General features: G+C 53.4%; 3 protein-coding genes across 4 annotated transcripts; 1 reads left to right on the top strand and 2 right to left on the bottom strand.

The window, feature by feature from the left end:
- Positions 1-255: 255 nt before the first annotated feature.
- SOX18 (SRY-box transcription factor 18) lies at positions 256-3,862 on the bottom strand. The gene is made up of 2 exons (XM_065754640.1): positions 3,212-3,862; positions 256-1,271 (listed from the first exon to the last, which is right to left on the bottom strand). The coding sequence occupies exons 1-2, from the start codon at positions 3,612-3,614 to the stop codon at positions 418-420; spliced, it is 1,257 nt and encodes a 418-aa protein (XP_065610712.1). The 5' UTR covers positions 3,615-3,862; the 3' UTR covers positions 256-417.
- Positions 3,863-16,772: 12,910 nt separating this feature from the next.
- On the top strand, positions 16,773-32,540 carry TCEA2 (transcription elongation factor A2). Of its 2 annotated transcripts, XM_065754316.1 has the most exons (10): positions 16,773-16,956; positions 19,331-19,393; positions 20,032-20,137; positions 21,173-21,263; positions 26,761-26,894; positions 28,346-28,402; positions 28,771-28,925; positions 29,262-29,408; positions 31,572-31,643; positions 32,228-32,540. In XM_065754316.1, the coding sequence occupies exons 1-10, from the start codon at positions 16,888-16,890 to the stop codon at positions 32,234-32,236; spliced, it is 903 nt and encodes a 300-aa protein (XP_065610388.1). In that variant the 5' UTR covers positions 16,773-16,887; the 3' UTR covers positions 32,237-32,540. The 2 variants fall into 2 exon arrangements, with proteins under 2 accessions (XP_065610388.1, XP_065610387.1); XM_065754315.1 differs by lacking the exon at positions 32,228-32,540 and having other exon boundaries at positions 31,572-31,952.
- Positions 32,541-35,907: 3,367 nt separating this feature from the next.
- Positions 35,908-47,293, bottom strand: RGS19 (regulator of G protein signaling 19). Its single transcript, XM_065754317.1, has 6 exons — positions 47,134-47,293; positions 39,260-39,393; positions 38,832-38,968; positions 37,471-37,545; positions 36,634-36,868; positions 35,908-36,105 (listed from the first exon to the last, which is right to left on the bottom strand). Exons 3-6 carry the CDS (start codon positions 38,930-38,932, stop codon positions 35,917-35,919), a joined length of 600 nt encoding a protein of 199 aa, XP_065610389.1. The 5' UTR covers positions 38,933-38,968; positions 39,260-39,393; positions 47,134-47,293; the 3' UTR covers positions 35,908-35,916.
- Between the last annotated feature and the right edge of the window lie 13,655 nt (positions 47,294-60,948).

The raw sequence follows: 60,948 nt of genomic DNA, 5'->3' as shown, positions 1-60,948 counted from the left end.
GTGCGAGTTCCTAGGGCTGGGTGCTGGGCAGTGGGTGATGGCGTTGGTGCTGGGTTGGCTCAGGCAGGATTCACTGCAGTTGCCTAAAAAATGCCCCCGAGCGGATGGAGCGATGGGAGCAGCAGCGGGCAGGCGGGCTAGCACGTGGTTAACCTTTGGCTTTGGGAAGGCATCTATGTTTTATGTAGTTATACGGTATATCAGTGAGTTCAGCATGGTTGGCTTGGGTTTTTTTGGTTGTTTTTCTTGTTTATTTTTTTTATATATGTTTTATATTTTTTGTTGTTTTTTTTTCTTTTTTTTTTTTTTTTAAGAAAGGAAGCGATGCATTTAATGAGAGACTCTACATATCACGGAGCTCGTGACTAAAGGAGGACGGCTGCTCGTTGGCTTGCTGCATCGGGTGCACGTACAAGCCTAGCCGGTGATGCATGGGCTGTAGTAGACAGCGCTGCTGGCGTCGGACAGGGCAGATATCAAGCTGCTCTCCTCGCAGGAGATGCTCCTAGGAGTCACTTTGGACAGGGAGACATGATAAGGCAGTCCCGAGGCTTCGGGACGAGTCCTGCTCATGTTCAAATATTGGTCAAACTCATTGCGGTCAACGTCTGTCCAAAGGTCGGTTTGGTTCAAGTGATCCACGCTCTCCATGTGGTGGGCTTCGGGTGGGGGAGAGAGCTGGCCCAGGTGGGCAGAAAGCCCGCTCTGAGACCCCGAGCACATCTGGTTGTAGTAGAGGCCGGAGGGGTGGGGAGTCCTCATGGCATCGGCCAAGTGCGCTGGGGGCTGCGCATAGGGCACGGCCACGTCCCGGCCCAGGCACTTCTCCTGGGGAAACTCCATCTGGGGGTGGTGGTGGTGGTACCCACGGAAGGGCATCATGCCGCAGTCCTCCTGCATGTGTGGGGGGAAAAACGCCGGCTCGGTCTGCTCCAAGACATCCAAGGGAGACATCTCGGGAGTTGGCAAGCCATAGTTTTCAATATCCGACCCCATGGAGTGGAGTTCTCTGAAGTGGTTGAGTGGGGGAGGCTGGGGGTGGCCCGGCTGGCTGCCACCGTGGTGACTCATGCTGAAGTTGTCACTGCAAGGCTGGGAAAGGTTATGGAGGAGGATATTTGGTTCCATCCTCTTGATTTTCTTGGCTTGCTTCTTCCTCCTCGGGCGGTACTTGTAGTTGGGGTGATCCTGGAGGTGCTGGATTCGCAGCCGCTCGGCCTCTTCCACGAAGGGACGCTTGTCGCTGGCACTCAGTGCCTTCCACGATTGGCCTGCAAGGGGACAGGGAGCTCAGTGACACCAGCACGGCCCTGGGACACCCACAGAGGGGTATACGGAGTGGGCCCAGGGGCCCTGGTGCTGGACAGCAAGCGAGGTCCCAAGTGGGGCCAACTCCGTGACCCAGCTGCAGGCACATGGTGCTAGGGGTGCAAAGCCCTGAGAAAAGGGGACACTGGTCCCAGGGTGCCTGCTCCCCTGCATCCTGCACCCACAGCCCGAACAGCCCCTCCCCCAGCCGCACCCACAGCCCTGTATCCTGAGCTGCCCGTCCCTGCATCCCGCAGCGCTGTGTCTCTGCATCCTGCTGCCCCGTCTGGCCATATCCTGCTTCCCGTGGTCCCGCATCCTGCAGCTCTGTCGACCCATATCCTGCTTCCCGTGTTCCCACATCCCGCATCCTACAGTTGTGCGTCCCGCATCCTGCAGCCCTGCATTCCTGTATCCTGCATCTCCACAGCTGTGTATTCCCGTAGCCCGCAGCCCTGTACCTCTGCAACCCACAGCCCTGTTTCCCTGCCTCTTGTGTGCACGCAGCTCTCTAACCCCACATCCCACAGTCCCAGATTCTATTGTGCTCTATCTCACGGCCCCATAGTCCTGCACCCCAGAGCCGTTAACCCCACAGCCCTACAGCCAGCATGCTTTGGTCCCGTGTCCCTGTAGCTTGCATCCCACAGACTTCTACCCTCACAGCCCTATCCCGCAGCACCTTGCCCCTGTAACCATCTCCCATGGCCCCATATCCTTGCAGTCTGCATCCCGCAGCCCTGCACCCTTCCAGCCTGTCCTTCATAGCCCCATAACCTTCTACCCCATGTCCTCCTGTCCTTGCAGCCTGTGTTCCACAACCTTGTACCCTTACAACCTACATTGCAACACCCTGTATCCCTGCAGCCTGCATCCTCAGCCCCGTATTCCTGCACACTGCTGCCCTATAATCCTGCTGTCCACACTGTCAGCTTTGTGTCCTTGTATCTACAGCCCCGTACTGTCACACTCCACGTCCCCAGCCCTAAACTCCTGTAACTCACTTCCCCATTCCTGTACCCCTGCATCCCCAGCCCCACACCTGCATACCCCATATCTGTGGGTATGCCCACATACCATTACAGACCACATCCTCTGCCCTGTAATCCCCCAACCCACATTCCCAGCCATATATTTGTGCATTCTGCTTCCCTGTGCCCCTATAGCACACACCCTTATCCTTGTAATTCTGCATCCCACCCCTACATAGACCCCATTCCCAGCCCTACATCCCCACATCCCACAGCCCTACACTTCCGCGTATATTCTTACACCTGAACTCCAGCAACATGCATCCCCAGCCCTATATCTGTGCATCCCACTGTTCTGTATCCTATAACCCGGTTCCCCGTATGTCTGCATCCCAAATCCTTAGCTTTGCACCCCAGTAACTTACATCGCCCAACCCCATATCTGAGCACACTTCTTTCCCATCTGTAGCTCACATCCCCAGCCCTATATCCCTACATCCCAATGCCCGTGCCCTTACATCCCCATCCCAGTACTCTTACACCCTCCCAGCTCTGTATCCTTACATGCCCAGCGCCGTAACACAACCCCTCCAGCCCCATACCCTTACACCCCCAGCCCAGAGTCCCTGCAACCCACAGCCCTGTACCTTTACAATCCTCCAGCTGTCTTCCTCAGCCCAATACTCTTACATCCCCCATCCTCATATCCCTACATCCCCATCCCCTTACATTCCCCAGCCCCGCACCTTCGCAACAGCAACCCTGTAACCTCACATCCCCCAGCCCCGTACCCACACACTCCCCTCCCGCAGCTCCAATCCCTTCCATTCCCAGCCCCATATCCCCATATCCCCACACCCCCAGCCCCTCAGCCTTCCATTCCCCATCCCTCCCTGCTCCCATCCCCCTGCTCCGCACCGCACCCCACTCACCCAGCATCTTGCTGAGCACGGCGTTGTGCAGGTCGGGGTTCTGCTGCGCCAGCCGCTTGCGCTCATCCTTCGCCCAAACCATGAAGGCGTTCATGGGGCGACGGATGCGGGAATCCTCCCCGGCCTTCCCCTCGGCGCGGCCGGCGGGGGGGCTGTATCCATAGCCCGGCTCGGGGCTGGGAGTGCGGCTGGGGGCCGCGCCGGGGGCCGCCCCGGGCGCTGCGGGGCCGAAGGCGAAGCCGGGCTCGGGGCTGGGCGTGCGGCTGGAGGGGGAGGCGGCTCCCGGGGGCCGAGGGAAGGCGAGCCCGGGCTCAGCGGCCGGCACTGCGCCGGTGACCCATGAACAGTCGCCCCGGGGTTGCGATATCTCCTCTCGGCAGTAGTTTGACTCAGATATATTCATTCCAGCTGGACAGCACTTTGTGTCCGACCCGAGCGGGTGCCGGAGAGAGAACCGAGTCCCGCGCGTCCCGCCGCCTCCTGCAGCCGCCGAGCACCTCCGCTCGCTTCTTCGCCCGCGTTTGGGGTGGTTTCGGGGGGATACGGGGTCGCCTTGGGTTGTTTTGGTTTCTTTCCTTTGCCTGTTTTTTTTTCTTTTCTTTTTTTTTTTTTTTCCCCCGTTTTTCCCCCCCCCAAAAAAAAACTTTTTGGGATGATGTTGGGCTGGAAGGGGCAAAATATAGCCGGGGTGGACCAATCAGCGGGCGGAGGGGAGGAGGAGAAGGAGGAGGAGGAGGAGGAGGAGGAGGAGGAGGAGGGACGGGCATCCCCAGGAAGAGCCGCCCGGGAGGGCCGGGTGGGAGCGCTGTGGATGTGCGGCCCCATTCCCTTCCTCCCGACGAGGAGGGTGATTCGTTTCTGTTCTCCCTTCTTTCCCTTTTTATTTTTTCTTGCTTCCTTTTATTTTTACCTCAAGCCCCGTTTCTGGCTGCTTGGGATCCGCTCGTGCAGAGGGGAAGCGTTTGGATTCGCTGTGTGTTCACAGGGCACAAGAGATGCTCGGCGCTCCTCAGTGATTTTCCTTACAAGCCATTCCATGTGTGGGTGTTTTGGCTGCGGTCACCAACCTGGGGTCAGGAGCAGCCGTGGGGTGAAGGCAGGGCAGAGCCCTCACCCCCAGCTCTATTCTGGTGGGTTTTATTTGCGCCAGTTGAGAAATCTCTCCTTGTTTTCCACTCCCATGAAAAGCCACTCATCCCCATCCTGCCTGCCCAGGCACTTTTGAGGAATGCTGGGTTCAGAGGCACGATGATGGCAACCCAATCCTGCCAGGACCCACGGCACGCCGTTTGGTGGCAGCATCCCATCCCCACGCCAGCTCATGGCTCTAAGCCTTCCTGCCACCCAACAGAGATCTGCCACAGCAGCGGGTGCACACCAGGCGACATGCCAAGCATTGGGAGAGGTGGCCAGACAGCTCTTCCTGGCCTTGGCACGGGGCAGCTGGCAGGCAGGGACATGTGCCCCCTGGCATCCTCAGGCCATGGGGTTCACACACGGCCCAGCCTGCTCCCAATCCCCTCTGGCTTCGGATGTGCCCAGGGCTGAAATCTGAAACCCGGGCGCAGGAAGAGTTGGGGCACAGCGTTGTGCAACATCCCAGCTCCCTCCCAGCCTCCCTGCAGCCGTGGGGCGTTGCATGCCACGGTCTGTGTGTGTCTGGAAGTGATTTGAAAAAGCCGATCTGCAGTTAACCCTAAACAAAGCAAAGGCCATTAAAAATAATATATAGATATATACATTATAAAATCTTATCTCATATATTCCTCCATCGCTAGCGGAGTGATAGAGGTTTCAGTACAGATTTCCTTCACATTCCTGCAGCCTCTTCTTAATATTTTGCAAGAGTTCATCAGCACCAGAGTGCAGGAGAGCCCGTATGGCTGCAGGGAGCCCCTCGGTGCTGTTCCCTGTCCTGTCGGGGCCATGCAGCATCACTGTGCCCCAGGAGCAGCCCGCTGCTGCCAAACCCCGAGGTTTACTCTTTGCTCTTTGCTCCTGCCCACCGCTGCTCATGGGGTGAATGGCAGGATGCATACAGGGGTGTCCCAAAGCTTTCTCTGCTGTCACTTCTGGGTACTTCTCCCCGGCTTTGGATGAGCACACAGTGCTGTCCCCAGTAGCCCCCACCCCGCGGCACAGCAGCACCCTGGGGCTGGACTCAGTGAGCATTGCCCATAAAGGGTTTGGAACGGGGCAGCACACAGCAGGGGTTCATGCAGTGCTGCATTTTGGGACCTCGGTGCAGGAAAATCATGCAGCGCCCATGGGGCAGAGCCGTGTGCTTCGTCCCAATGACAAACATCGGTGCTCCATCCCGGGATGGGACCCCAACGCGACTCACGTAGGGGACAAAGCACCCATCCTGGCTCAGCATCCCCATTGTGGGGACACACAGCCCCCAGACTCTTCCTCTCCTTTATCCAGGGGGCTCCTCACCCACCCTGGCGTCGGATGAGCCAGACCCCACCCTGGTGCAAAAGCTCAGAATTCCTTTTTTTTTTTTTCAAATTATTATCATTATTTTTTAAGTTTCCTTTCCCATTTTTCTCATTTTTTAGGACGGCAGCTCGCAGCCCCCACCCCGGCCCCCCCTTTTCCCTTCGCCGCGTCCCCGCGCCGCGCAGCCCCAGCACCACACCTCGCAGAGGAAGCGCGGCGGGGCCGACAGCCTCCGCTCCCCCTCACCCCCCCCAACCCCCCCCCTCGGCACAAAGGCATTTTCCCTCCCCGCCCCCCACCTCCCGCTGCTGCCTGTTCCTCCATACCGCGCTCTCAGCCACCTAAAAATAGACACGGCACCACCTGGGCCATCCGTGGGGGTCTCAGCGGTACTCCGGGGTACTCAGGGGATAGAGATGAGTGGTGCTGGATGAGCCCAGCATTATTTTTGCTGCTATGTGGGCTGTGGGAGCACTGAAATGCCCGTACTGTGCAAGCAAATGCAAAGGATTTGCCCCCCAAATTTGCACGGGGGCTGGGGAGGAGGCAGGTGGGTGCAGACAGCGCTGTGGGTGCAGCAGTAGCAAAGTTCTGAAATCAGGAGCAGTAAATTCTCCTTTTGTGGAGCACACGGGGGAAGAGTCCCAGGGCAGCAGCAGCAGGGATGTCCCAGGGTGTGGGTACCACGGACAGACTGCAACTCCTGCTGCTAATGAATTCATTACTATGCAATTACCAGCGTGGGGTTGGCAATGTGGGGTGCCCCTGTGAGTTTAGCTGCATGAATTGGGTCACCGCACAGTGAGGTATTTGTCACCAGTCGTGATTGGTGGTTACCATTGGGCCACCCCTTGGTGCCAGGGGAGCTGAGGCATGCAGCACGTGGAGCTGTAACCCTGCGGGGCTGCGGTGACACTGCTGGGCAGGGAACCATAAATCGTAGCATCATGGAATCATATGAATCATAGAATCAGAGATCAGAGAATGAGAGAATGGTAGGATGGGGTGGGTTGGGTTGGAAGGGATCCTGAGGACCATCCATCTCCAGCCCTCTGCCCTGGGCAGAAGGTGCCCATCGCTGAGGGTGGCTGAGAGGGGACACCACACAGGCAGGGCTGCTTTGAGTCACCCCCAGCACCCCATGAGCTGCCCCACACTGGCAGTCCCGTGTGCTCCCCCAGGGGCACAGCCGGGCTGGAACAAAGGCTTTCCAAAGAAAGGCGCTTCCTGCAGAGCAAAGGCCGGGCTGCGTGAGAGCCCTGGCGGGACGCTGAAGTCATCTGCTGGGAAACGTTTCAGGTTTCGGTGGAGACTCCCTTTCTCGAGGGCCTGGCTTCCTTGCAGACAAATGCTCACGAGGGTCACAAAGGACCCAGCTGAGCCCCCAGCCCTGCAGCACTGCTGTGTATCCTGACACCAACGTGGCCGCAGGGTGATGTGTCCCCGTGCCCACGTCTGGTGCCAAGAAAACTTACAGAAGTCCTCACAGTGAAGGACCAGGTTCCTTCCTACCCCAAACGATGGGAGACGGATGGGGAAGTGAAAGCACGGTTGTTCCCAGGGGGATCTCCCGTGGGGAGAGCCCAGCTGCCATTTTACCCTGCTGTTTTCTGCTCATTTGCTGTTTTGCTTTGCGTCTGGCTCAGCCTGAACAGGTGAAGAGCACAAATGGTGTAGTGGAGAGGCCTCACAAGCCATGGAAGTCCCCAGGACCTGGTGCAAGCTGCCACCCTGTGCTGACCCTGCCATCACCCATGCCCTCAGATGGACCATTTTCCACCAGTGATGGAATTAAGGTGTAAGAACAGAATAGACTCAGCCAGGCTGGGCCTTTCCTCCTTCTCCCTCGCTCTTCATCCTGGAGCAGCCCATCCCCATTGCCACCATCCTAATGCTTCTCCAGGCTTTGGGGATGCCAGACAGGACCCTGAGTGAGCTCACACGGCTCAGTGGCAGGTGGGACCCAGGGGACAGCAGCAGATCAGAAGACCAGGCGCCTGGGCCAGCCCCAGGGATGCGCCTGTGCACAAAGATCCCAGAGGGTTGATGATGAGGGAGGTAGTGCTGTGGGGCACAGACCCACTGGGGCACCTCTATAGGGGCAGAGCACTTGGGATGCTTCTGCTTCCCTGCAGCTGGATGTGGTGGATGCTGCAGTGCTCGGCTCTCATCACGGAGAGAGCCCCGGCTGTTAGGAAGGAAAGTCTTACACTTCCACCAGCTATTCCAAGCCCCCTATAAACACATTTTTGATTCGGCGTTAATGAATTACCTCAATGTGGAGCTGCTCACGCCAAATACATGAATAGAGTGTAGAAAAGCTGCCGAGAAGCATGTTTGGCTGCTGTTCAGCTGCTTCGATCAGCACCATTTATTTTCTCAATGATAGCGAGAAAACGCGCTCTGCCCATGGCACTGTGTCCTCCCAGAACAGGCAGCAGGTTGGCAGCCAGCTTGGCACCACCTGGGCACTCGTGGTGGCAGAAAATACCACGTGCTATATAGCTCTGGGGGAGCTGCATCCAACCACCTGGATCCTGACTGCCCAGGATTGCTGCTCCGGATGTGTGCTTGAGTGCTGGAGGAAAGGAAACAAGTGGAATGGTGTCATTAGGCATTGGGCTGGGTTTGGCCAGGAGAAGCACAGCCCCTCTTTATAGAAACCCTTTGGGACTCTGCTCTGTGGGCTCCAGGTCTGCTCCCTGGGTGTTTGCTCATCTCCCTTTGAGCAGCACTAAACTGAAAGTGTCATCTGAGAGCATCATGGATAAATGGGTCCGTGCTGCATCACCACTTTCAGCGTGGGAAAGGAGAGGCATTAAGCAAGGATACAGTGATCACACCTCCACCTCTTTGCACCCCAACCTTCAGAAGCTGCTCAGCAAGGGCTGGTTGCTGCCTCTCTGCTCCTACAGCCCGGCAGGCAGTGGGGTGCAGGCTGCAGGACACATCCCCCCAGCAGCACAGCCTCTGCAGCCCGCATCTGGGAAAGCTTTGCTGCTCTCCAGAGCTGCTGCAGCTCCCAGTGTGGCGGAGCTCAGCGCAGGCATTACCTCACTGTCCAGCACAGATGAAGCTGGCTGCAGCTCTGCTCCCCGTGTATGCAGCCCCTGAAACCAAGTGTATTTCACTTGGCTTCTCCATGTGGTGGCTCAGGTGGGGCAGACACGGCTGCAGCCCCGTGCCTCAATATCCTCAGGTGTTCTCTACACGATCCCCCTGGAAAATGCAGGATACACCGGATCAGTCCTGACACATTGCTTCTGTCTTGAGAGAGAATAATACTAACAATAATGACAACAGTATTAATAAAGAGAAGGGGTTGAGGGCTTTCTCCCCCTGCAGCCTCAGGGCAGAGGAACTTTTCCTTTTCAGTGCCTCACCGGAGACACTGGGGAAATTAGAGCATGAATATGCTGCACTGGCAGCTGGAAAAGGCAAGACTTATAAAGGTCACTTTATATCTGCATCTCCCCTCCAAGGCTCCTCTGCTGCCTATTCTCAGGCTGTCCACCCCAAGCACCTCCAGACCCATCATCTTGTCCCCATCTGATGTATAGGGGACGGCTCAGCACGTGGCTGCATTGGGGCCACCTCCGTGGTGTGCTTGAGCCAGAGGAATAAGGTTAAAGGCTCTTATCTGATGGAGCCTGAGCCTTGCCAAAGCCCTGTTGCTATCAGCTCAGGACACATGTGCTATTGGCAAAGCTTCGGGGACACAATAATACAAACAGTTTTCATTGTTGAGTCAACAATGATGGGAGAAGGAGCCCTGTGCTATTACCGGTATAAAAGGCACTGTATGAAAGCTCGGGACGGGAGGATGCAGTCAGGATCAACAGCAGGGCTGAGGAGATTATGCAGTTATATTTTTATTCAGGGAGGAGAAATCTTCCATCCCGAGTGGGCTGGAGCCAGAAGGATGGAGCCGGGGGGGGGGGGGGGTCAGGCTGTGAGGAAAAACCCTCTGAGCAGTGCTGGCAGCAGCTGCAGTGAAGTTCTGAGCACAGCAGCACCTTTGGACGAAGGCAGGAGGCAGCTCTGCGGGATGTACTGTGCTGGCTGGGAACAGGGACACACTGCCCAGGGAAAAGCATGGGAATGGGAGCACAGTGGGTGCAGAGGGGGGGGAGAGGGGGGGGCACAGTGCCAGACAGAGGCTGGGGGCAGCTCCATGTCCCCCCTTCTCCAGCCCAAGTTCTGTGCCAGCACAAGGCAAGGGATGCTGTTGCCTTTGCACCACAATCCAAAAGCTGTAATAGAAACAAAATATAAGCACTCAGGTTGGGGATTCTAGCTCCGTGTGAAGCTCCAGTCCCATTGCTGCTGCACAGGGGACTGTGCCATGGGGAAGCCTGGAGATGGTGCCAAGGATGGGTTTAGCCAGAAAACCCATACAAGGGAGACAGGAGCTATTCCCAAGCTCCTGCTTATGTTGGGGGAATCTTTGGGGACCAGTGGCAATAGGTCCATCTCCTCTGTCTTTAAGGTGTTGCAGCCCCTAAAGATGTTCTGTAAGCTGCTTTTGGTAGGGTCTGGCTGGGAGTGATTTGGTAATGCCCTCTGCAGCTGTCCCATCTATTTGGGGATGAAGTGAAGAGTGGATTTACCATGAAGAAACTCAGCATGAGAGCAGGCAGATCTTTTGTTGTCTCTCTCCGTCTGTTATACGTGATGCCAAATGGGTGATGGTCCCCACCAGGACTTGCCTTCAGTTGCAGACTGAGGGGTTGTCTTGGTCCCCGCTTCCCATCTGTCCCATGGCACAGTGCATGCTTGGAGGTGGATGGGGAGGCAATGGGAGCATCGTATCGGCACCTCAGCCACGATGGTTTGGGGACAGCAGTCTGAGGGGGCTGGAAGCAGGGCGGGAGGTCAGGAGCTTATCGCTGCCATCAGGACCCTAGTGGGGCCGGGGCCACCGTTCTCACCAGGAGTAATGATGTCAGGCGGCGGCCGCGCCGGGAGCAGGAAGCTGGATGCAGCCAGCGAGTCTGTCCTGCTGGCCTTCCCTGTGTGCTCCAGCAAACAATGCACCCGCGGCGGGGACCGTGCCAGCAGTGTGGTGCTGGTCCCCATCGGTGTGGGGCTGTGGGATGGGGCTGGTGTCCTGCCTTTTGCTGGAGGAGGTGAAAAGGAACACACAGTGTGTGTCAGGGCTGCGGATGGCATTGCTGTGCTTCTGGGGCCGCTGCAGAGAGGCAGTGGGCATGTCCGATCCCAGCTAGGTACATGCACAGGGAAGAAAGGCCAGTAAGCCCCACAAAGGTAGGTGAGACCCCTAGAAAAGCCCTGGGAGAAAGGATGGGCATGCAAGATGTTGGCCTGGCTTTCTTGTCCTCCCAGTTCAGCCAGGGCAGGGTGAACATTCATCAGTAGCACCCTGGTTGTTGAATCAAAGAACAATGACGACTTAAATGTGCAGAGGAAAGGAATGAGCTATGCTGTGAGATGCAGCTGGAGGCTGAAGACCCTGTATGAGATGGAGTCCTTAGGATGTAAGCCTCATCTCTGCCCTCATTCTCAGGCTGAGTTTTGCCTCCCCCAACCCTGCCAGCATCCTCCATGCACCCATGCTTAGAGCAGGGCAAGGGCAGTGAGCACGTACGTCTGGAAGGGTGGTGGGTCCGGGCACTGTGCCCACTGGGAGAGGGACTTCCTGAGCACAGCAGCTGAAGGATGGCCCCAAAGGCTGCAGATCACCTCCACCCCACACAGCACACCCATGTTATCTCTGCAGGCAGAGTGAGGTGCTCCCTTGGGCTGCGTTTGCCAGCGGCTGGCAGCGATGTTTGAGCTGGTGCCGACAGGCTGGCTGGCATGTTTTCCCCCAGGGAGGCTTTAGCAGGAGGCTGTGCATTTCTGGGAATTGTGTCGGGTAGGGAAGGAGCTTATTGTTTGAGCTGCAAGTGTGCGGTGTGCAGATGAGATCAGGGTTTGCTGCTTAGTAGTGGGATAGCTGTGCTGCCGGCCCCAGTGATGGGGAGATAAGCAGGGGATGGGATTTATCGGTGGTGCCATCACCACAAGGAGAGAGAGGGATATGGCGAGACTGTGATGACCCAGCCCTGCTCAGCAACTCGGTGCAGGTGGCATGAAACAGGAGTGAGTCGGGATGGTGTCAAGACAAGGAGGATGCTGCCTTCACTCCAGGGCTCTGCTGCACTCTGGCATGCCATGTTCTCATTCCTCCCAGTTCAGCTGACAGCCCCAGGAATGTAGTCCCATCCTCAACCTGATTGCTTTCAGATCACTGCAGGGGGACCTGCTGTGCACAACAAGCTGCAGACTTGCCGAAGCTTTTGCTCTAACCGTGGGTGGAGGAGGCCGAGACTGCTCTTCTGCCAGCAATGCACCTTTGCCAGGATTGCAGCCCTGCACAGACACTGCACTTCTGACCTCGTGTTGTGGGGGATGGAGGGACCACTGTGGTCCCCAGCCCATGGCTGAAGTGCTGAGGATGGCACTCTTTGGTGGGGCAGCTCAGGAGAGATTTTTGATATATTTCTGAGATATCACTCCTCTGCCTCAGACCTTGGTGCTGAGCCTCTCCTCTACCAAGCTGTCCCCCACCCGCTCTGCCAGCCCATCCTTGCCCCCAGGCCCTCGGTGGTCTCAGCCCCAGCCTTATGCTTAGTCCAGACATCATCACAGGTCCCATTCATTCCAAACTCTGTGGGACACAAAAGCAGAGCTCTGCCTGCAAAACCACTGCAAAGAAGGCGCTTTGGGGTCAAAACTTGTTGCAGTCCTTTACTACAAGTGAGCTGAGGGATGCCAACCCTAACCCATCAGCTGGGTACTGAAAAGTTCAACCATCCTCTCTGGGAGAATGCCTCCCTTTATGCACCATGGCTCTTGTCAAAGAGAAACTGAGAAGGACAGAGGGGCATCACCATCCAGAGAGCTCCTACCACCCTGTTCACTGCATTGGTAAGCAGGGACAGCATAGGAAATGCTACATGGGAAAGCCCAGTGTGAGAGCTCAGGAGCCCCTGCCTTCCCACAGCAGACTTATCGAGGCACCAGTTCAGAGTGGCGCTTTCCATGGGCCAGAAGGGAAATGCAGACACACCAGACTCCTCGGGGTCAAGGATGCTGGGCAAGCAGAGAGCAGAGAGGCTGCAGGGGGCAGGGGAGGCAACCGGGGCGTGGGGAGCGAGCCGCAAATAGCCAAATGAATGGCTTCAACTTCCTATGTTTCATGGAGGCGAATAGAAGGAGACAGAAGGGGGAGAGCAGGGAGACCTGAGCTCTCACGCACACGTGCCAGGTCCAGACCACAGCGCTCATTGGTGACCGATTGGCACAGTGCAGTGCCAGACACTTATCCCTCAAGAACACACAGATGCTTAGCACTTATTCCCCCCTCCCCTCCCCCCAATTATTATTTTGAACAGCAGCCAGATCATTAAAATCAGAAGATTTAGGGAACATCCAAAGTGTCTCGCAACTGTGTCTGTAAAGCTGGAGATCCAGGCTCAAGGGAACCACCACCTCTTTCACATCTTCCCTTCCATGCTCTGTTGTGCAGGGGGTGGGTGGCCAAATCCCACAGCTAAATCTTGGCTTCTGCACAGCTGGCACAGGAGGTGCTGGTGGCACTGCCACTAGGCATGGGTGGGCTGTGGGGACACAGAGCCACTGGGGAGGCTGCTGTGCTGGAGGGGCAGAATGGAGCTGGCAGCATCTTCTGGGAGCTGTGTTAGGAGGGACTGTGCCAGCAGATGAGGTGTGGAGGGGCCCGTTGGCTTCACAGATGTTCTGCAAGACAGCAATGCAAGTCACCCTGTGGGCCAAATTCTCTAGATTTCTTAAGTGCTTGTATGGAGAATTTTGGCCTCTAGGCTCATGTGTTCCTAGAGCCAAGCCTAGGAGCCTAAAGACACCAGGCATTTGCAATAAGGAGAGGGATCCTTCCTTGGGTTGCTACAAGCTCATGTCTCTTGGAGATCATCTCCCCCATCTCTTTCCTTTTCCTCTCTCAAAAAAGAGCTGCCCTGGGCTCAGGGAGGAATCACAGAGCAGCTCTGTGCTGGGAATGGCTTGGCCAGCAGTAAAGAGGGCAGTGGGGGCACTGGCACCAATGCATATAGCCAGGTGGAGCCAGCCCAGAGCCAAAAGCAAACAGCCAGCAAGGTCGGGAACGCTGAACTGCTGCCAAGGCAGGCTCACGAGGGTGGCAGATAGGAGATGCAGCAAAACCCCTTCCCAAAAGCAGAGCCTAGAGCAGCTGTTCCCATCTCCCAACTGGGTGAAGGCACGGAGTCTTGTATCTCCTTGTTGTGCACCCTGAGGAGGGTGTAATGCAAGAGGTTCAACGTCTCATCCAGGGGTCCCCAGTCTTCCCATGACACTAAGGATGGGACCCCTCAGACCTGGGCACACCTAAAGTAAGAGATGTAAGAGGTTCTATGGGGGCCTCACAGTGGGTAGGTGGACAAGTTTGTTGTATTCCCCTTCTCCAAAGCCAAAACAGACTGCGAGTTCTAACTAGATGGGGGGGCACAGTGGTTGGGAGCAAGGGAAAAAAAAAAAGATTTTGGCATGAATTATGGTGACTTGAATCTACTGGAAGCCAGGAATTCAGCTGGCCCATACACCAAGTCCCAAATCTTCAGGGAGTCATTTGGGAAACACTGGAGCCCAGCAGCAAAACCAGGTGAGATATTGTGGGTTTGCATTTTACAGCACTCTTCTCCCTGGAGCCCGTGAGTGAGGCAGCACACATGGAGGTGCCTCTCAGGCATGCCAGGGTCACAAAGCCCCTTCCCAGCCTTTCCTCTGGGTCCAGGTCCAGCCACAGTTTTGCCCGTGCTCTGTTTTTAGCACATTCAAGTAGCTGCTTTCACAAGAGGTAAAGGAAAGTTCACGGATCCGCTGACAGATCAGCCCAAGCGGGAATTTCGCTGGGAATTCCTGCAATAGCAGGTTGGCTCCCGCGGAGGTGGAGTTTCCTCTGGATCTACCTCCACCCAGGCTCAGGGAGCACTCCGACCACCGGCTCGCGCTCGGGGGGCCGGGCTGAGCGACGCCACGCTGCTTCCCAGCCAAGGTCAGCCAGAAACCCTCCCCAGTCTGTGAACGCCTGTCCTGTTAACCCTTGGGCAGAATGAGGAGGATGGAAGGGCCACGGCTCAGCCGCAGAGCTGTGGCCGTCGCACATGTGCTCTCTCCCATCCAGCTGGCATTTTGTGCAGCCCTGTCCCTCCAGGATGCCATCAGGCTGGGAGAGAACGGCCATCGCGGTGGGAGGCCGGCATTTGCAGGCAGCAGGGTGACAGGCTTCTCGCTCCGACAGGACGATGGTGCTCAGTGTGAGTGAGCACTCTGGAATCTGAGACACGTCTCCAGCCATACTTGTGGTCAGGAACCATGTTTGCATTGCAGTGATACAAACCACATTGACAGTGGCAGCGGTGCCTCTCAAGCACTCCGCTGACGCCGAGGACCGGCATGACCCGACCCCACACACGGGATGGGCGACCGCCCGCTGCCGGGGACCTCCAGAAGATCTCCTGGCTTCCTCCTCTCTAGCAGAGGTGGGCCAAAATGGCATCTGCTGCGCTATGGCCAGACACTACCAAGGAACAGAGGCTTTTCAGATGCTGCAAAGGCTTCAGACTGTGGGTTGGAGGGGATTTGCATTTACAACAATGGGGCCCAAGCCAAGAAACTTCAAGGTAGTGCCAAACGTCACACCAGGGAGAGGGGCTGGAGCTCAGGTTTGGGCTGGGGCCAACTCTGCCGGTTTTTGGGCAACACAAAATGTCACTCACACATCTGGGGATCTCAGATTTGTCCAACGCAGTGTGAGCTGCCATAAACCAACACCTTCGGGTACCAAAAGCGCAGTCGTGGCAGACAGCAATCCTCAGAGATTTAGCACCAATCTGTCCAACTCTCCCCACTTTTGTGTGCTGCTCTAAACCCTGGCCTCAGTGACACACTGTAGGAGAGCGTAGGGTCGTGGCTGAGCTCAGGGATCCCTGCTTCCCAACATGGAATTCTGCAGCTTACTGCCTCGTGTAACAAATCCCAGCGTTCAGCTGACTTGCAGCCTGCCAAGGCAGCTCTTCACCAGCACAATCAGGGCCCTACCAGCAGCAGCAAGGGAGACAGCATCCAGCGCTCGCTGGAGCTGCAGCCTGCAAGTGTTTCTTCTCCTTTTCCCTCTCTGAACCTCTGACACGTCGCATTCAGATGAAGCAGCTGCGCAGGACGCACCATGGCTCTCTCCTGCTGCCTGGAACCAGCCGGGCAGAGTAAATTGATGCTGTGCAACGAGTCCCAGGAACGGGCGTTGCACAGCACCCCGGGGATGAGCTGCAGCCCTGCACAGTGTACGAGTGCCACCTACAGGGTGGCTCCAGGGCCCGGATCCCAATCCATCCACTGGGCCCACGCTTCCCCTTGCACCCCCCAGTTATTCCTTCAGGCTGTGCTGAACAGCCCCAGATCTTGGCATAAGCAAGCCATAGGTTAGCGTGGTGCTGAGAGTGACGTGCAGCTGCGGGCTGCTGGAGCAGCTCGTTCGGTTTTGGTCTGTTTGGGGTCACCGTCCCTGGAGGTGTTCAGAAGCTGTGATGTGGCACTGCGGGATGTGGTCAGTGGGCACAATGGGGTGTGGTGGGATCCTACACTTCCCCAGCCACGAACGCAGTGCACTGCTGCCTCACGCCCCATGTCACAGCCGCAGCCATCCATCCTTGCCCAGCTGGCCAGACCCTGGGAGGGCAGAGCGAGCCCACCTGTGGCAGGGGGTGGGGATGTTATATAGGGCGGAACTCCACTCGGGCCCCTCTAAGGGCACAATTTCAGGGGTGGGGGGGCTGGGCAGCAGTGGGCTACGGCTGTGGAGTGCCAAGGCAGGCTGAAGGGCTCGGCCCAGCCTACGGTGCTCCATAAGGGCTCAGCCCATGAGTTCAGGCAGCCTTAAAATGGCGGTGGGGGAGATCGAGGCCTGAGGCTCCTCGGAGGGGACGGACTCCAAATCCCAGAGCACCCCCCCATAGTGGGCGCAAAGCATACTGGGAGATGTAGTCCCGCCGCGCGCGGGGGGGGGAGGCGGGCGGGAGCCGGGAGGACTACAAATCCCGTCGTGCCCCGCGCGCCGCCCCGTTCGGACTGCGGTACCGGGGGTTGAGGTGGGCAACGGGAACCGCCGCCGGCCCTCCCTCCCTCCCACCGTTACACGCCCCCCCCCGGGCCCCGCCGCTGCGGGGAGCGGAGCGATGGGCGGGGAGGAGGAGATCGTGCGCATCGCCAAGCGGCTGGACAAGATGGTGGCCAAAAAAAGCGCGGTGAGTGGCGGCCCCCACACCCACAGCCGTGCACCGGGGAGGGGGCACCTCCCCTTCCCCCAGAGCCGCGCTCTTTGCGGCGGGGCCCCGTAGGGACGGGGCTTCCCCGCTTCCCTCCTTCTGCTCTGGGGGCGGGGGCCCTCTCCACTGCCCATTTTCAGGCCGTGTTTTGAAGGACGGGAGGGGGGGGTTCCTCCAGCGGCCGTGGTCGCTGCAGTGCAGCCCTCCCCCCCTCCCCACTAGGTCTGGCTGTACCGGCGCCCTATCCACTCTGTGTCCCCCATCCCCTTTGCAGTGCGGTTGGGCCCACCCTGTTCTTCCAGGCGCCCTTTGTGGGGGGGAGGGCTCTGTGTCCTCACCGTGGAGCTCCTTTATCCCACCTTGTGCCCCCCCCAGCTCAGCACGCTGGAGCCCCCTGCTAGCTTCTTATTGGGCAGCACTCCCAAGCCCTTTTTCTCCATCTTCTTTATGCAGGGGGGGACCCTTTTGCATCCCCCCCCAGTGCAGCCCTGGGCACATCCATTGGCACATCCTTGGGTGTTGTTCAGTGCTTCTGTATCGCCCTCCTACAGCCCTGTCCCATAGAAGCATTGCTTCTGCTCGCCACCATCAGCATGGAGGGTTTGCCCATGCTGCTGTGAGTCTCATGGGGTGTGTAGTGGCTCTTTAGGGGGGCTGTAGCAGCCTGATGAGATATGTCAGCTACTGCTTCTTCCGGTAGTGGCATGGAAGCAAGCTGGATGCAAAGAGGGCTTGGCACCAGGTTTTGGACTAAAGGGAATGGGTTTGGAGGTGATGGGGGAGGTGGGGAATGGATTAGGGGAACAAATTTTCAGTTGTGGGATGCTGGATGTGGCTGTGATCAGTGAGCTTCTGGGTGCTGGGCTGGCTGTGCATACTGAGCACTGTTACCTGTATGGCTGTTGTACCAACAGGGATGTGTGCTTGGGCTTAGTGCAGCCTGTGATGTCTATTCCTGTTGATGGCAGGTTTGCAACACCATTGTTGAAATAGGAAAGAAGTAACTTTGCTGAATTTGCTTCTGAGCTTCACTGAGGGAGAGGCAGCCTCTTAATGGAGTGGTATGCAATCTTTTCTCTTGGTTGGCATTTGAAGTGTTCATTGTGTATGTGCTTATTTGCAATCTCTCCCTGCAAGGTGATTGCCTGGAGTACCTGTTTGTTGCTCTAGTTTGTGTGTGGATTCCCATTGGCTGCCATTGCCTCTGGTTTGGCTCCACTTCTGATAACAGAAGCAAGAATCTCCGAGCCTTTTTGTATCTTAAGGGCTGGATTTAATGGAGCCTGTTACTGTTGCAGGAACTGGAAGGTCTGAACCTGCCTGGTTGGAAAGCTGCTCATTCTGAGTACTGTGACGTGTGGCTTACACTGATGTCGCTAGTTGCTTCTGTGCACCCTGAAAGCTTTCCTTCTGCTTTCATTTCCCTTTCTCAGCCTCTGTTCTCTAGGGTGGCACTGGCAGCTGGATTGCTTCCTGCAGTGGATGAGAAGCAGCCCTTGTGCATAGGGAGAAGGGGATGCAGGACAGCGTGTCTGTGTCACTGCAGTGGTGGGCCCTGTCGGTCTTGTGCTGCAAATGGGCTTGGAGTTGTTAGCATTGGAAATGAGCTCTTGGATGTAGACTCTGGAAGGGGATAGTTTGATAGAAGGGGACAAAGAGGAGCTGGCTGAATAGAGAGACCTGCTCCAGGCTGTGGTCTGTGGAGTGCTGCTGAAGGGAGATGTGGCTTGTGTTTCTGTCTCTGTCATTTGTCTCAGACTACCAATTTTAGATGCATACAAGATTGCTAGGCAGACTTTCTGGATATGGATTGTGGGATATGAAACTGATGCAAGAAAACCTTATATAATGAGTTTCAAGCAGCCAGCTCCTTAGCTTTGCTGCTTCATGCTTTGCTCTAGGTACCAGCTCTCCTCCTGACTAGAGGAGGACATTGCTGTACCTACTGGGATGTGACCATATAAAGTTTCAAGTGGTAGGAAGGATGCAGGTTGCTGTGGCTCTGGGCAGTGTTTTTGGGCTGTATGTGGGTGACTGGAGTTCTTGCAACTCTGCTGAACTGTTTTTACAACCTAATGTGAACAATCAAGTCTCACAAAACAGTTGGATGGAATTACTCATGCCAACCAGGTGAGTGCTGAGGTGGCAGCTCTAATTCGAACTGTATTTTTCAGGTATTAAAGGTACTAAACTTGTCAGATGAGGATAATGAACTAATGCTTAGCAGCCTTGGTGATGTTTTAGGGAAGATAAATTGCTGTCTTTGATTTCAACTTTCTAAATTTATTCCCGAGCAATTGCATTTCTTTACTAAGAGCTGAGGCACCCATACTTGGTATCTTCTCTTCTCCAGGATGGTGCGATGGATTTACTGAAGGAACTGAAGAGTATGCCTATGACTTTGGACTTACTGCAGGTGAGTTGCACAGTTAGAGTGCTGAAGTCTGTCTCTGGAGGAGCACAAAACACTGTTTAAATTAATGTAATAATTTACTCTGACTTCTTGCCTTACTCCAAGCATCAAAATAAATGTTATCTCTAGCAGACAACTCTGAATCTGGGTGTTGGGCTGGCCATGAAATAGCTTTAGGCCACAGTGTGCTGCCTGAAACTTGTGCACAGTTGATGAGGCATAGGCTCAAATCCCATCACAGATCCTCAAAATAAAAGGAAAGATAGAAAGGACAGTGTACTGGGGGCTGAGGGAATGAGTCCTTCTAAGTATTCGGTAATATTTGGAACATCAGGGAGATGTGCATCTTAATCTCTCAACTGTTATTCCACCCAACATTTGGGATTCTTTCACTCTAAGCCTAACTGTCAAAACTGTGCAGAGGAGATGTTTGTGCGTGATGTCCAATTTGTAATCAGTCCCAGCAAGATGGGCACTGTCATCCCTTACTTTTGGAGCTGGAAGGAACAGATAGTTCTGGGATCCCTTGGCTATTATGTGTCTTGGTTGTTGTTTTGATTTTGCTATGCTGCTTTTTCATTAGAGTTGGTAACAAATAACGTATCTGTTCTCAAGTGATTCATGTGCGTGCTCACTTGCAGTCCACCCGCATTGGTATGTCAGTGAATGCACTGAGGAAGCAGAGCACAGATGAAGAAGTGATAGCCCTTGCCAAATCACTCATCAAATCTTGGAAAAAACTTCTAGGTAAGAAGATAATCATGTTCCTGTCAGATTCGACTTGTGAAGGCACTGGCTTCAGCAGGAGGTTGGCTTTGTCAGGAGGAGTTGTGAATTCGCATAGAACATTCTAGCAGGCCAACCTTTAAAATTGCACTACCTCTGGAGCTTCATGTACTACCTTCCATTCTGGTTGGCTGAGTTCCTGTTGTCAACCCAATGCCTAGGTGATGGAAGAAGCAAGGAAAGCTTCAGGACTGTTCTAATTTTATGGTAATTAGCAGCGTTAGAGAAGCAATATCTGTATTCCAAAGCCTCCAACCTGACTTGTGTGCAAGGTGGCATTCATACAGCATGTGCTGTCAGCCTTGTACCTCAGCTTGTGAAGAGAAATGCTGAAATGCATTTTGGGTGATGACTTGGAGAGGGACCTTACTTTAACAACTTGCAGACAAATTCACATTCTCATGACTTTCATGGTTGACACTGATGAGCAGAAGCTGTGACTGGCCTTTCCACATCAGGGCTGGTGCATGTTGACTTGGCTGGGGCAGTTTACCTCTGGTTGCAACTAGTTCTACAATGTAATGAGAGTCGTATTCAGGGTTGTGCTCTTGGCTTTCAGTGGGAATGCAAGTTGTACTCCCAGGAGGATCAGCCCTTATTGGCCCTTCAGATGATGTTGGCTTTGAAAAACTGTTTAGTAACACTTTAGAAAACTTAATCCACATGATACTTAGCAGCCAGGGTCTTTGAAAGGAACTTTTGTGTGAGGTGTATCTTGTGAGGCAGCTTATCTCTTGAGGAGGGAAGGCGATTGATCCCTGCTTTCTGGTTTGGTGGGGAAAGCTTGTGTTTAAGTTACCTTCTACTTAAAGGCAAGAAAAAGGTCTGCATGTGAGGCCATAAAAGCTTTCTGCCTTTTTTTTTTTTAAATTCTTTTTGAGGAATAATTTGCCTTGGGCCAACTCTGTGAAGCCTTAGGACATTGCTTAGTGTATGCAGCATTGCAGTTCTGAATACTCGTATCCAAGCTTGCTTTTTCTTTCTGTCCAATTTTAGATGCTTCAGAGGAAAAAAGTGAGGAGAAGAAGAAAAACCTGTCCTTGCCAACATCTTCCTCAAAGGAGACTGGTAACTCAAGAGACCAAAGGTAACGTCTCCCTTTAGCCAGAGGTGATACTGTTAACTAATTTGAATATTCTCTTAGCATCTTACTTGAATTTTTTACTTTTAAGTGTCTTAGCTGGGGATTTTGTGTATTCAGATTCCTGGTCAGGGTCGCTAGGAGTCTGTGGGCTTCTTCAGTGGTGAGCTGCATGGTGTTTTGAATACTGAACTGTTATGCAAAAATAATCATCCACAAAAGACAGTGGTTTTAGTGCGTTTTTTTGCTTTTATTCACCATTTTTCATGCTTTCTACTCTTGTTTGTTAATGAAACATTTCTGGGTTCTGTTGCATTTCTGTATTTTTCCTTCTTAACTTTGTATTCTTCAGAATGATTATTTTTGGCCTTTGCAATCTCAGGTTATGGATGGGATTGATGCATACATCACTATATTAAGACTTCCCTTTCTTTGTGCTCTTCTCAACAAGTCCCAGCAGAAGTCCTCTTTTCACTCTGGGCTGGTGTCCACCCCTCCAGCAGGTCTGCTGCATGCTTGCTCCTTACCACGTGCTGAATGTTGTATTCTGTTTCCACTGCCCCATACGTGCAAAGATGTTGAGCAGAGGCAGTGTGAGCAAAGGGGAGAGGAGAAATGTAGGACTAAGCTTTATAGCACACCTTTTAAGAAGCTTGCCTCAGGTACCAGGAGGATGGGTTATTCATAGGTTTGACACTTAAGCAATTTAATCAGTTTCCTAAGTTTGACAGAAGAGTACTGAGGCTGTAGTCCCTCTGTTGTACAGAGTTTTGCATGTCTGTGACCTGTTCCCTACTGGTCACTCTATCCTTAGCTTCTCCTTAGCTTTATTTTTTTTTGCTCAGATCTCTCAGGATTGGTGTTTTGGTGTGAGCTTTCTCACCCTTCAGAGCTCACTGCACAGGAGGTGGGGACAGCTATTAATGCTGAGCTTCATGCCTTTAATTTACATGAATCTTTGGTTACCTCACTTCCATAAAATGTGAAAATGGATTTGATGTTGCAATGAAAGTTTTAATAGAGGAGAATTCACAATCGGAGTACTGAGCCTTGTACTGATGTAGTGTAAGAGCTGTATAGGTCTGTGTGTATGATGCACCTAGTGGCAGTCTGGTATGTGACAGTGGTACTAGGGTAGAAGTAGCAGGGTGGGATCTTCCAGATGCTGCTCCTTTCTTCTCCTGTTGAGAGGAGACACTGCTTAAAGGCCACAAAACAGTCAGCGATAGATGAGAAGGACTTGCTTTGTAATTAGTCAGAGCAGTATCACCAGCTTTGTGATGTGTATACCTTCTCTTTGTGATCTTTATCCTCTATAAAAATACAGAATACTATTCCCTTGCCCAGGGTATGGACAGGGGAAAAATCTGTTGTAGGTTTAATTGGGGATAGGATCTGAGTCAGTGGTTGAGGTGAGAGCCATTGAGCATCCCCTTACTGGTAAAGGGAGGCAGCTGGCACTCCAGTGTAAGGCTGGGAGCCTGGGTGGAAGCACTTGTCAGCTGGTCCTGTTGGGGAAGGAGAAAAGCAAGCATTACAGAGTTGTATGATGCTGTTGAAGCCAGGCAGCAGTACTGCAGTTGAAAGAAAAGAGGAAACTTCTGACTGAGCCTCTGGAAGGCTGAACTTGGGGAGCGCAGGGCCTGAAGGGACAGGGCATTCCCTGGGTGGCACAGCAGCAGAGGCTTTGTGAGCAAAGCTAGGGTCTGCAAGGTTGCCTGGCTTGAATCCTGAGTCCTGTTGTAGCTGCACTCAACAGGAGCCTGGCTGTAGGTAGTGAGCCAACCCTCCTCCCCCTTCTTTCTTGGGCAGATGGTTGTCATAGGATGTGTGGAATGGAGCTATCTGGTTTGTGCTGCTACCCTTACACTGTTCCTTGAGGGTATGCTGCAGCTACTGCTGCTTTTTCCCTTGATCCTTGTTGTATGTTCATCTGCCAATCTTTTGAATGGCAAAGCATCCCCTTGGTGGTGAAGGATAAACAGAAGCAAAGGGAGGAGCTTAGCACAGAAATGACGAGCTCCTGGTGTAACACTGAGCCAGACTCTGCAGACTGCAGTGCTTATTCTCCAGTGCTGCAAAATGAACTGCTAATCTGCCTTGGAAAAAAAGAATTAGCAGCAAGGAGTTCTTGGCTTTGCTCTTCGAAGTGCAGGCTGTGATAAAAGGAGCCCAGCTAGCTGCTCAGCATATGCTCACAGGTTCACATGAGGCTGCTATCAAGGCACCGAAGATATCAGCTTGTATTCAGATACTTCAGCCATGTATTTTGATAGATTTTGGCTACGCCTTCCTCTTCTGTCACGGAGGAAAACTCGAATAGTTCTTGGCTTGCAATTTGTCTTACTTTCTGGAGCACAGATGTAGAAATCCCTCTGTAGTGACTGGAGCACTAATGCTGCTAGACCTGCAGGCTCTGAGCCAGCCGGCGTGGGGCTGGCACCTGTGAGGCTGCTGTATTACTGTAGTTCTCTGCTGTAGTGCTTTCGGCCATTACAGTAGTACATCTTCATGGACAGTGTCTGATGTTTCCCTGTCTCTGGCAGCTTTTTCTTTCCGAGGGTTCTTTGAAGCTTTTATTGGGAAGTTTTGGATCTGTGACCTTAATTCAGCTCTTTCGTGAGATTTTTTTCTTCCAGTGCAGCCCTGAGTTTTGTTTGTAGTCCCTGGCTTTTGCTTGGCGCTACTTGGTTCTAGCATACATGTTTGTTTTTTTTTTTGTGTGTGTGTGAACTTTTGTTGTCTGGATAGATTTACAAGCTCCTTCTCCTGTTTAACAGGAACAGTGTGAACCACAAGGATTTCCTGAAATAAGTCTTCTAGGTGTGTTTGAGGTCTATTTCCCACTATTCTAACTATAGACTAACTTCTGAAGCTTGATAAATAGCTCTCTGTACAGCCTTTGGAATAGCTCAGGAGCCTGTTTGATCTAACTCAGGAGTGATCTGTTGTCATCTCAGGGCATGTGTGTATATGCAGGCAAAAACTGCTGCTCATCTGCTGACAGAAGTGGGACAAGCATACAACTTGTCTGGCTTTTTCCACCTATAGGGAATAAACATTTGCTATTTAAATTAATATGAAATGTGTAATAACATTTGGAAATACAAACTTACAGTCAGCTATTACCTGCGTGCTGGTAGCTTGAAGCCTGACTTGAAAGTTGGGCCTTTCTCTAAGCTGCTTTTTGACAGCCCTATAGAGAAACCTCAGGGTGAGGTGTTTTCAGAGCTGCCTTTGGTCTTCTCTAATTCATAACTCATCTTTACAATTTGAAACTCAAGTGTTGATCAAAACCTGTCTTACTAAGTTTTTTTTTCCCATTATTTTTTCTTGCAAATGCAGGGGAGTTTTTTTGTGCCATCCACATTTGTAACAAGTTTTCATGTATTTCAGCATTCCTCCCAGTGGTCCATATTGTAAGCCACTCTAATCCTATCAGTGTTTCCTTTTGTTGTAGTTATGCTTTCCAGGCTTTTTGCCTTCATTCTTTGGGAAGTCTCACTTTTCCAAAGTGTTTTCTACGAGGTCACCTGCAATTTTCAGATGAGCTTTCCAGAGTTGTGTCTCATGTGCTGTGTTCACTCTCGTGTGCACCATCTGTGATCCAAACATAATTCCTGAGGTACAAAAGTATCTGGTAGCAATTTGTACCCTCGGGAGAAGATAATCATCATCATGAGTGATTATTTGCAAGCTAAGTTTTCTTCTCTTTTGTCATATATGCAGTGTAAATTCTACTGAGTGCTTTTAGCTGCTCAGACACCTTGCTTCTTAGTAGCTTTGTGCAGTGCTGACCTGTAAAACTAGCTAGCAACAAGCCTTTATTCAGCTACTGGGCAGAGTGTAACAGCAGCCTGACAATAGAATCTTCAGAGTGCTTCTTTCATCTGAGAGAAATGAATCTTCCAGCTCTGTTTTGACCTGAGCAGTGTGCTGGAGGTGCACTGGTGGGCCCTTCTCAATCAGGCCCAGCGAGGTTCTGAGCTGTGAAAATCCAGCAGCCCTGATGATGATTTGAGGGCTTTGAGGCACTGCAGATCCAGACAGGATTTGGACTTGGCAGCAGTGGGGTCCCTGTGCTGAATCCTTGAGGCTGTCTGGCTCAGTGCGTACAGCCGTGGATTCAGAGGACTTCCAGCTCAGCTCTGCCCTGCTGTGGGCTAACCAATCCCTTCCTGAGCAGTGCAGTGGAAGTGCCTGTTGATGAGAGATTTATTTCTCGTGGCAGAAAGCTGGTGGTAATGTCCCAGCTTCACAGCAGTTTTGAGCCACTTGCATCTCAAGGAAACATCACCAGTGTGGTGTGGCTGAGATTTTCAGGGTTTCTTGTTTTTTTTTTCTGCTTTTTCTCTTGCTGCACTGATGTTACCCAGACACTGGCAATAAATACTGTGCGTTTTATGGCCCAAAACACCAAAGTCAGAGCAATCTCTGCTGAAAAATTGTCTGTTCTACTACCTAGAAATAAGGAGGGCAGGATAGGGGGGAAAACATCTATAAAGTCATCTGGGAGTCATAATAGCCCCAATTCTTTTTATCTGCAGTAATTGCGAGGTTAAGTCTATATGCAGATGTTAGGCTCCATGGGTAAGATGCTTCAGCACTGTGGGTGCACACCAGGCTGAACTGCTCTGTGGAGTTACTGCTCTGGAAAACAAATCTGAGCCAAATCTGCTGCAGTGGGCAGGGCAGGGCAGTGGCTGGGTGCCCTCTGGCTCTCCTGGCAGACAAGCTGGTTGGTGTAGTCATAGCAGACAGATGTTTGCATTTCCCTGACTGTGCCTGCAAGTGCTTGCAGGTGGAAAATGAAGGGTGCTTTTTTTTTTTTTGCAAGGGAAGTGGTATTTATTATTTCTGTGTCCACCTGGCACCTGTGTGATGTGTAGGGGTGTCCTTCTGTGAGATGAGTAATCAGAGGAAAAAGGAAGATCCTCTTACGTGTTTTGCTGTATTTCTTTTTATATAGCAGAGCTGGAGGAGCCATTTTTTTCTTTCTCTGAGCACAGAAACCCCTTGCTCTGCAGAGCCTCATGGAGGCTTCTCTGATTTCTGCTGCAGAAGGCAGTGTGCTGCATTTCTTGTTGGCTACAGAGAGCCGGCGTTCTCTTCCCACTGCTGACATCTCAGGGGTGAAGGAAGGATGTCTCAGGAAGCTCTGAGCACATTTGAGTTACTGATGGTGTCCTGTGGCTTGGGAATACTTCCACTTGATGCCCAGAGGTCCAGCAGTTGTGGCTTGTGTTTAGTAACCAATTGGTTGCCAGGCCTGCTCCACGGATTAAACCTTGACTTACTGCCAGCAGATCCCACGGGAGAGCTCCTGTCTGGGTTGGTGGTGTTGGTTGCTGTGTGCTGGTTTTTGGAGCATGTCTTTGCACTGGTTTCGTCTGACTGTTTTGTATTATAATTAACAGGATGCTTGGCCACATGCCTGCTGATCCCTTCTCTGCTCTCAGTGACCCGAACTGAGGCATTCTGACAGGTGAAGTTTCTCTTTTAGCTCCAACAAAAGGCAGGAGCCTCCGAAGACCCCGACCACCCCCAAAATCACCACCTTCCCTCCGGCGCCCGTCACCTGCGATGCTGTCCGCAACAAATGCAGAGAAATGCTGACAACAGCTCTGCAGGCTGATGGTGAGTGCTGGGCAGAGCCCTGCGCTGCCTGAAATAACGTCTCAGCTCCTGGTGAGTTCTGACAAACCACTGCGTGGGGGTCAGAACCAAATTTGGATCCTCTCAGGCTTTTCTGGAGCAGTCTTGGCAAACCAAACAGACTGCAACAGTCTTTTGACATCACCCTTCTCTCAGACTGGCTGGCGTTGCAGCAGCTATTGATACTTGCACAGGGACCTGACATGTCTCAAGCAATGACTCTTAAGAACTTGGGGGTCGTATGGTCTTCTGTTCAGTGTGGATGGGTGGGTCTGGACAGAAGTTTGATCTTCAGGTGTGCAGGAATTTGCTTCCCTTTCTAGGTCTCAGTCTTACCTGATTGCTGTAAAGTGAAGCTGTCATCTCTGCCTATCCTTGGGATGCAAAGTGAAGCTGTAACTCAATATACGGAATGTGTTGGTAATGGTGCTTATGCTGGCTGCATCCTGCACTTAGACTCTCCTGTATATACAGGCTGGAGCTGCTTAAATACTGTGGTCCTCTGTGGATCTGGAATGGAATAGGTTTCTCTTCTGTTCAGGCTGTGCTCTCTAAAGACAGAGGCAGCTGCAGGTGCTCAGCATCTCTAAAAGTCAGATTTTTAAACACCTCATGCTGAGTGTATGCTTGAAACCAAGTTGCAAATCCTTTTGGAAAACTGGGGTCTGTTTAAACACTGCAGTTATATTAATTTGAAGCCAGGGAATGTAGGCAGCAGATGGAGAGGTTCATACAGTCATTATTTGTAGCCTTCCTCTGTGTGTGTGTATATGCTGTGTTAAATACCCTGTTTAGCTCTTAGAAAAACTCTTTCCATATGAAGCCTGGGAAGCAGTCCCCTCAAGTCTGCTGCTAAGCTCAGCCCTGCTCTGCACTGCTTTCCCCTGCTTTGTGGTGTTGGTTAACATACCCAGTGTATAAGCTGATAAGTTTTTGTTCTCTGTGGTGCTATTTGATTGGCAAAAAGTGTCATGTGAAAGAAAAGAGGGCACATGGAGCCTGAGCTGAGAAAATAAATGAAGGCTTGACTCTAGTGCTGCATGGCTTAGGCTCTGTCAGATTTGGTCTGAGGGGAGCTACTTCTTATTGACACCAATTTTTGCTGAGGATCAATTTCTTCCTGTTTAACCTCAACTGTGGCAAAAATACATTGGATAGGAAGACAATTATTCTTGGAGGACCAGATTCTTTTTGACTTTGTGTAGGGCAGTCCATCCAGTAGTGAGATGGAGGGCATAACTGGCTGTACTTGTCTTTTTGTCACTGCCCTTCTTGAAAGGGTCAGAGGGTGCCTAGAGCAAAGGCCAAGATGCCATTTGATGGAAGGAACAAGTAAACCAAAATAGCAATCTAGATTTGTTCCTGCAGTACTGGGCCCAGGGACCCCTTGCCTGGTTGAAAATATTGACCTTCCATTTTTCTTTGTCTTGCAGATGACTATATTGCCATTGGTGCTGACTGTGAGCACATAGCAGCTCAGATTGAAGAATATATCCTTGCTGTACTGGGCTTTCTTAAGGGCCTGCATGTCTCCAGATCATGAAATTAATGAGCACAGAGGAAAAAGGGGGCACTCTCTTTGTGTAAATGTTCTGATTGACACAGTTGGTATGATTGACACATTTTCTTCCTGTTCACACTGTAATGGGCTTCTAAGTACCAGTTTCTCATTCCTATCAAAATAGTATTTCCTGCTTCTAAAGACATACAGCAGCCCTGTGCATCTCTCTTGAGACCACTGTGCTGATACGAAGCAGAAGCAGTGGGAAAGACAGAAGTGATTATGAAGCTGCATGTAGATTTTTGAAGGTGGTTGGAAGCCTTTGGGTTGACTGGGAAGTCCTTGACTGCCATGTACGCATATACCAAGATATCAAGAACACTGACATGAAATACAAAAACAGAGTGAGGAGCCGCATCTCCAACCTGAAGGACTCCAAAAATCCTGAGCTGAAAAAGAATGTGCTGTGTGGGGCCATTACCCCTGAACAGATTGCAGTGATGACCTCGGAGGTGAGGAAGCCCGAGCAGGGTTTGTTTCTTATGGGGAAGGTGTCATATGGATTAGCTTTGAAGCAGGTAGCTGGTCTGCTTGTCAGGGTTGCAGATTTTTCAGCAGCTGCTACCAGAATGCATGAGGGGGGAGGCTGTGGTGATTGCAATGTGGAAGAGTACTCTGTTAGAACTTCAGAGTGTCCCAGGGGCCTAGATCTGAACAAGTAACCAAAACTGAAAGGCTTTCTGTCTTTGTGCCCATTTGTTAGGCTGTTCTGTCCTGCTGACTCTTTTGAGTGCAGTGGGTGTGGTGCTAAACTGGACAGATGTGACTTTACTTCTTTTTTTTGAAAGGAAATGGCCAGTAACGAGCTGAAAGAGATCAGGAAAGCCATGACAAAAGAAGCAATCCGAGAGCATCAGATGGCCAAGACAGGAGGGACGCAGACTGACCTCTTCACCTGTGGGAAATGCAAGAAGAAGAACTGTACCTACACTCAGGTTAGTCTTCCTGCTCCCATAGCCTCCATGGCATTGACCTCTGTACAAGAAATGATCTGTCGTGGTCCAGAGCTCTTACTGCTCCTCAGCGTGCCATGCAGTGTGGCAGAAACATTGCTGCTGGTGTGGAGAAGCTTTTGGTATGCTCAGGGCTCTCTAAAATACAGCAGTGATACTTTTGTGATCTTGTTTCATTGGAGCTTGTGTAACTTTGTGCAGATGCTGCTGCTTTCTTTCTGGAAGAGCTGGGCTTGTGCTGTGCCAAGGAATGTCATACCAAGATAATAAAAACATTAAAGAGGTGAAATTATTGATAAGGAATAAGTGATGCAGTGGTATGAGCAAGCAGGGGTGATTTCATCCCTCTGATGGACAGCTGCTGGAAACGTTGTGCATTGCCAGTATGTCTTAGTTCCCATGCTTGTGCCAGGTGTTTGGAGACAAATGTGCCTTTGCTGCAAGTCAGTGGTTTAGAATTTGCAGTTACCCTGAAATGCACCAGCAACCACATAATTGCTACTGTGTTTGCTGAGTAGGTGTGCAAGTGCCAAATGAAACCCCTTTATACGCTTGGATATGATGTGCAAACGCAGATGAGAGCCAGGCAGCTCATCCAGGATTTTCCTCTGGCTCCAGCAGTCCCACATGCCACAGACTGGCTTGGGTGAGAGGCCTTGCTCTGAGCTTGTCCCACTAAATCAGCTTGCAGAGCTGCCTTATTTGTCTTGGCAGCACGTGGGACTCAAGCTTCACTTGTAAGCTGGGGTCTGGGTATTTGGAGTTGGGGCAGATTGTGGCACTGTCTTCTAATAGAGATGATCAGGAAATTTTCCAGAGAAGAGGCAGTCACTGGTACTGATGTGTTCTGTGCCTCACGTAGGTGAACTGGCATTAATGACTGCATTCAGATCCAGGCAGTAATGTTGTGTGAGAATTACAGAATCCAGCTATCCAGCATTCTGGAGAAATGTGTTTACTTCTCATCATGCAAATGCTGTGGCTCTTGCACATTAGCTAATTACACATGGAGATCACCATAATTACCCCTTGGCGTAGTTTTGCTGTCTGATTTGCTCAGGGGGTGCCAGTATTTTGGGTAGATCTGGTGCCTTGTGGAACTCAAATGCCATGAAAATCTGATTATTTTTTTTCTTAGCAAACTATGTGTTTCTGGCAAGAGCTGGCCACATCTGGGTTAAATATCAGTTCTTTAATGACTCAAATAGAAAGCAGACTGGAAATGTGCAGAACCTGGTAACCCAGAGTGTATTTCTGTGAGGCCAGGACGCAGGACTGGTCTGTAAAAGGGAATGGCTTGAGTGCTTTTTTATGTGTTCCTGTGGAGCACGTGCTCGATGGGCTGAGGGTTTTGTAGTCTCCCAGCCAGCTGCATCCCTTCCTGGGGCGCAGCACGGCTGTGGCTGTGTGTGCTGCCAAAGCCACCCACAAAGAACGAGGGGTGAGAAGGGAAGGCTGCTGCCCCAAAATGGGTGGCTCAGACGGTGTCAGGCTGATGTGGGACCATTAGGCAGTGTCTCCTCAAGCTGCTGCTGCTGAACACTGGCAGGGTCATCTTGCTGTTGGCTTTGTCACATTCATAAAGCAAAGGTTGTAAGAGGAGTTCAGAACCACTTGGGTGCTTGTGCAGTCAGTTGAGTAGGTGTGGGGCTCGCTCACAGCAGTGCAAGTCCTTGAGTGTGCTTCTGGAAGTGTCCCTGCTGTGGGTGGCTGTGTATCTGTCACGTGTGTGTTTCTGTGCCTGTCAGGACAGCCCTCCAGTTCTTATCTGGCTCTTCAATGCCAGAGCTTTCAGCTTCTCTGGTGTTTACCCACTGCACCCTGGGTGTGCTGGCAGGCGACTGCTGAAGATGCTTGTTTAATTAGTTGTAATCTAAACGGACATTGCAAAGCTTGGTTGAGCTGCAGGATCTGGAAGTCTCCTGGGGGCCTCAGACCATGTGCTTGGATGTGCAAATCTGTGTGTAAAACAGATTTGTTTCACAGGAGGACTCCTTTTCTGCTCCCAAACCCCGATGTCTTGATTCCTGACAATGTGACCAGTGTGAATCCCTGCTTGCTAGGGGTGCAAGGAGATGCTTTGTGACCCATGCCATGAGGCCACGAATGACGCTCAGCTCTCCTTTCCTTTGTATCCTCCCCCAGGTGCAGACCCGCAGCTCCGATGAACCCATGACCACCTTCGTCGTGTGCAACGAGTGTGGGAACCGCTGGAAGGTAGCACACCAAGGATATTACTGGCACTGAGGGGTGTTAGGGTAGCTCTACCCACGATGCTGCAGATGCTTAGCTGCTCTCCTCAGATGTGCTTGCCAAACGCTGACTGGCTCTAGCGAGTGATCTTTCCCTCCCAGCACAGAGGCGAGAGCTCCTGGGTTTATCCCATCTCTGCAGACCAGCTGGGGCTATGTCTCACTTTTCCCCTCTCTCCTTCCTCACGTTCCCTTTTCTGCCATGACCAACTTCACAGTGCTTTTCGTGCTCCCTCTGCCACCCAAGAGGTGGCGGCGGTGACGTTGTGTAGGATTTTAAAGCTGCTTTTATACTCTGTGCAGAGCTCGGATGCGAGCAGAAATGGCAGTGCTGCCGAGTGCCAGAGCCACAGCTGAGAGATTCACATAGGAGCTCTGTTTAGCCCTCACTGCAGGGGCTGAGCCCTGCCTCCAAAGAATCCCCACGCCCTTGCCAGCTTCAGAAACAAGACCGTCACCTGGATCCCTCTCTTCTAGGCAGCAAGCGCATGACCTGCAGCTCCCTTAGCGAGGTTTTCTAATCAGGGTTTAAACTCCCTTCTCTTGCAGTTCTGCTGATATGTGCCATGGCCCAAGAGCGGCAGCCAAACGCAGATCTGAGTGCAACCTCCATACGCCAGCTCCCACGGCAATTGTGTATTGTGTCCCAAGTGAGTTTGCCATGTCATGTACTGAGAGAGCAGCTGCAGGGAGGCCTGCCTCTCTGTTTGGGCCTCGGTGGAGAGCCACAGTTGTGGGCTGACAGTGGCAGGAATGCTCACTAAACACACTTAGTCATTATTTTCTCATCTAAGCAAGTACGGTCACTTTTTCTTCGAAACTAATATTAAACATTTTTGTCAGTTTCTGACTTTTATTTGAACTGTGTGTGTGCAGCACTTTGCTTTTGTGTTGTAGAGCTGTGTAGAGGCTCAGTGAACAGTGTCTAGGTGTGGGTATAGACTGATCCATGCCTGGACCATGAGACAGCTGGAAGCTGCATGTAGATTGACCCTCAGTGTGCGAAAGCTTGCTGCTAGCCAGCTTTTAAAGGCCTAAAGCATTGGGCCAAATCCTGGAGTTGGCTGGGTGGTAATCCTGGCTCTCCTTGCCTGGCTGAGGAGACCTGTTGATAGAACAGAACTTCGGGCAGTGATGATATGCAGCTCTCCAGATGAGTTGGGTTCTAGTATCGTTCTTGTGATTCTTGCATAGTGTTAGATGGCTTGTGATAGCATGCCTTTAAATGCCAGCAGCACAGGCTGCTGCCAAGATGATATCGAGGACATTGCTTTCTGTGTTGTAATAGACTGAAAAGTTGATTCCAGCCACCGGGAAAACCAGGTGGTTTGGAGGAGCAGGGCAGGGAGACCCTAACAGCCAAGAGCTCCCTTAGCACCCAGCTGGGCAGGAAGAGCCCAGCAGACTGTTGCAGTTCCTGCTGGCTGAGCTGCTCCCCCTGGCTGTTTGCTCATGGTTGCCATCATGCAGGGAATGCCTGAGCTGAGCCCGTGGTTGGTGCTTGCAAGGGGAGATGAGATAGTGAAAGCTGGTAGCAAAAGCAAGCTTTCAGATGCCAGCTGTGGAGATGTGACCTTGTTGCTGGGGACCTGCAGCATCAGGCTGCTGGTGGGAGGGTAACTGCAACCTGCCTTTCCTTTCAGTAGTGTTTGATCTTGGTCTAAGACTTAAAATCCCTCTTTTCTCCTGGGTCTCCAAGCCTTTACCTGAGGTGATGCAGCATTCTAGAGACCCCATGGTTACTTCTACTCTTGTGCTCATAATCAGTACAGGGGCATTTGCAGTCACATTGATAGCATTGCTCCCCTTTTCCAGAGTGAAAAAGCAAGTATTGCCTTTGGCTTTTCAGCGTGCCAGAAAGCAGACATTCAGCAGAGACCTTGGAGATGATGAGAGGGGGGTAAGCAGCCACATGAAAGTGATGGGAAACGTGCTCACAGCCCCTTTGAGAGGGCTGCGTTCCTCTCGAGGCAGTGATCCCAACAGGATCTTTTGCTCTAAGGCTTTCACTTCGTGGGGTGCAGCCAAGTCTCCCAAGAAGGAAAAGATTCAAAGATGCTGACAACTTGTTAAGCCTCACGAGTCTTGCAGCGGATGGGATTATTCAAGCCAGGCTTGTGAGGGGAACAGTGTCCTCACAGTAATGCTTTTAAAAAACCCTTCAGGATATAAAAGCAAAGCTGGCCAAGGCACTCCTGGCTCGTGCAGTGTGAACAGGAGCCAGCTAATTACCAGTTGCTGTTGGTTTTCTTCTTGTATTAATGTAGAGAGTGGAGCCTGAGTGTGCAATCCTAAACTTACATAGTGACTGAGAAACAGGAGACCTTCACAAGCTGGAGGGATAGCACCGTGCCTCGTGGCGTTCTGCTGTGCTTCTGGGGCAGTCAGTGGGGAAAGCTGTGGGGTAAAGAGGGATGAGATTCGGGAGGAGTGCTAGGATGGTGAGCAGATGATGTAGCTTACCTGGTCTCAGCAGGTCTTTGTGGGCTTGATGCAGGCTCTGACCTGTGTGCTGTGCTCCAGGATGGCATTGGGATGCTCTGCAAACCCAAACATGGAGGTAAGAGCTCTGTGATGCAGGGTGTGGTGCTGGGGCCCTGTCCCAGTGCTGGCTGTGCCTGGTGCCTGCAGGGAAACCTGGGCCAGCGTGCTGCACCTCTGTGCCAGGGCTCCTGCTGCCCAGATGCTGGTCAGCATCACTCGTGAGCACACTTCCATCACTCGAGGTACGAGCAGTGGGAGTGCCCTGGGCAGTGAAGCTGTTGCTTTGGTGCTTTTGTATCCACCAGAAATGCTTTCTTGGTTCTTAATGGCTTCTTGGAGCAGAGTGGGAGCCCCTGCTGCTGCAGCTTGTCTGACCCACTGGGTCTGCAAGGGATTCTCAGAGCACTAAGGACTGAGTAGTAAAAATCCCAATGTTCCTGAACAGATGAGCCTGCTCTGCTCTCTCTCAAAAGAAAAAAAAAACAAAAACATTTTCTTGACTTGTATTTCCACCTTGGCAAATGAAAACCTGAATTTACTGACACGAATTTCCACTCAGTCACGCCACCAGGAAGGAAACAAACAAGAGGGGAAAAAAAAGAGCTGAGAGTTTGTTTGCTTAAAAAAATATCTTCGATTTAAAAAAAAAAACCTGAATCTGAAAGGGGTGGGGGATGTGAAGCTGTGGGCCCTTCCCTGTCTTCCCAAGGGCTGTGTGGCTGCCGGGGCTGTGGCGTTGGCTCTGTGTCAGCACAAGGGCAGGGGCTGCTGGCAGGAATGTGATGCTGGGAGCTTAGGGCCTCTGAACAACTCCTCATGCTGTACAGAAATGCACAGATATGATTGCATTTTTTTTTTCCCCTGTGCCATTTCCCATCACGCACCAAGCCCTGCCTGGCTGCTCGGTGCCAAACTCCTCCTGCAGGATGAGGGCAGAGCCCAATGCCTGTGCTGGGGGAGGCAGAGGGTGGCTGAAAGTCTTTTCAGGGCTCCTGGAGACTGCAGGAGAGCGAATAATCCCTGCACAGCCCACATGGATTTTTCTCCCTGTGCTCCCAGCACTGAGGATGCTCTTGTTTTTGGGTGCTGCTGTAGGTAGGACTGGGGCTGCCTCCCTCTGCTCCCCAGCAGGGTGGGGTCCCCATGCTGCAGTGGGGAGGGGGGCTATCCAGAGTCTGGGGGTGTCCCCTGGACCTGCTGGGGGTGCACCCAGCGCTGCTCCCCTCCCTGTGCTGCTTCCAACAGACGGAGCGATGTAAACCCGACACGTTTTTATATGTACAACAGACACTCTTCAGCCCTCCCCTTTTCAGTCCCCCAATAAAAGCCAGCAAAAAAAAACCCAAAAACAAAAAACCTTTTAAAATAAGAAGTTAAAGGAAAAACAAACAATTGGCCTTTCCCTTCCCCCCCCCCCAAAAAAAAAAATCAACCAAAACAACCTGCAGAACAAAACAGTCCCCGAATGGGTCTCAGGTGGGAAATGGGGACGTGCTGTGCCCCCACGAGTGGTGGAGAAGGGATAAAGTGACCTCTTCAAAAGTGGGGGGAGGGGGGGGCACGGAGTCCTGGGAACCCCCCCCCGCTGCCTCCACCCGGGATGGGATTCAGTAGTACGAGCCCGGGCTGAGCCACAGCAGTGCCCGCACCCCGGGGACACCGAGGGCTCACAGGTAAAAAGCTAAAAACGAAGAGGGGGTGGTTTGGGGGGGGGTAGGTTCCCCCACCCTCCGGGTGCCGCGTCCCCACAGCCTTTAGGACTCCGAGGAGGAGCGGGAGACGCTCTGGAGCAGCGATTTGTATATGGCAGAGTTCAGGAAGCGAGGGTACGAGTCTCTGTGCATCAGCGTGTAGATCTGGAGCTGGGCGTCGTCGAAGGTGTGCGAGGACGGCTCCTGCATCTTTCGGTTGATCACCTCCCGCACCCGCGAGTCCAGGCTCACCTGGGGGAGAAATGAGGGCTGTGGGATCCCAGCACCGAGCCCCCCAGCTCCGGGCACAGCCTCGGAGGGTGAGGACGAGAGATAACGCGGAGCTGATCGGGGTTATCTATCCTCCCCACCCCGGCGTCCCGGCGCCGTGCCGTGGCCAAAGGTGGGGACCCCGCGATGACCCAAAAGGGCGGAAAATCGGGATGGGGACCAGGGTTCACCGCTGCGGGGGAAGGGGAGCAGCGGGGATCCCATCCCCGTGGCCTCGGGCCGTGAGCAGGGAGCGGGGTTGGGATGTCCCCGGCTCCTCGGCCCGATAGTGCCCTCGTGAGGTTTCGTCCCCGCAGCACAGCCCCGGCGCGGCCACGCGAGGAGCTTTGGGGACCAGGGACGTCGTGGGTACCAGCACCCTCCCGACGCCGTCCCGTTGGACGGTACTCCCAGCACCCTTGGTTGCCATTTCCCTAACAACTCACCCCCAAAACCTCCTCCTAGCCATGGAAGGGGCCAAAACCTCCCCGGAGCATCCGTGTCACGTACCTCCTTGGGGGAGAGGATGGAGATGTAGTCCTCGTAGATGGTCCTGGCCTTCTCGTCGATGGTGTGCTTGTTGCACTCGGTTTTGAGCTCCTCGCACGCCAGCCAGAAGAGCATGTTCTCCTCGCTGTACTCAGTCCTCAAGAACTCCCGGAAGACGTTGCGTCCCGCCGGGCTCTTCATCAGCTTGTCGAAGGACTGCGCCCAGCCCCGCACCTCCTCCGTGGTGGGTTTGGAGCTGTGGGGTCAGCGGGGTGGGAGGCAAAGGGAAGGCATTACGGCTGGATGCCTGCCACGGGATGGGATAGGGCCAGGTTTCCATCCCTCAGAGCAGGGGTGATCCCAGCTCTGAGCCATCCCAGAGGGACTGCTCACAAACACGTCCCCTGCTCCGGCTCATTATGGAGCTCCTGGGGGTCTCCAGAAGTGCCCACGGGGTTTGGCCCTGCTCTGCTCAGCCAGGCCACGCTGTGGGCTGGGCTGAATTCCCCAACAGAGGACACCGTGCTGCCAGCTCTGCACATACCCAGGATGCAGAACCCCTTCCCGTGCTGAGCTGCACTGCTGGGCAGGTCCATGCACCAGCACAGACAGCTGGGGGAGCAAAATACTAATTACTAAAGCAAGGCAGGAGCCATCATTACCACTGGCTAATTAATGCATCTGATCCCTGGCACCAGCAGAGCACCCACGGGGCCGGGCTGTGTGCAGGAGGCTCTGTCCCATTTCCAAGGCAGCGGATGCTCGGTGCAGGTACCCCGCATGCCCCTGCAGGCAGAGGGCTTGGTGCCTGGCTCCCTGTGCTGTGCTGTGCCACGCACCCGGTGTCCCCGCACTCACCACGCTTCACAGTTTGGGATGGTCTCCAGTTTGGTCTCTCGGGATGCTCTCCACGCTCGCTCCCGGTCCTCGTTCCTAACGGGGAGATGGAAAGGTAGTAACGGGCGGCGGGGCAGGGGGCTGCAGCCCCACCTCACCCTGACCCCAATACCTCCTGCCCACGGAGATGATGTCAGAGCCTGCACTGCCTGATGTCCCCTGCTCCCCCCAAACTCACCCCTGTGCTGCAAGAGGAAAGCGGCCTCCAGCCAACTTCCCCCAGCCCATGAATTTCGGAGCCGGGCGCCAACCGCAGCGCTTCCTGCTTGCAACACTGCCCCTGGCTGCAATCCCGGGTTTAACCCTGAGAGCAGCAGCTGGGGGGGGCACGTCCCAGCCCGTGCTGTGCCACAGGGCTCAGTGCCTGATGCCCCCGAGTCTGGGAATGCCTTGAACCATCCTTGCTTGCTTCTGCTCCCAAGCTCCTGCAGATGCCGAGGTGGGACGTGGGTGGGTGTCACACTGCTCTCAGTCCTTGTTGCATTTGAGGAAACAAAGCTGGGTCAGGAGAATGGGGCCCCAAGAGCAGGGCCTTGCATCAGTGCTGTGGTTGGTCCACAGGTTTGCACGGGGCTCAGCTCCACGTTCGGGTGCTCCTCCGGGCTCACTGCTGTCAGTGGCTGCAAAACCCAAAGCTGCTGCAGTGCACAGAGCTGCGAGCAATCTCTCAAAAGGCTGATGCTGACAGCAGGTCAGCTCTCCAAAACCTGGTTATCCGGGCACAAAAGGGAGCTGGGAATCTTCAGTGAGGACGGGGGATGCAGATGGGGGCAAGGAGCTGGCGATGGCACTTGTGGGGAGCAGGGTCCTGGCTCTACGTAGTGCTGTGCGTGGCGGTCTTGCTGCTGCCCTGGGTTTGGGACGGCTGCTGGCTGTGCTGCTCCCACGTGCAGCCCCAGCAGAGCCATCAATGCACCACAGGATGAGGGTTCCCAGCCCGGCGCTGCTTTCTGCTCTATATATTTCTAATGATTTGGCTGAAGGGAAGGGGCTGTGCTGCACTGGGGCTCGGCAGGTCGATCCACGTGGGGGAGAGCAGCGGCACCGCTGACACCCACCCCCCAAAATGCCCCTTTCCAAAGCACTGCATGCACTCCCCCTGCACAAAGACCAAGCACTGCCTTGTCTCATTACAGCACATCTTTGTCTTTTGGCTGCTGACTGAGTGCAAGCACATGGGCACCGCTGAGATGAGGTGAGCAGGGACAGCTCCATCCCAGCCGCGTTCCTGCACCGCAACCAGAGCCCATCCCTGCAGCTCTGGCTGCACCCACACCTCAGCCGTGGAGGACCGAAGTGCTGCACGCACGACCCGTGCTTACCATGAGCAACTGCAGCAGCAGCACCAGCAGAAGCAGCAGGCGTTGGGGCGGTGGTTGCTGGCGGGTTGCACCGTTGTCGGAGAAGTCTCATGCCGGGACATCGGAAGGGGTGGCTCTGCGGACACGGGTCCTGCGTACTGCGAGGCAGGAGGGCACGGGGGGGAGGGTGGCTGAGCTGCAGGCAGGCTACCACCTCGGCTCCCCCCTCCTCAAAAAGCAGCGTTTGGGTCCAATGGGCATCCAAGGGGCCGAGGCTACTCCTGCTGCAAGCAGGTGGCCAGCAACCCCCTGCTCTGAGTGATGCACTGTGCCCAAGTATCCTCCTCTCCCTATTACAAACACAGAGGTGACTGAGGGACCCCCACGCTGTGGCTTGCGGTGATTTATTTCGCCCCCCCCCGATGCCCCCAGCCTCATTTCCATCTCACCTGCGTCCCAGCCTCATACACGGTGGCCGTGGGTGGGTCGTGCTCTGTGGGCCCTTCTGCTGCTCGCTGCTGCTCCCAGGCCGCGGGTGCCCCGAGCAGCCCGGTTAGCGTCCCTGCAGCCGTACGGCTGGAGCCTGCAACAAGCAAGCAGAGCAGCACCGTTTTACCCCCCCATGGTGAGGATGGACCCTGCACGGGATCGGCTGGGGATGGGCTGTGCCATGCTGGGAAGGGCCCTGTGCAGGCTGTGTGCTGGGGCAATGCACGAGGGCATCTGGGTAAGAAAAGGAAGTGAGAAGGAAAGGAGGAGGAGAGGGCATGGCAGCGGGCTGCTCCACGCTGTGCTCTGACCCTGCTCCTGCTTTGCTGGAGGTGTGACAGCCCGCATGCATGCGGTGCTCATGGGGTCCCCTCGCTGCCTGGGGGCTGCCTGCCCTATACTGGATGCACCAAATCCCAGCTCTGCCCTGCAGGGTTCGGGTACAGTCCGTGTACAGTCAGGGCTCAGTCTCACACCGCTTTGCCCCGTGCCACAGCCAGATACCATTGGTGCATTAGGGCCAGGATGGGGAAGTCAGAGCTGCTCCACGGCATCATGTGAGTGGAAGGAAACGGGGGAAGTTCTCAGCTCCCAGCACAACACCCAAACTCTGTGCCAAGTGTTGGCCAGGCCCAGAGCTCAGCAGAGTGGCCCTGGCTGCACCTGCTCCATGCCCCCATTGCCCCAGGTCACCATCCTGCTGCAGATTCAGGACCTAAGCTGTGCATCCCGTCAAGGCAAAGGCTGAGCAGGGGATGCTGGTGGCAGGGGCTTGGAGCCATGCACCAGGGCCACAAGGCTGCAGTTTCCTGCTGCAAGCTCCTCTCCTCGGCCCTTGAAGCCCTCCTGCTGGCTTTCTGTGCTCCTACAGGAACTAAAAAGGAGAGAGCCTGTGCTTCTCTCCCAATTGTCCCTATTTATAGCCCCGAGTGCTGGCAGGATGGCTGTGACCTTGTCACCCCTCTCGGCAGCAGCTCTGCGCCCTCAGACAGCACTGTTGGCAGGTGCATTGTAAAATCCTCGTTTTTCCCTTTGCTTCACTTCCCCTGTACCAACCAACCTCATCTCAACGGCTGCACAGGCAGCAAAATCCCACAGCAAACCTCAGTGGGCCCTTGGTCTGAGGTATATATTATATATGATATGAGAAGGGGGAAAATGCAACAGAAATATGCTGGGACTCCCACTGCTGCGTCCCACCATGCTGAAAGCAAAAGGCACTGCAGGCTCTGATGCAACATGGAGCACAGAGCATGGGCTGGCCAAAGGATGGGGATGAGGGGATGGAGCACACGGACATGGGGTGGCCGAGGGATGGGGTGGCAGTGCTGCAGAGGTGTCCCACTGTGCTGGGGCCACTGGGATGGTGGATCAGAAAGCAGAACGCACAGAGCCAGAGCCCATGGGGAGGTGTGGGTGTGCACGAGACTGCGAAAAGAGGAAGGAGGCAGACAAGGGATGTTTCCCAAACGCAGACACGAGACAGCCCCATAGCCCCCACCCAGCCCCAGCCCTGCGGTGCTGCCCCACACTCGGTGACGTAGCTACGACACACGGCCTCGGAGTCCCCAAATTCAGGGCATCCCTTCTCTGTGTCAGCTCCCACGCCCACGACGTCCCCACTGAGCTCTCCCCATCCAATCACGGTGCGGAGGTGACAGGGACGGGGCTGTGCCACCCCACATCACCGCCCCGAGCCCCCGTGCGGCCATCCACGGGGGATGCCCCCAAAAGCACTTTGGAAGGGGAAAGTCCCCTTCCTCAGAGGGGCTGCTGGGTTGCAGCACTCACCAAACCCCATGGGATGTCTCAGGCAGTCCCGAGGCCGTCCCCAAACCCATACCTGTGCTATTCCGGCCATGGCCGCGCCGTCGGCCCCCGGCTCACAGTGCTCAGTGCGGGCCGGGCAGGGAGCCGGGAGGGAAAAGAAGAAAGAGAGAGAAAAGAAAAGAAGCCGAACACATCCTCTCACAGGAAAGGGAGTGGTAAGGGAAGTGGCAAACTCAACTGAAGAGTTCAGACCTTTTTTGGGAAAGCCCCGCCAAGGCCACGCCGCTCTGCCCGGCCGAGAGCTGCGGGTGCCCCATCCCTCCCGCAGTGTGGGGACACGGCTCTCCCCGGCAGGATGGGGACATCTGGGGCATTATGGGGACACCGAGGCCATGCCAGCACCAGGGGAACCCATCCAACCAAGGAAGTGGCCATTGCGACATCACACCCTACAAGGATCCACCCAGAGGGACGGTGCCAACACGTGGTGCCCCAGGATTTTCCAGAGCATCGCCCATGGGGGAGGAATCGGGCAGCGAGCGGCGGGGCCGTGGAGTGGGGTGGGATGTGCCAGAGCCCCGTGGCCTCCAGGCAGCGTTGGTGCGGAGCGGGGTTGCACCCATTTGCTGCCACGCAGCGTGGGGCTGAGAGCGACTCACCCACAAAAGCAGCACGCGAGAGAAAAATCAGCCACGCGACCTCAGCTTCCTTGACTGAGTGTGCCCGTGGGGCTGCAACAACGGCACAGACACCAGCAGTCACTGCTCTGACTGCAGCAAAGGGAGCACAGAGCGAGGGCCGGGCGATGCAGCGTGCGCCCGTCACCCGAACCCCGGCACACAAAACCCAACGCGGCCGCACCGCTGCTGTCCCACTGCTGAGCCCACACCGCCGCAGGGGAACTCCCCGAGCTCTGTGTAAAACCCCCACGCTTTGGCAGCTCTGCTCCATGCCTGGGACCCCCCATCCCCTATTCCCCCCTCCCCCTTGGGTTTGCCCTATGGGCACAGCCCGGCCCCGCAGCCGCCCCCTCCCCGCAGCGTGCCCCAGTCACAGCCACCTGCCGGCACACAGGAAGTTTTGGGAGCTATTCTTAGACTGCTTTTTCTCTTTTGTTTTCTTCCCCTCCCACTTCAGCAATTAGAAAGGACTCAGAAGGTGGGGCTCGGGCTCCCACATCGGGATGGTGGTGTTTGTGGGCTCGGGGCAAGGCTGACCTCCATGCTGCCAGCACGGCGGTGACAGTGGTGTTTGGGACCGCAGCCTGATCCAGGACACCTCGACCATGTGGGGACCAAAGAGATGGAGATGTGCTGCCCACGAAGTGCCCCTGTGTGCTGCAGAGGTGTCAGTGGGGAGCGGATGTCTCCGGGAGCCCTGCAGTGATTTCTTTGTCAGCCTCAGCCCCCAGTGCTGGGTTTTCCTGCACCGAGCATCCTGCGAGCCAAACCTCAGCAACATCCCATTGCACATCCCCAAAGCTCCCACCACACCCCTCCACCCTCCCCCAGAACCCTCCATCAGAGACCCCAAATCCCACAGCTCTGCCCCACGGGCACAGCACTGCCACCACTGTCCCCTCGGCCCCGGGCTCTCACACAGGAACGTGGTTAATTATTTCACAGCATAAAAATAGCACCCGCGCCAATCAGCTGGGGGATTTAATAAGGCAAGCCCTGACAATTATGTTTCTATTAGTAGAGGTATCGTGGCGTTGTTAAGGCAGACTCCCATTAAGCATTTGGTAATGATCCATGTGAAAGGAGAAAGATCGTGGGGATCAATACTCGGCAGAGGTATGGGGTGAGCAGCGGGCACATGGGGAGAGGGAAGGAGGGAAGGAAGGGGTGAAGCCTTGCTGTGCTGCTGCCCAGGCCGTGGTTTGCAGCTGGAGTGGTCCCTGAGCAGCACTGCAGTGGCACATCCCTCTGCTGAGCATCCCTGACCCCAGCACCAACTGTGTGCAGCAAAACCCCACTTTTGGATGCTAAATCCTTCCGCAGGTGGAGAATATGGAGCATGTCTGCTCACGCCTGGGTGCATCCTGGTGAGGGGCAGAAGGGTCTCTGTGCACATGGGTGCAGGTGGCACTGTATGGGGTGCACGGCCATTGGGAACCCATAGTGACTGGGGCTGTGGAGCCTCAGAGAGCCAAGGGCACAGAGATGGGGCATCACCTTTTCCAAGGAAGTGGTAGAAATCACCACACTGAGGTGGATGGGAACCCTCCGCATCCCGGGGATGTGCTGGGGCAAAGGGCAGCTCCATACAGCCAGCAGTGATTTCCTGCCCGGCCCCAGACGCAGCACCTGGAGCTCCCAATGCTGCACACAGAGCTGTGTGCCCACACTGCACACTGCCAGCCCGGATCAGAGCCCGGCACAGGTGCCCATGTGGGTGGGCATGGCATGCACAGCATCCCCTCTGCTGCCCCAACCCCAGGACAGCCCCCAGGGGATGCAGTGACCCCATATCCCTACTCACATCAGTCACTGCCACAGGGATGCTCTGCACTGTCCCAGCTGTGACAAACACCAGGGAGCTCTGACACAGACACATGGGTTATTTAAAACCCGACCAAAGGGGAACAAAGTCTGCAGGGTTCATCTGGGCCACGTGGGGAGGAGCTGGTGGCACAGAGGAAGGAAACACTGTCACCCTGCACGGCCCCTGTGCCATGGGCACAGTGCGTCCCGCACCGCCCCACAGCAGCATCTCTCCTCGTTATTATTTTGTGCTGTTTGGTGAGGCTGGCATGAGGCTTTCCCTTCCTTTTCCGGGGTTGCTGTACCTGTTTGCTCTTCTCCTGCCCTTTGCACTGAACCGCCTCGCGGGCATTCGCCTTCTGCAGGAGCCCCCTGTGGGTTCACACAGCAGACAGGAGGGAGGGCAAGGGGAAAACCCAAACCCCACACCCCAAACATTTTGCTGGCTCTGTGAGGCTCCTCCATACAGAGCCCTGTCTGCACACCCAGCGATCCTCACCGTCTGTAAAGAGCCCCAGCAGCTCAGCACAGAGCAGGTGAGGTCGTTTCCAGGGCTGCTCAGAGAAGTGGAAGTGCAGCTTGTCCGGAAATTCTACCCTATGTTTTCCTGCTGTCAGAACCCCCCCCCCTTTTTTTTTCCATGCCCGCAATGAATATCGATGCTGAACCCCAACGGATTCCGTTGTTCTCCTTGCTGCTGCTGCTCCATCCTCCCCTGGGCTAAACCATAGGCAGGACACAGTGTGGGACAGGAGCAGCTCTGGGGCCGCCCCTCGTATCCCTCCCCACACCTTCAGGTGCAGCACGAGCCCAACTTTGGTCTGTGCTGTAGCTGCACCCCAAACCCACCAAATGCTGCATCTCAGCATCACACAGGGGATGCACCCCGGCCCTGTGGGGTGGCACAGCCACAGCTGCCCTTAGGCATGCATGCAGGGCTGGAGTGTTGGCATCCCATCCCTGCACTGGATACTTTCTGCTCCCATGGAGCACCCCCAGCAGCACAGGGAGTGACCCCACCACTGCATGCTCCCTCCAGCAAAACGCATGAGTGCATGGAGCTGGCTGAGCTTGGAGTGCAGGGAGAGAGCACGGAGGAGAAGAGGAAGATGAGCACTGCTCCTGCACCCGTAGGGATGGGAACACGCGAGGCTGTGGCACAGGCAGCACGTGGCGAAGCAGAGAGGGAATGAATGGAGTGGGCACTGCTGAGGGAGCTCAGATGAGGTGAGGTGCCCACAGGGCTGAGTGCCACAGGGATGGAGCAGGGATGGTGATGCCCCTATGGAGCAGCTGCCAGGTCCGGGCTGCAACAGCGTGAGACACCATACACTGTCCTCTCCTTTCCATTGGGTGAAAATCGTTGAAGAACCAGGAGCAGCACCCGATCTCTTCCCCTCGAATCGAGTCACAGCTATTAAATAATACACAAAACCAAAAGGTTTTAGACCCGCCCCCTCCAAACGGCCTTTGCAGTGGAAACACAGAGATGTGCACAGATGAAGAAGGAACTGAGTAATAGGAAGCAGCAGTGGGCACGGGGCAACCCGGAAGCGACCACGATCCCAATGCAGTGCTGCACCCCACTGCTGCTGGGGTGTGGGCTCACTGCAAGAAACCACTTGGGGGGCACAGATCCCCACCAGGACAGCTGAGGGATGGGGCAGAACCCAGAGCAGTGTGCCTACCTCCCCCGGAGCTGCATTTCCAAGTGGATTTTCTCCGGAGGATACGAACTTGGGGAAAAAGAAAGACTGTCTCTGCCCTGCAAAGCTCGTGGAGCATCCAAAGGTGCTCGTGGTGCTGCTCCTGGGGAAAGCACAGTGCTGCCCCGTGCTCTTTGCATGAGCCCAGCAGAACTCAGGGTGCTGCGGCCCGGTTCCATCCCCACAGTGATCCCGTGGCAAAGAGGGGAAAGGATGTGCTTTGGGAGGTAGTGGAGATGCACTGTTCCCACACCTCGGGCAGCTCAGCGTGAATTACTCCACCAGGGGTATTCTTCCTTTCCCTCTCTGGGTTGGAGCAGCACGATCAGATTATCTGCCTTTGGATCCTTTCATTTTATTTTTAATAATGGTATCGAAACGGGCACACAGACCCCAACTGAAGCATCTCCGGGTCACCAAAGCCCTGCTTCCTCACTACAATCTTACGAGGTAGAGTTTGTTTAATTGCCGAGGAACACGACTGTATTTTGATTAGCAGCTTTGAGTCATTTGTGGGGAAGGGCTGAGACGGAGGAGCTGAAATCCATGTAGGGAAGTCTGATGTGGCACTGTCCCTTGGGACGTATCCTGAGGTATGTGCCCACTGGGGCAACCCAAGGCACACCACATCCACTGGGACAGCAGGCCCTGTGAGCACCAGTCCTGCCTGGGATGGCAGAGCTGCATCCCAGAGGGGAACCAACTCTCCTCGCAGCGGGGAAATCCCTCCCACTCACTTAACACTTTTTGTTGAGTTTCTTAAATAAGGCCATGGATCCACGCCAGAGCAGCATCATGGGGAGGGAGGGATGGAGGGAGCTTCCCGGGGGATCCTCGCCATGCCCAGGGATGCAGCCGGCCCTCTCCATCCCTCGGCCAAGCCGCCAAGCCCACGTGATGGGCTCGTGTTGGGCGAGATAGATGTCGTATCCCTACGGGGGTGTCACATCCCGGTCACTGGGTCCTCTGGTCACTAAGTCCCCTGGTCACCACGTCTCCCTGCCTGGTGCAGGAGGACCCGACGGTGAGCGGAGCTCACGCTCTCCCTGACCTCATCCAACCTCCCCATGCCAGGGCGAGGCCAGGGCTGCTGGTGGGGTACAGCACCCCCAGCTGCAGGGAGCACATGGGGGACCCCGTATCCCACAGAGGATGCTCCAGCACTGCACACCTGTGGGTGCAGAGAGGGCCCCGGGGGGTGACCCCAATGCAACCCTTCCCCTGGGTTGGGCAAGACCCAGCGCAGCCATCCCTGCGGCGGGAGGGGGCCCACACCTTCCTCATTCCTCCTCCATCCTCCTCCTCCTCGCAGGGGCCTGGCCCTCCTCAGGGTCGATGAGGAGGGAAAGGACGAGAGGAGAACTCCCCCCTCTCCCCACCTCCCGGTTCTGTGCGCGCTGTGCCCCCGCCCCATGGAGCATCGCGCTGTCCCCCCTCGCACATGGGGCCGATGACAGTCAGTGACACACGGACGCAGCCCTCCCTCTCCATCAGCGCCCCGCGGTGCTCAGTGTATGTGCCCGAGGTGGGGAGGAGGAAATGGGAAGGATGCACAGAAAGAGGTGGGGGGGATGCGTGGGAAAGGGAGGGGGGCGGTCACGGAGAAGAGGGGAATCATGGAGAAAAGGGGGGATCAAGCGAAAGGGGGGTGCGTGCAAGGGGGAGCGCGCACGGAGAGGCGGCAGGGGGAAGCGTTACAAGGATGGGGATGCAAACGGGGTCCGGCCGCAGCCTGCTGGAGAAGAGGGGGGGGGGAGGCGGGCCGGGCAACGCACGGGGTTGGCGGGTCCGTGTCCTCCCCCCCCCCCCCCAATCCCCTCCTCTCCCCTCCCAGCCCCCGGCATCCCCCGGGCCGGGCCGTGGGGTACTCACGGGTCGGGCATCCGTACCGTCGGGCAGCGCCGTCCGCTGCTCCGTGCCCACGGCCGCCGCCCGTGCGCTGCCCCCGGGATCGGCACCGGAGGGAGAGGGAGAGGCAGCGGGAGCGGAGCGGAGCGGAGCGGCTGCACTGCGCACGCGTCCCCCGGCCCCTGCGATTGACTTCCTAAAGCAATTGCAGCTTTGGCACTTCCTCACGTCAAAACACACACACGCACACGCACACACACACACGCACACACCCAGCGCTCGGTCCCGTGCTCTACACCGGCACCCAGAGCCGCTGTCCGGTGCACGCTGCCAGCACCGGCACCAGCACCCGAGCTGCATCCTGCACCAGGTCCAGGATCCTACACCAGCAATGTGCTCTCAGCACCTTTGCAGCCCAGCACTGCGCGCCCCACACCGGCATCTCGCACCCTGTACCAGCACCCAGCACCACACCCCCTGCAGCAGCATCTTGAACCCAGTGCCCTTCCCCAGCACTCAGCACCATGCACCCCAAACTGGCACCCAGCACTACCATCAGCACCCAGCATCACCACCCAGGCTGTTCGGGTGCTATGGGGGCACCAGGGGGGAAGCGTTCCCCTCCCCCCTCCTCCCCCCACCTCCACTCTCCCATGGAGGCTTCTCTCTAACGCATGGGGAAGGAGCTGGAGGTACCCCCAGTTTGTGGGTCCTCGCCCACCCCCGGCGTGTGGGGCTGCTGGGAACAGAGTGACTTTCCCTAAATGTTTTTCATGTGTTTATTTATCTTAAAGGGGGCTGGAGGGGGGGGGGGGGAGGGGAGTGGGGGTTACACATTGCTAAAAATAAAGGACGATAAAACTTCGGGGGAGAAAAGAGGCATAAAAATTTCATGCTCTTGCCACGCAGGGAAATTATCTCACTTGATTATTTAAAACCTCATTAAAACCCATTTCCCTGGGAGAGACAATGATCAAACCGCCCGCCTGCTTCGGTCCCCGAGACGTGAGCTCTGCGGTGTGGGGGGAGGCACTGAGAGCGGGGCCTTCGCACGTGGCTGCTGAGCTGCAAACGCTGAACCCGGCCCCTTCAGCAGCATCTCAGGGCGGACAGCTCTCCTCCTGCACGGGCATCTGCTGCCATCTCAACGCCTTCCATGGATTTCCCTGATTTCACTGCTTCTCCCCCAGCCCAGCTCGCGGAGTTTGCTCGGGGAGGATGTGCCCAAGCAGGGCCCGTCCTGCTGCAGCATTCCCAAACCTTCGCAGCGGCTCTGCCTGCACTTCACGGAGCTCAGAGCCTGCAAGCTCAGCAAATCCTCGCGCGTCTGCCGTTGCTGCTTTACACAGCTCGGGATTGTTCAGAAACCCCCGCGGACATTTGCGCTTGCGATTTGCCGGGATGCTCGAGCCCTTCGGATGGAGAAAAAGTCAAACGACGACAAACCCGGCTGGAGCATAAAGCGCGGCTCCCACCCGCGGGCATCGGGGCCGCGCTGCAGTAGCGGGACCCGCCCGCAGATGCCGCCCGACTCCGCCGGCAGCGGTTCCCCGGGAGGAGCGGCCGAGCTCGGGCTGCCCCGGGCCCTGAGCACCGTCGGTACCTCCAGGGATGGGGCAGCCGCGGTTCAGTGCCACGGCCTCTCCGCTTTTGCACGAAGCGAGCACCGAGCTCCTTGTTTTGCTCCAGAAGAAGAGCTCCGGGCACTCCAGGCAGGCTGCTAGGGGGCAGGAAGCCTCTTTGGATGAATAGCTGGGAGGAGTGTGTTAGGGATGAGACACAGCGCGGCACCCGATGGGTTTGCGAAGCACCGTTTGATGGAGAAATCGTGTCAGCGGTTGCTCGAGCCCCAGCTCCAAAGCGCTCCGCCATCCCAGCCTTGCCGGAGCAGCAGCGAGCCGCTCCCTCCCGCGGTTCCCAGCTGATGCTCACCCCCAGAGGCCGGCAGGTGTCGGGATGGGATGCACGCAGGCTGCTCACGGAGGTTTTCCATTCCGAAGGCCCTTTTCTCCCACCCCTCCCCGGGCTCTGTGAGCAGTAGCGGGAGGTTTGGGTGGAGGGACCCAAAGAGGGACCTGTGGCTGGAGCTCCACGGCACCAACAGGACCTGAGCCCCTGCAGCCCAAGTGCATGAACCCAATAACACGAACCGACCCCATTCAGGCTCCTTGCTGCCATTTTAAGGCAGCTCATATCTCCATTTTCTACGCCTTTTCTGTAAAGACATCGGGTGAGAGGATCCCGTTGTCTCTTGTGTGCTCAGGCTCGAAGATAAAGCATCAGTATGTGAGGTCCTGCAGTGTGGCTCTCTGCAGAGCAAAACATAAAGAGGGGGCTTTTGCACCACTGGGAATGATGCAGCTGTAAATTCTATCATGTTTAGGGGAAAAAAAAAAAGGGGCTGATTATTTTGATTTCCTAACGGAACAGAGTTTATGCAATCACGCTCTATATCAGCGCATTCACATTCTCCCAAATTCCTCTCTTTAAAAACTCTTTAACCCTTTGGGCAGCTTTAGCCTAAACCAGCAGAGAGGTACGGAGCTCGGCTCCTACGTCTGCAGTCAGCTGGGCAAAGAGTGACCCTGCTGGGGCTGCAGCTGTGAGAAACACCAACCCACGCTGCCAGCCCCTATTAGACACCAGAGAATCCACGCAGTGCTGACATCTGATTGATGTCCGAACCGTGGGAAAAGCTTCTCTTGGAGTTTGTGCCCTCCCAGGCACCCAGGTCGGTCCCCCATGAGACGTCTGCTCGCTGAAAGCCAGGCTGCAAATCCTGCAGCTCACGGAGCTGTTTGTTTGCTTTCTAGTGCCAAGCTTCGGGGGGGTTGGGGGAATCAGCTTAGCAGGGGGGCTGGTGCTGGCACTGACAGCAGAGCTGGGGCTGCAGCCCCAAAGCCTTTGGAGTTGTGGAGGTCTCATCTTGGAAGGATCCACTCCAATTTACTGTTCCTGCTGTGGGTGCTACAAGCTGTCAGGGTTTGGGGCACTGATACTCCTTAACGGCCCTGAACAGCCTCACCTGGGGGTCTCCATCCACACCCTTTGCTCTCAGCTCTTGTTGCAGCAGTGCTGAGGCTGGCTTGCTCCTAGCCCTGCCTGCCCCTGGGTCCTGCTGAGCTTGATGCTGATCTTGAGGCTGGTTTTGTGACCTCAGTCCTACCTGGCCTCTGTGAAGCTGCTCAGTGCTCACTGGGCCTGATCCTGACTCCAGGACTGATTCATTGCTTGCCTTTTGTCTGCATCATCATTGTGAGCTTGCCTGGTGACCTTGGGGGCTCTTGGATGAACGTGGCAGTGACCTCTGGAGCTGCCCTGCCCTCCTCTGGGGCTGGACTCTGGCTGGTGACATCCCTTCTTGCTTCCTGGCTCCTTTGGGAAGCAGCTGGCCCTTGCTGCTCCTTGACACAGTCAGGACTGAAGGAGACACTCGTGTGCAGTGAACAGCCCAGGAGCTGCTTTCATATTACCTCTGTGGTTTTCCCCCTGAGCCTGTCAGGGATGTGCAGACTTTCTCTTGAGCCCTCCTCACTGTTGGAGCAATAGCTGAACAGTAGTAATGCAGCGTGTCAGGAAGAAGTCAGAAAGGGTTATTGTCATAAAGACAAAAAGGTGCAGGATGGACTTCTGTTTTGTCTGTTATCAAGGCAGGTGGTACCTGCACATCTACGGCCCTTTCTTGACTATGGGATGGGAAAGCAGGGCCGTATCCAGCCTGCTCCCACCTGTCTGCTGTGAGAGCCCACCAGTGCTACCATGTGGGAGGAGCTGCTCTGGAAGTCTTTCATGGACGCGAAGGTGGTTCTGTGTGGTCTCTGAAAGTCCGTGGATGGATGGAGCAGCTCCTGCAGGTATGTTGGGAACCCTCTGCTCTTTGTTTGGAGGGGGAAGATGCAGATGGAGGTATCCGAGGGAAGGGTGGAGAAGTGGAGGTCAAGTGTTTACCATGAAAGCAAAATACTGAGCACAGGAGAGGGGAAGATAAAAATATTCCTGGTTGTGTAAGCAAGCCCAAGGATGGTATTCTGGTTTGCATTCTACTTGTGTGCAAAGCACCTCTCCACGCTGCTCCCTCATGTCTCAATTATTTGGTAGAAGCAGTTTGTTAGAAATCCACCCTGCTGAGTAGCAAACGGAGCCTTTGTGCTTTCCGTTTCCTCCATCTGAACTGGAAAGTGTTTTTCTCACATTGCCGTGGTCTTGTGCAGTAATAACAAAACCACATCTTCTGTTGCAGCCCTTTGTTTGCAGATTGGATTCCTATGCAGATGCATCTAAACAAGTGTGCACGACCTGCTAGCTGCACGGCAGCAGGCAAAGTGAGCGATGGTCGGTGACACCAAGTATCATTGTGATATTTCTGTTCTGACATAGCAAAGTCCAGGAATCATTGTCAGGAAGCAGCACTCATGACCTCGAGGTTTCTCACGTATGCTAGGCTGACAGCTTTTACGTGAACAACAATTGCTGTATGTGTTTTTTGGCTTAATAGTGTCCAACCTCTCTTTTTACCTGATGAGAGGGTACTGAAAGCTTTGATTGTGACCTGATATATGTGCATGCCAATCCAGATCAAACATGAGTCAGGATTTACTCCAGTAAGACATCACTGGGGGGGTGGGGGGGGAGGGGAGCTGGTGGGCTCCTGCACAAGTACTCATGTCCTGCAGGGCACCAAACAACTGTCAGTGCTGAGGGCCAGCTGCTCTGAGCTCAAGCTGGATTTGGAGCAGAGGCCCCGTGTGAAATGCCTGCATCCCTGGGCACGCTGGGAGGTAACCCTGCCCTATGGCTTGTAGCACAGCTCCCATCTGCTTCTCCTGCAGGAAGTGTTAGGAGAGGTCTGAGGCCATCTGTCTGAGCCCTGTGGGAGCAGAGATCTCACTGTTTTCCAGGAACTGTGCTAGGGACAGATTTAGGAGTACCCCTAGAAGGAATTCACTGAAGTGTCTGCTCTTTCAGATGTGCTCTAGGATAAGAAGGAGCAAGCTGTTTGTTCCTGCCTCATTTCTCAGTGACACAGATACAGGCCAGGAAGCTCTTCTTCCCTTTTGGTGGAGGGAGGGGCAGTTTCCTGTTTTCATATAGAAATCAGATTGATCTGGGATGCCTTCGTACTGATGTTGCCCCCTGATGCACAGAGGGGCTCCCAGTGTAAGTGAGCACTGGGTTTTGCTGCAGTTTTCCTGCTTGCTGCCAATGCCAAATCCCAATTCCTTAGGGTCTGGATGCAGAGGGTTTGGAGGAGCCTGCGCTCTTGCGTGCTCTAACTGGAGCGGGATGCTGCAAAGCTCCTGCAATAGATGGGCTCTAATTCCAGTGGCCCATGGCAGGGTGTCTGCAGGCTGCTGGGGTGACAGCACAGCTCCATCCTGCTTCAGCCATGGGACTGCCTGTCCAAGTTCATGGCTGTATCTGGCATTAGCATCCCAAGAATCTGCTCTGGGCAGGCAGGAATCAAAGTGAAGAGACATATTTACTGCTGGCTGGGGGCAGGGAGTGCAGGCAGCCCCCGTAGCAGCCTTGCAGTCTTGCTGTTGCTGTCAAGGAACTGGTCTTGAATAAGGAGAAATGGAGAGCAAGCAGTAATTTGGCTTTATTCAGCGCTTCATCCACAATTAATAAAGAGAGAATTGGGCAAAGATAATGTATAATTAATTTGGCTGATAGCAGAGCTCTGTCCACAGCAGGAATGTGTTATATGCTGTCAAGCTATAAATAGCAATATTTTGTTAAAGTGCTTCTCCTTTCCTTGACGGATCCCAAAAAGCTTCACAAGATGTGCTTGGTTCAGGTTGCCACCTCCCCTGGGGGTGTCCTCACCTGTGGGGGTGAATGGCCTGGGGCTAACAGAGGAAGAGGGATGAGGTCCTTCCTCCAGAGACACCTACCCAGCTGGGCGCAGTGGGGTCCCTTTGCCTGGGGTACCTGTGAAATGGGTGAGCTGTGCCTGTGAGAATGCTGGAGCAGGGAGAGGTGAAGTGTCTTTGCAAGGTTGCCAAGCGAGCCATGGCTAGAGCTAGGAATAGAAGCCAGAAGTCAGGCTCCCAGCTGCTACACCTATGGTTACTTCTATTTATGCTCCTCGTTTCTCCTGTCCATGGTTTACCAAGGGCATTCCAAGAGTAGCTTGCCTGCCAAACTTCTTCCCCTTCAAAACCAGAAATGGATAGATAAGATAGTGGAAATCAGTTTAACTGCTGGTATGTGTACAGACATACCTGAACCATGTCCAAGTTATCAGCTAGATTTTTTTTTTAATGCTCTTTTGGGGCAGGAGAAACGCCTCCGGTCTCAAAGCACCAATGGCAGTTTGCTGGCAGCATATCAGATGATTTATTTCCTTTGCCTGTGGTCAAAAGGAGAAAAAATAAATTTAAAAAAAGGAAAGAAAAAATAGAGCAGAAAATAAGGCAATGATTTAGACATAGCAAAGCCCTGTAAAGTGATTCCAGGGTAAATTCCATGAAGGCAATGGGAGAATCATGGCTCTGGGAATTGGAGGTTTAGGTTGTAAAATAAAATAAGACTGAGGCACAAAATAAATACTGCATTGCCCCCCAGTACGTTTTCCCAGAATGATTTGACTACTTCAGTGAAGCCCTTGAGACTTTCTTCTATTGACTTTAGCTGTAAATTGGACTGGGCCCAAAACCAGTCTATCCAAAAAAGCCCCAGACCATGGGGTAGAGATTTGACTCTTCACTCCTGGGGAGAGCAGAATTACACTGCTGTGCCAACTGGTGTTCAAAGAATGGCAGTGAAAGGTTAATCCAGGTAGCAGAACTGACATGAAATCGATGTTCCAGCCATGGCAGTGGTGTGGCCAATGGAGACTGGTTTGCCTGCTTTATTACACGTGATGTCTAAATTCACTTAAACTGCCCTCTGTATGAATCAGTAGATGGACTGATATCCTTGTACACTTGTTTCCTAGCACAGCATCCCACCACTTCCCCATTCTACTTCTCACTGTGCTCTTCTTTCTTCTGTTTTCTTTTCTGTTTCATCCTTTATTCTTCTGTTTGCAGTGTCTGCCTTGCAGTCCTGTTCTGTGACTCTTTGACTTGTGAGATGATCAGAGGAAGGCATGCAGGAGCTCCTGCTGCTCGTGTGATGCCCCAAAAGAGCACGGAGGTGTCCGGGTCACCAGGCTGCTGCTGTCTGAAGCTCAGGATTTGTCTGTGAGCTGCTCCCTCTCATCTGGGCTGTGGAGACAGGGAACTGCCTGGTCTTTGACCAGAAGGGACTCAGCACTGCGTGGTTTTCTGTGTCTTGTTTTCCACTGTGCTGGATTCTTCCCAACCTTCTCTGGGATCTTTGCAGAGACTTTGCAGACTGGAATAATATTGGTCTGGTTCCCAGATAGCTTGTGTATGGGCAGGCTATCAGTTTCTCAGAGGTGACTAATGCAGCATCCCTGGGCACAAATGCTGACCTCTTCTCTTTCCCTCGTGGTGATTCCCTCAGCTTAGAGCTGATGAGTGGTGTACAGTCGAGCTCTCCCGGCCACTGCCAGTCCTGGCTCTGAACACTGCTGTTCCAGGTCCCTTCATGGAATTTACTTTAAGAGCTAAAATAAATAAAAACAAATAAATCTCTGAACAAAGTAAGATCAGTTAAAAACACAGCCAAGTGCTTTGTTTTGTTTAGAAGACGCATCTTTGTGCACATCTAGTTTTGTGTTGCCAAGTTTTGGGAATCAGCGAAGGCTGACATTGTTTACTGCAAATTAAAGACCCTCTGGAGACACTGTGTCTTGCTTTGCAGTGTAGCCTCGGGCTGGGGGAGGGAGGCAGTTGGACAGTAGCATAGAAGGAACCCTGTTCCACTGTTGCTAACTATAGCATTAATTTCAGTCATAAATAACTTCAGTACCATGGTTACAGCACTAGCCAAGTATGATATCATTTAGTTTGGGATTAGGGAAAAATATCTTCCTTGAGGCTGTGGGTTCTAAAATAAGCAACTTTTCCAGAATGGGTTTTTCCCAAAGAGAAACTCCAGCCTGCAGTTGTAAATCAGAAGGGTTGCTTTGGTAGAAGTGGCTGCATGTGAGGTGTCAGTAGGTAGAACAGCACGGAGGGGAGATTCTTCACGGTTTCTCAGTGACTGACACCTGGTACTCTTGGTTTCCTCAGGAAGCAGCACCTTCTGAGAATGAAAGCAAGCACAGAATTTTCCAGCCCAAGTCCTGAAATATGGAGATGTGCAGAAGCATGGGTCCTTTCAGGAATCAGGAGCCACTAGTGATCGTTAGAAAGATGGATGGGGAGATCAGTGTTCCCAAGGCTGCATGGGCAATGACAGAGTAATGGTGTAAGCAGATGACAGCTAGCATGCATCCATTGGTCCAGTTGAACAAACAACTGTCATATTTGTATTTGAAAATGTACAAGCAATTGGATGCACATACAATTCTGCAGGACCTTGGGAGAAATGGTGAGAGGCTGTTGTGTTTAGAGATACATCCCAAATACTTGATACTTACAGTGCTGTTATGGACTACAAGGATCTCATATGGGGGTGAAGGGCTTGTGAGGAGGCATAATAGGAGAAAACTTCATGGAGAATGTCTGAATGCTGCAAAAATGGTCACAGGTTGACAGTACAGGAAATCTGGCTCTTGGGCTCCTGGATATAAAATGCTTGACCACACAACCCCAACTGCTGATCCCGTTCAAAAGAGTTATGACATGAGCTGTGCATTGGTAGGCTTTATGCCAGATTAGATATTGTCTTTCTTCCTGCTGCTGGCAGAAAGCCAGCGTAAACGCCACATTATGCAGTCTGGCTAATTCACCAGTAACATAACTGTGTGCCCAGGCCTGATCTGGACTGAATTTGTCATGCTAAACGATCCAGTAGTGCTCAAACCTGTTACAAATGACCAGAGAATTGTGGGCCAAACTAACATTCCGAGTTTCATGTCTAACATAAGGCAAGAGAAGTTTGCCACATGCAAATGTCTATGATAACTGCTGGAATGCCTTCCCTCAGTACAATGCCATTTCACAGCACAGATTAGAGAATGCCCCCCCATGAAAAGCAGAGGAGAAACTTGGACACCGAGAGAAAAAAACTTACAAACCTTTTTATTTCTGTTCTTCTGAGTTCTAATCATGAAGAAAAGAGCTGAGAAGTGATATTTCAGGATAGGATGAACTGCACTTGTTAGCCCTGCCTCACACTGCTCTGGCCTGATCCTGGCTGAGGGATCTGCCTGTGGTTAACTTACCCTCAGCTCCTGACAGTAGTCTCAGGTTTTGCTTCTGGTGCTTCTGGTCTGTGGAATAATCTGTGTGTAGGAATCTCTCTGTCTCAAAGCCATCTTTCTTTCTGCTGTGAATTGCAAACCAACCTAAGGGAGGGAAAGAGGAAGAATGCAGAAGAATTATATTTGTTCCTTATAGACATGGGGTTCTTTGGGTTACTTGGTATACGCCGTACAAAAAAACTAGACAGGTATCTGGTCTGGGAAGTGGCTTGAAGAGATCTCACTGGTATTTGTTCTAATTTATGGTACCAGTAGTTTCTTTGGCTTGGCCAGTGAATAAAAGTGTTGCTGTTAGGCCCAGAAGATATGCATTTGCTTGTGGCTTTGATGCTGACCTGTTCTTTAATCCTAGCAAGCTCAAATCCTTATTGTTTCTCATAATATGCCTATTTTTTCCACATTGACCCCAGGGAGTCATGCACTGCCTTATCATACAAGAGCCAGAACTGCTCTGGGATTTCTCTGTACTACCACAGCACAGGGCATCACTCTTAAACTGACTCAGACTTACCTCATCATGGTTATTTGCAGCTTTGCTGTTTGTTCAAGTCTTCTGCTGTAAGGGAAAAGATTCAAGTCTGGTCCATTTGAAAGCTTTTGCATCTAGATCAGCTGCAGTATGTCAAACATTCTGGTTTGTGTTTGGGTCCTCAGAGTCAGAGCTATGCACACATCTCTACTTGGAAGCTCCTGGAAGCTGTTCTCAAGTATGGTTTAGAAATATGCATACAATTGCATATTGCTGCTGTTGTACTAAGTCTGCCAACTGTGGGGTCAGGTTGTCCCCTTTGTTTTCCAGTAATTATTATTTTTAGTTCAGCTTTTTTTTTAAAGGCAGTGTTTTCAGATGAGCCCAAAGGTCTTCTGGCTGTGCTCTGTACAGCTTCTCAGAAGACAGATGTGTCATTACAGACACATTGTACTTAGTCCCCACCACTTCACAAAATACAAAGTTCAATTCAGACGATTAGAAAACAACGTTTTCAAGCTCTGAGAAAAGCCTTCTGCATTTCTGGATGGAAGCAGAACAGCTGCAACACAAACACAACAGGGAATCATTTTACCTGCTCAGTAGAACTGGAAGAGTGTAAATATTTGGGGATCGTGGGGAAATGGCTGTCTTGGCTGGTGTTTTTTCAGTAGTTCTGGCCACAGCTCCATCACAGGGGATTGGGTCGGGCAGCATTCTTGGAACTGTGACTCTAGCTTGGTCCAAGCACTGAGGTTGCCAGTGAGCAACCCAGCTGTATGAGGGCAGGAGTCAAAGCCATGAAAGGCTCCTACAACCTCGCCAAGTATAGAACAAGAAGTGCAAAGTTGCTAGATACTGCCTTGCATGTGATAATGCTGATTGCTTTTGGCTGAAAGCAGTGCAGAAGGTACAAAACCACTGGGCATCAGACACCCGGGCAGCTGGGAAATCCAAATGCATCTGCTGTTCAGAAGGCATCATATAAATCCCTACCCTTCACATATGCAAACAGACTGAGTCCTGTGGGGCTTGGGAAGATCTCAAGTAGCACTGTCTTTGTTTCACTGAAGCCACAAAGGGTAATTAGCAAACTAGGGATTGCAGACATCATCTCCTCTGTTAAAAGTGGGACTTGGAGAGCTCATGTGTTCATCGTTTGCTGCTGCTGCTGTGTACCTGTGGCTCAGGTGCACTGTCCAAAATCCTGATTTTGGAAAGCCACAGCTCTCAAAGGTAAGAGGGTCTCATGGTAAAGATGTCGTCACAGCAGAGAAACCCAGACAGGCAGGGTGATGTCAACAACTTCTGAAAACAACCTGCGTAAATCAGAAACTACTGAGTTCAGCTTATTGCTGCTGAAACTGTCATACCACAATTGTACAACAAAACCAGAAGTCCACCTTCTGGTTTCAACCCTGGGCACAGAGTTAATGCAAGGTGGTTAAAGGCCGCAGGTGAAAATTACACTGAAGGTGGATTTACCTGAACTACTGTGGGTGAAATGTGGAGAGCTGCCTGCCAGAGCTGAAAAGCCTGGGGTGAATGAGTGCAAACCCATGGACAAACTCCAGGAGCTGAGATTGTTTTTCTCCAAGCCGTGTGAACCGAACCTGCCAAGATTCACATGAAGGTCAGCCTGAGGCATATTGGTTCAATTCTCAGAATGTGAAATTTGTGCATAAGTTTGTGACAGCTTGTGGTGAGCAGAAGCTATTCTTATCACAGGAAACGTTGTTGGTTAGGAGCAATGAATGTGTTTGGTCCTCACAAGCCTTACATTTTGTCTGTGCTACACAGCTCCTTGGATTTAGTTCACTGACAGAGCTCTTATTAACAAAAGGGGTGGAGTAAATTGGCTTGACTCTACGCAGACAAGCCAAGATGTGGAAAAAAGCAGGAGGATAAGCAGCCTGCCTTTGTCTCAGCTGGGTTCTCCCTAGATTAATTTGTACCCAGATGAAGATGACTAGCAGGAAGGTAAACTGATTCAATTTACATATTAATAAAAAAGAAGAAAGTTCAGACTGTTTGGAAGGCTTATAACGCACAATGGAAGGTGGGTGGCAGTTTAAGTGAGACTAAAAGAACCTAATTGTGTACCAAGGAGGTCACATCTCTGCCAAAGCTCGGTTTCAGGAGCTGCTGGGAGATGCCAGCTTACCTCAGTTTAGGATCCATCAAAGCATTATTAGAGTTTGGCCTTCAGCACTGAGTAAGCAGCTTTAGTGTCTGTGGGAGGGAGCGATATCCTCACAATAGTAGGAATGGTGCACAGTGCATGCAAATCACTCGGAATACATTTGCTCTTCACAGTGGATTTTGGTTGGGGATGGAAAGGAAATTAATTTCTTTACAAAATAAAGCCCAAGGAATCTGTAGCTATTAAGACCCCTAAGTGATTTAAGTGAAAAATTAGCTCATGTGTGTGCAATAGAAACACTGCTGCACTCTTTCTCAGAAAATACCTTTTGTAACAGAAACTGTGTTTTTATGTTCCTATGTTAACCATAGGTGTATCTCAAAACAAAAACAAAAACAAAGCAGAACAAAAGTCAGGAAAAGGATTTTGACTGTAGATAGAAATAATGCAAATCTTACAAACAACCCAACAAACCAAAGGGAAGCAACCTGTTAGGAGACCGCTTTTAAAAGGGATTTTGTGAGTCGAGTTGAAAGAGAAGCTGCTAAGGACAGAAAATGGCTTTCTATAAATGAGGAATCCTTTCCTTTGTACTGCCCTTACACAACAGGGCAGGAAATCACACAGGAAGCCGCTGACGAGGAGGAGGAAGCAGCTCTAAGGATGACACGGGACTCTGCAAGTGGGATGTCAGGCATGTCTAAGCAGATTCTTTCTGTCGTTAATACGCCACGACAGCTTCTGCTTCCTCTGCTTTCTGCTGGAGGTGCAGTGCGAATTATGATAAAGAGCTTGGGGAGCTCTGCTTGAAGCCTCCGTGGCTCACGATGCAGCCAAGCTGTCTGGTAATCTCTTGCTTCAGGGCGTTGTTCTTACAAAACCTGTCCAGGAACTGAAACTTCTCAAATGAGACGCACTGCCAGCCGACGGCTGCACCTCCCCGAGCCCTGCTTGACTCACTCAGGTCTCGTAGGAAGCAGGCAACCCAAGAGGAGGCCCGATTAAAGAAGCAGGGCAAGGCACTCCACTTCTGCATCACTCGGGGCTGCCTTTGCCGTTTGTAAGCTGTTGCAGCAAACAAGACAATCCACGTTTATGAAGGTCCTTGGTGTCTTGTTTTCCTTTTTGCTGTTGATGTGGTGTACAGATTCCAAGGTACCAGCACAGTGCCTCTTTGCCTCAACAGAAGCACGAGGCAGCTCCTGTGAAGGCTGCGTGTGCACGACTGCTGCGACAGCACATGCATTGACTGGGGCTGCAAAGAAGAGCAGTTTCGGTTCTGGCTTAAGACACGTAAAAATAACTGTGCACACCAACAAAGCATGCCGAGGCACCTACCATATTTGTGTGCCTATTTGTATATTTAAATACATTGAGCATATTTTCACTGAAGGTACCTGTCTATTTTTGCCAGGGTTCTACATCCACGGCTCTTTTGCACTATAGAAAATGGAGCTCTAGTTATTTTGAGATAACTTATAGCTGTTAAGCAGTTAATGGTTCAGGTCAGTAGCCAAGTAAAACTCAAGTTTTTGTCAGTGCCCTTAAATAAATCCAAGCAGTGATTCATAACACAGTCCATTACAATGGAATATTGGTAGTAGCAGTGGAGCTGGTAACAGGGCACAAGCTCTTGCCTCTGTGCAATATGCAAACAGAAATTCAGGACACTAACTCCACAGCTCTTAATTTAATCAGAGCCAGCACAGATCTAGCTGTCTGTTTTCGTGTCTTCACTCTCCAAAAGCAGTAGCACATCGGTGCTGCCAACTCTCGCTACAAAGCTGAGGTGTGTTTTCCTGCTGGGCATCACCCCGTCACTGTCACCGGAGGGATGTTAGCTGAGTCAGAGGGGAAAAACTCCCCGGGGCTGTGCAGTGCAAAGAGCTGCTTCTGGTGGCATGTGAAGTGCACTGCGTGCCGCTGTCTTCTGTGTGAAACGTGGCT

This window comes from Cyrtonyx montezumae, unplaced genomic scaffold (assembly GCF_038088225.1).
Source record: "Cyrtonyx montezumae isolate F1298 unplaced genomic scaffold, pur_monq_1.0 scaffold_9, whole genome shotgun sequence".
Lineage (NCBI taxonomy): Eukaryota > Metazoa > Chordata > Aves > Galliformes > Odontophoridae > Cyrtonyx > Cyrtonyx montezumae.
Note: the sequence above shows the minus strand (reverse complement) of the source record. Positions and strands in the feature narration are given on the sequence as shown.

Bases quoted from the DNA above. Each gene is read 5' to 3' on its own strand.
- RGS19 (XM_065754317.1), bottom strand. From the start codon at position 38,932: ATGTCCCGGCATGAGACTTCTCCGACAACGGTGCAACCCGCCAGCAAC. The intron at 37,546-38,831 runs GTAAGCACGGGT...TCTCCCCGTTAG, and splicing joins TGCTGCTGCAGTTGCTCATG to GAACGAGGACCGGGAGCGAG. The intron at 36,106-36,633 runs GTACGTGACACG...TTTCTCCCCCAG, and splicing joins CCATCCTCTCCCCCAAGGAG to GTGAGCCTGGACTCGCGGGT.
- SOX18 (XM_065754640.1), bottom strand. From the start codon at position 3,614: ATGAATATATCTGAGTCAAACTACTGCCGAGAGGAGATATCGCAACCC. The intron at 1,272-3,211 runs GTGAGTGGGGTG...GTCCCCTTGCAG, and splicing joins CGTGCTCAGCAAGATGCTGG to GCCAATCGTGGAAGGCACTG.
- TCEA2 (XM_065754315.1), top strand. From the start codon at position 16,888: ATGGGCGGGGAGGAGGAGATCGTGCGCATCGCCAAGCGGCTGGACAAG. The intron at 20,138-21,172 runs GTAAGAAGATAA...GTCCAATTTTAG, and splicing joins ATCTTGGAAAAAACTTCTAG to ATGCTTCAGAGGAAAAAAGT. The intron at 28,926-29,261 runs GTGAGGAAGCCC...TTTTTTTGAAAG, and splicing joins TTGCAGTGATGACCTCGGAG to GAAATGGCCAGTAACGAGCT.